The 72,089-nt window shown below is 39.4% G+C and overlaps 2 protein-coding genes across 2 annotated transcripts; one reads left to right on the forward strand and one right to left on the reverse strand.

Annotated features, from left to right (window-relative positions):
- Nucleotides 1-5,785: 5,785 nt before the first annotated feature.
- LOC122643517 (protein FAR1-RELATED SEQUENCE 5-like) lies at nucleotides 5,786-12,963 on the forward strand. The gene is made up of 4 exons (XM_043837132.1): nucleotides 5,786-5,819; nucleotides 9,014-9,137; nucleotides 11,492-12,073; nucleotides 12,285-12,963. Exons 1-4 carry the CDS (start codon nucleotides 5,786-5,788, stop codon nucleotides 12,961-12,963), a joined length of 1,419 nt encoding a protein of 472 aa, XP_043693067.1.
- Nucleotides 12,964-21,676: 8,713 nt separating this feature from the next.
- On the reverse strand, nucleotides 21,677-22,356 carry LOC122642741 (thioredoxin H2-like). Its single transcript, XM_043836318.1, has 3 exons — nucleotides 22,228-22,356; nucleotides 22,016-22,111; nucleotides 21,677-21,917 (listed from the first exon to the last, which is right to left on the reverse strand). Exons 1-3 carry the CDS (start codon nucleotides 22,339-22,341, stop codon nucleotides 21,765-21,767), a joined length of 363 nt encoding a protein of 120 aa, XP_043692253.1. The 5' UTR covers nucleotides 22,342-22,356; the 3' UTR covers nucleotides 21,677-21,764.
- Between the last annotated feature and the right edge of the window lie 49,733 nt (nucleotides 22,357-72,089).

Below are 72,089 nucleotides of genomic sequence, written 5' to 3' on the forward strand. Positions count from 1 at the left end.
ATGTTGGGCAGTTAAGAAATGCCATAGATAAACTAAGTGTTGCGGAGATGAGGATCTTGAGATGGATGTGAGGCAAAATTAGGAAAGATAAAATAAGGAATGATCATAATAGAGTTGTTTTGAGAGTTGCCTCGATTCAAGACAAGCTTCAAGAGAATTGCCTGAGGTGGCATGGTCATGTTCAACGGAGGCCTTCGGATGCAACAATTTGAAAGAGTGACTAGATTCAGATTGAAGGTACTAATTAAAGAGCTAGAGGCAGGCCTAAAATGACCTTGGAGAAGTTAGAAAAGACATGCATAGCTTAGATCTTGTTTCAAGCATGAACTCAAATAGAGTTGATTGGAGGGTAAAGATCCATATAGTTTCCCATTTAATTAGAATAATGTTGAGTTGTGTCATTATTGTTGTTATGTTCTTTTCTTCTTCTTTTATTAATCTTACTTGAGATAAGGCTGAGTTGTTGTTATTGTTGTTGTAGTGTCACATGAGTATTATGCCCTACAAAGTGAATCTAAGAGTTGAAAAACTGTTTCAAAATTCTTCTAAATTGAACTCACTAATAAGCAAATAAATAATTACTTTTATCAAAATAATTTTCTTTGCAAACATTGTAAAAAATTATGGATCCATTTATTATGTTCCAATTGCCATAATAGAGCATATTATAAATATTATAAATAGGCACTCTAGATCTCCTTGTGAAGAATAACCAGTGTTAGCATGAAGCTTGCCAGATTGATAAATCAATTTACAGGTGGGACCAAGGATTTTAAACTTCGAATCTGGGTCAAATCGGTCTCTGTCGACTTTGATTTAAATCGAATTGGAATTAATAAAAAAAAAACCTAGAATCAGTCCCTTAGATCTGAAAACCCAGCGATTTGGTCCCAAAAACCCTAGAATTGGCCCCTCTAGAATATCCAAAATCGAAATTGATCATAGTCAATTCCGATCCAAATAGACTTATTCCATCGGTCCAATTCCAATTTTTTGAAACAGTGGGTAGTACATAAAAATACAGTTTCTAAGCTATTAGAAACAAGGTTCCTCAAATCAAAAGGATAATGCATGGGCAAATGAAGTGATCCCGAAGGAGACTGTGAGCCCAAGATAAGCTCCAAAGTTCTAATAAATAAATGTTTTCCTCTAAATATATATACATATCTCCATTGAAAATTATATTTTCCCTTTTATTCTTTTTCTTTTTCTATCATTCGAAAGTAGGTGTAATGTCACACCCCACTCCCTACATTTAGGCAGTGTGACTAGGATACTCCCTGTACCCTACACCAATAGCAGGATCAACTGATCACTAACTGAATATTTAATATATGATTAGAGTACCAAGGGAAGCGATATAACAAAAGATACATATTAGAGAAACAAAGTGCGGAAGCTAGAAAGTGATAATTACATATATAGGTGGCAGTTTATTCCATCATTCAAAGTTTAACAACCATTGTAAGATTAAATATACAAATATACAAAATATCCAAAGACATCAAAATTGTACTTAATTACAATTCCAAAACTGAAATAGAGTACTGTTTTCCATAAGCACAAGCCTCACAAGGACAGTCCGAACTGTGCTCCTCCTCTCTGGGAGCACTCCAAACATCAAGCCCATCTGTGTACGGATAGGAAGGATCCATATCCGTCGCCACCTCATCACCTGCATTAAAATCTAAAAAGAGGGACCCTCAAGGGATGAGCTTCATTAAGCCTAGTGAGCAATTAGATCATACAAGCAAGAATAATTATACATGATGCACAATCGTATGATGCATGAATGCTTTAGTTGATTTTCCACCTGACATATCAATCTAAGTCCAGGTATAGTGCTACTACAATACCCTAGGTAGCATCCTTGGTCCCGAAAATGGTGGAGCCCAATGATGTCAAACCCGAGTTGTGATGGGAGCCTGTGGTACCGACTCCTCCCTGAGATTGTTCGTAAACCCCCTTGACAAACCTTGTCCTGGCGTTCGGTCAAAAAATACGGTCGATGCCCAAATTTCTCGGCGGGACGCACCCGTGGGTTGTTCGACACCTAACCCCTGTCGGTTAGGGTCATAGCACTGGGATATCTTCATCCTAACCAGCATACAAGCTATATGCATGAAAGGTATGTATATGTATATGATAGAGGTCGAGTCCATAGTGCTAAATTATAGTTGGCCCGGCTATCCTCTCGCCCCTCTAGTCTACAAATACACATATGAGAATACACGAGTGTGATACCAAAGTCACAGTCGGTCGATCACAAACCCGTTTCCATCCTAATGCAGCCTTTACAATTAATAATGCAAGTCCTATATGAACATATCTATAAACAACACATGACAATCCCAAGTCCTACACCCAATTACGACACTTGGATCCCATCAAACACATATTTCATCACATAATCACATATTCACAATCACAATCCATCTTTAACAATTCAAGTATAATCATAAACATTCCTAAGTGTCTATCATTCAAATGATCGACAACCTAGCAAAACTAACCCTAACTAGCAGTTATATAGACTCCAATTACCTACACTAACTTTCATATTGAGTAAAGCATCAAAGGCATATTAGTCACATAAGTACAACATATGCATGAATCACATTTACAGGACACGCGGGAGAAACACTCCGAAATTAAGTCAAGTATCTAATCCACTCACAATTCATCATAAACTAAATGATCTTGGATTCCTGTACACGCGTACGCCTGCACAACAAGTGGAAATTACCCTAAACAGTCAAGTTACAGGTGTACATTAGCTAGGAAAAGGTTCGGGGTCGAACCCTAAGTCAAACCCTCGAAACAGCAGGAAATAAGCCCCCATGGACTATGCATGCAGTCTGTGGAGTCCATCATCCGTAGGCCTGCGATATGTGTAGGCAAACCCCAATTGCCTGCAAGATTTCATTCTTGATGAAGGAGCTACGGACGATGTCTGCATCGTCCGCAGACATTGACTACTTAGGCCATTTTTGCTGTATTTTAGCAATGGTTCAAGCTGTGGATGGTCAATGTCCAAGGAAACATCAGGGACTTCAAGGGGGGGTAATTCTAACCTACTAGAGTTGCGAATGATCATTGGATCCCTTCCCAATTAGGGGTTTAACATAGAATTAGGTTCTAAGCTAAGAAATCCCCAATTTCAAGGTGCTTCAATGGTTGTTTCAAGGTGGTTAGGCTAAGGGGCTGGGAATTAGTAAATTAGGGTTAGCAATTGATGCTTCTAGCATTCAATTGAAGGGTTAATTCGATTAGAGCAAGAAGCCCTATGGTCTGGACCAAGATTAACAAATCAACCACCTAAACCTAAGTAAAATCAATAGAAACAAGGAAGGAAAGGGGTTGCTTACAGTGGGGATCGATTGGAATGGCAAGGGGGAGTGTTCCAGAGTTGGAAGTAGCTCAATCCTCTTCTCCTCCATGAAATCCTTGGTTGGGCAGAGCTCCAAATGTGGTCTGCTTCTTAGATTTTGCTACTTAGTGTTGCACTCATTGGTGTAAGAGTCTCCACAATCCAAATCTAATCATGGAAAGGAAAAATTTTAAGTAAAAAAATTTAGGAATAGGATTATATCTGATATAAAGAAGGGTTAATTTATGACTATATGCCTACTCTCATTGCTTGTGTAGCAACATCTTCATAACCAAAACTCAACCGCTGGTGATTTTCGACCATAGCTAGATTAATAAAAGAAGTGTATTACCTGGTGCAATGTATCCAAAAGATCCCTATATTCTGATTGAGCTCATGTGATTTTGAGATCTACTTGTGGCTTTTGAAAGAATTCTTGATATCCTAAAATCACCCAAATGTGCAATCAAATCACCATCGAGAAGAAAATTGCTTGGCTTTAGATCATAGTGAATAATTTGCATATGACAATGGTGGTGAAGATAATCCAATGCTGTTGCCATATCAATGGCCTTATTCAATCTTTGAACGAGGTTTAAATGCCTTTTTTCATCTTGTATGACATTTGTATGTGGATGTGACCACCTATCCAAATTCCTACCGGGCATGAACTTGTATATTAAAGCCTTGAAAATCTATACTTGAGCAAGATATTAGGATTCTTACAAGATTATGTCGGATGTTTCTAAGAGAATCACATTCAATCTTGAAACTCTTGGAAGCACCTCTTTGTCTAATGTTGAGGACCTTTACTGCAACAATAGTTTCCCCATGATTGAGAACTCCTCCGTACACAACCAAAACTCCCAATTCCAATCAAATTTGCTGAAGAAAATCCATCTATAGCTTTAAGGAGTTGGGCATAAGAGATCTTAAAATGACGATCCCCTATAAAACATAAAGTGGATTCTTTCTTTTCTTTTCTTTTTCGGTAGATAATGAAAAACAATATCATAAAAATTAAACATAAAGAGTCCTCACAACCACATATGATAACTATCAGCTTGAAAACACGAGGCCTGGCATCTTTCTTTGACTTTAGAGTTTGGCATAATGGCGAATGAAGTTCTGGTATACCTCCACCAAGCTTCTTGTTTGCAATGACTGAAATTGCACTCAAATTTTGAAAGACTCCATCTACTGATACCTCACCATCCAATGATTATATGATAAAATTAAGTTTTGTAAAAACTTAACTGTACCCAAATATTTTGGGATAAAACCAGAGAAGTTGTTGTGTAAAAGATCTAAATCTTGAAGACCTCTTAGAGAACTCAAAGACGATGGTATAGATCCTTGAAATAAGTTATCATCCATAAAATGGTGCTCCAGGCTTGCACAAGTACCGAGGGTGCTAGGGACTTCCTTAGACAACATATTCTTAGAAACATCTAGGATTTTGAGATTGATTAGTCAACCCACTTCCAAAGATAGAGAACTAAAGAAATAATTTCTACTCAAATTTAGTTTTATCAACGTGGAATGATCAAATATCTCTTTGGGGATGATACTATTGAAACTATTACTAGAAAGGTCCAAGTGACAAATATTTGCATTTTCTAAGACTTGAAGGTATTTTTCCTTGCAAGCGATTACCTCCTAGATAGAGATAAATTAATTGTATCAAGTTTCCAAGAGAAGAAGGGATTGGCCCTGTGAATTTGTTCCCATATAAATCAAGTAAATTTAGCATTTTAAGTCTCTCAATTGAAGTCGGAATACTTCCTTCTAGTAAGTTACCAGATAGGCCCAAGGATTGTAAGGTTTCAAGATTCCCTATCCCCACTGGGATATCTCTAGACATTTGATTTATTGACTAATAGAGCTCTATGAGTTGGATAGATAAGTTTGCCATGAAATTGGGTAGCATGCCACCAAATTGATTTTCAACAATGTCCAAATGTGTTAAACTACTATAGTTGGTCAATGTGTTGATAAAATTCAGGTCATCGATCGGCCCCACCACTTCCCAAATGATTTGCAAACAATGAAAGCCAAGTGAGTTTTGGTATGCCTCCAAAATGAATATCCACTTTCCCAGTAAAACTGTTTATGGCAATTAAAAGTTCTTCGAGTTTAGATAAATTGGAAACAAAAATTGGAATTGATCCATGAAACTGGTTTGCTGCAACTTTAAACTCCCATAGATTAGGTAGATTGATGCCTAAATTTGGTGGAAGAATCCCTTGAAGTTGATTATCCACAACATCAAAAAGACCAAGTGAGGATAAATTATATATAGTGGGAGGGATAGTACCAAACAACTTATTTACAGTAAGCAAGAGAAATGTTACTCTTGTCAAATGTCTAGGGGCATCTGGAATACTTCCACTTAAATCATTGTTTGAAGCGAAAATGGTATCAAGGGATGAAAGATTCCCAATGGAAGGTGAGATTTGTCTTGTCAATATGTTGTTATGGAAAGAAAGGAATTGAATCTTCGACAAGATGCCAAGTGTTAGGGTTTAGGGTTTAAGCACAAGGTTTCTTAAAGCAATATATCCTGCATATCAAGTTTGGAATAAATAGGATGCTACCTCCAGCTAGTATTTATAGGAAAGATTAGGGTTTTAGGTTAGATGGGCTCTATCCATTGGGACCCACCTCAGCCCGATTCCTTATTCAAGTAGACTTATATTAGAACATATAAAAGGGTATAGAATATACCCAACACCAAGTTCTACTGGAATTTCCCCCACAATATTATTGTTACCTAAACTGATTTCTATAAGGTTGGAGCAATGTGATATATTGAGTGGTATCTCTGTTAGTCAAATAGCAGTCCATGGGATCGTTGTACTCATGCATCAAGCTAGGTCCACAAATATTGAAAAGTTTGGGTTGTCCTAGGGCGCCCTACATAAATTTTAGGGTTGCCCATGGTCGCCCATGGGTGCCCTACCATGACCCAATTAGGATATGGTATGATAAACCATTACCCAATCCATCTCTTACTTGTCCCACAAAATTATGGGATCCCCAAGAGAGAAATTTCATCTCTTTTCCATCCCATGGAAAGAGGGATCCATCCTATACCCGAATGCACAATGGAAAGAGATCGATTTGGGTTTCTTTCACATCCCATGAATAGTCATATAATAGAAACAAGAGGAAATAACAGAAATTTACTAACCTGATGAGCACAATAGATAATGGTTCTTCCTCCAACGAGCACACCAGGTAAACAGATCTGAACCTCCAATGGTGCAGTCAAGGTTCTCCAAATCAATCCAATAATCTCTTCAGATCTTTAAGCACAAATTCGGATTTTCAAAACCCTAACTCTCAAAAACTAGAGAGAGCATGAAGAAGGAGAGAGAAGAGATCAAGAGAGAGAGAGAGAGTAAGAGAGCCAAAAACGTGGGAGAGAGGGGGAGCCCCCAAACCGTCCAAGGCTAGAAAAAACCTCTCCCCCTCCATGTTTTAGGTGTTTAAATAGATAGGGCTTTTAAAGCCCTATTTGGAAAAATCCCAGTGAGAGTTTGACACTCTCTCTCTCCTCATTGACTTGAACCTGTTTAAACCTGATGGGTTCTAATTGGAGAAGAAGCATAATCTAATAGGGAATTAATAGTTTAATTAATTAATTATTTTATATTTAATGGATAAATAATAAATTGCACCATATCCAATAAATTAAATAAATAATTAATTAATTAACAAATTCCAATTATACCCTAACATAATAATTAATTATTATGTACCAACCCACCACTAATCAACACCATCATTATGGAATCTAGGACATGCACACTAGTACTGCCAAACCCCATTCCATAGTCTGTAGGTACATTATTATGGGTGCCTATGGCTTTGGACACTTAACCTAAGATCTATTTGGACTCTAATGTGTTTTAAACCCATTTTGGACCTTACAAAATCCTCCAACCAAACACACCCTAAGTCACTTAGCTAAACTAAGCCAAAACCCTAGCTCTCTCCTCATTTCTTTCATTTCCAAACCCTAGAGAAGAAAGAAAACGTGGAGATCGAGCTGAGCTTGAAGGGATAAAGAGGGAAAGAAAGAGAAGGAAGGGAGGATCCCAACCTCCATTTGAGCTAACCTTGAGCTCACAATCACTCCCCCAGCTAGTTATACACTCACCTTGGACTTGGAGCTCATTGAAGAGGTGGATTGGAGCTCTAATCCAGCTTAGTAGCTCACACTCTTGTTGTCCTAGGCTGAACCCCATTGTAAGCCATCACCTCTACTTAATTTCTAAGCAAGCCCTTATAGATTCTAAGTAATAGCTGTCTAATTCATGCCCAAACCCAAGGACTTCCTATTCTAAATGATTTATTCATCTAATTAGATGCTAAAAGCATCAATTGGTAACCAGAGATGATCCATTCACAGCCCAATGGCTTAGTTGCCATGAAACCCCATTGTAAAACCTCTAATTATAGGATTTTGGGTGTTGAAGCACAAATCCCTTGATTAAGATCCTAATTGGTTTGAATGCATACTCTAATTAGCAACTTGGGATTTTGAGAACACTTCCCTAATGATCCCCTGTAGGCTCTATGGCCTTAGGCCAAAGTTGGGTTCGATCCAAGCCAAAACATAGCATAAATGAGCTGAGCGGATCATGTTGTCCGGATCCACCATGATCCGCAGGACAGTCTGCAGAGACCAAATCATGCTATAAAATGAGATTTGACTTTGGGGATTGAACCCAGACCTTCTCTCACTTGTTATACACCTATTTTGTGACTTTTTATGGTGACCTACTTAGGTTGCAAGAGCATACACATACACAAAAACCAAAGACATATGTTACGATGATTGTGAGTGGATTAGACATTTGAACTTAATTTATGGATTGTTTTTGTGTGTGGAATGCCATTCATGCATGTGTATGCTATCTAATATGTTGATATGGAAATTTTAATGCATGTTATGCCTATTTCGAAATTATGATGCATAATCGATCATGGTAAAAGTGGATTACATTTATCATTTTGAATGCTAGAAGACTAGGAGATGATAATGATTATAGAATCACCGTAAATGTTGAATGAGTATTGATTATTGATGATGTTTATCAAATGCGAAATGATGAACGTGTTGATTATGTGAATATGTGATGAATGTTATTGATGGAATCCAAGTGCCGTGAGTGGGCGCCAGACTTGTGATTTCCAAGAATTGCAAATGTAAATGATGAGTGGAAATGAGTGACTAAGATGTGTGTATGTATGTGCCATGGGTTTTGATCGGAATGTGACCGGCCGACTATGTTTTTGGTATCACACCCGACACACTTGTATGCTTATGTGTAAACTAGAGGGGACGAGAGGATAGCCAGGCCACCGGGTTTGGCATTATGGACTCAGCCTCTAGATTATACATGGGCATACTCTTGCATTGCATTAGAAACATGTTGTTTAGGTCATTAGGTACCCAGTGTTGTAACCCTTACCGATAGGGGTATAGGTGTCGGGCATGCCCTGCTACTTGAGTGTCATAGTAACACTTTTCCTAGACTTAGAACATGTTGCTTAGGGGGAAAATCTAAAAAAGCATTCTTGCATTGTGTGAATATGCATCATTATTATATGGTGTTTTCGTGTATGGTTTAGTTGCTCTTAGGCTTAGTTGGAACTCATCCCTCGAGGGACCTCTCTTTTTAGATATGGATGCAAATGTGGTTGAACCTATTGAGGTCGAACAGGAGTACCAAGGTGGAGATGTGTATGGGGCCTTGTGAGTTCCAGGCGAGGAGGATCATGGAGCCAATTATACATGTGATGGTTGTGCTTACAGAGCACATTAGTTTGGGCTAGAGGCCCAATAGCCATGGATACTGTTCTTTATTTTGAGGATGTTTATGAAGTTGATGTAATTAAGGATGGTACACTTTAAATTTCTTTATATCTTATATATGTTATTTTGGAACCTTAAGTGTTGTGAATGATGAAATAATATAAATCTTACCTATATGATATCATTAGCTTTCGAAATTGAATAATTACCTATGATAGCATTTCCTTCCGCTGCCACTCTGTTAAACATGACACAACAAAGTGTCGATCCTTAGGATTTAGTGTGGAATACAGGGGTATTTGTTAGACATATTTTATACCTCATTTTAACGTATTATTTACTGTCATTTTATTCCAAGAACAGTGCTACTCGGGTACTTTTTGTCATTTTTTAAGGTTTAGGGGCATTTTGGTCAAAGTGGAGAATACATGTCTAATTGGACCGCCAAATGCCAAGTTACATGGTTGAAGAATTCAGCCGAGTTAACTTTGGGATTTTTTCCTCTAAGGTTCCCTCACCCATACGGTTGTGAGGTTCCTTTTACGGATGTTCGACATGTGTCAGCAACAAATCCAACGACTGGCTTTTCAAAAATTAAGTTATTTATATACGTTTGACTCTCTCTCTTTCCTCTGTCCACTCTTTCCTCAAAACCACTCTGTTCTTCTCGCTCCTCTCTCCACATAAACAGTTTCTTAAATAAAGAGTAACTCTCACGTCTCCTCTTTCCCGCTCTCGTCTCTCTCCTCTCTTTATACCATTTTCAAAAATCAACAAAGAGCGAAGCCGAGAGAGAGAGACGGGAACAACAAAGAGGTGGCCAATGGGTGCATTGATGGGTAATGAAGATTGATGGAGTTTTGGGTTTTAATTGCACTTCAAGATTTTTTTGCTCTCCCCCCCATTGCGAACTAGGTTTGTCTCTTTTCATGTCTCTGTTGAATTTGTGCTGACGGTGCGAATATTTTATACGTTCTTTTCAAAAACTATAAACCCAATTCCATTTTATACTTTCATCTGGTTTCCCTTCTCCTCCACGACCCAACTCACTTATTCTCTTCAACTGTTCAAGACCCACAGAACTAACAAATCTCCTTCCTTCTTTTCTCAAAAAGCTGTACTCATTCCTACGATTGCAGAGACCTGTCACATGTTTGGTTAAGGGGATACTGTACAATGGTTTTTTTTTTGCTTTTTAATTTTTTTTTAATTAATGAAAGAGGCATACAATAAAGGAAACATATGTTCTTTACTTCACTCTGTTATGGGTGCTATTGTTAAAGGCTCAATCATGTTCTTTAGAGGGTCTCTGTTTATAATCCAGGTGCTTGAATGTGATACCCTCCACAATTTTGCCATTTTGTATACCCATAAGTGACTATGGTTTTGCTAGTGGATAAAGGATGTCATGATCAGAGTCTTGGATAACAAACAATATATTTTCACTCAAATCTGAGCACTTTGATTGTTCCAATAAGAGTAACTATGGCGACATTTTATTTTGAGTTGTGGCATGGATCATATTGACCTTTTCAAAAGTTTGTCTCAATCCCCTTGATTAATTATTAGCAAGCTCTTAAATTTGAAAGGCTTTCCTTAAGAGACTAACAATTTATGGTACGACAATGTTGTGTTGTTGCTGCTGATATTTGAATTGGAAAATGTGCAGCTATCCATTTAGTTTTTGTGGTATGTTAACTTTGTGGGGGCAAGTTACCCAGGCAATAAAAAATAATGGCACTCTTGAATTGTGAGTTCTTTTATAGTTGACCACATGAAGGTTCCCTAATTATGTGAGTTCCTTAAGACTAGGGAACCTTCACATAGAGTGGAAGGTGAGATTTGGAAGAAAATGAAAATTGAAGAGAACTTAAATCACTCACTGGTTATATTGTTTCATGAAATGGGTGTTGATTCCAGATGATGAACAGGATCAGCACTGTCAAAGTGGGAAAAATCACTCTTATAGACATTGTGTTAAAACTATGGCATCTCATTCTGGCTGCAACAACTTGCAACATTTAGCATGAAAGAACATAGCTAGAAGGGCCAAGAAGAAAGTCAATTTTTGGGCTTCATTGAATCTAGTTCAGGAAAAGTCTGCAACTAAGAACTAGGAAATATATATATATATTTTTGATAAATAATACTGTTGTTTCTTGTTTCATTACATCTATGGTTTTTATATTCTTACTCTTAGTTGTATTGTCTATTTCTTAGGTTTCATGTGTGTTTATGAATCTCTAATTTTGAGAATTATCATTGTTGTTTTTCTATACTTTGCTACTCTTTAGGTGGGTTATGGATAATCCAATAGATACAGCGGAAAAGCCTTTCATCGGCATGCAGTTTGATCAAGACAATGAAGCATATGAGTTCTATAACAGTTACAGAGGAAGATTGGGTTTTAGTGTCAGAAAAGACTACATAAATAAGAGCAAGAAGGATAAAAATGTGACAACTTCGAGGAGATTTGTTTGTAGTAAACAAGGTATTCGGTCAAAAGACAAGCGTGTTGATGATGCAAGTAACTCTCGAGCAGAGACGAGAACTAATTGTGCTGCTCGTATGGGAATAATTCTTTTGAAAATTGGAAAATACGAATGCCAAGATTTTGTTGAGGAGCATAATCATGAGCTTCATTTAGCATCTACCACCCACATGATGCGGTCACAACGGATCATTTCAGATGTACATGCCTCTGAAATTGAGTTGGCTGATAATTCTGGAATTAGACCTAAGCCCTTTTTTGAGTTCATGGGCAACCAGGCAGGTGGGAGACAGAGCCTTGGTTATACCCGAGCCGATCATTACAATTATCTCCGTACTAAACATCAGCGTGATTTAAAGTATGGTGAACCGGGGAGTTTGTTACGGTATTTTGTGAAACAAACCAGGCTCAATCCCTCTTTTACTTACAGCTTGCAGTTGGATACAAAAGAGCAGATAACTAATATCTTTTGGGCCGATCCTAGAATGATAATAGATTATGCATTTTTTAGTGATGTTGTGACGTTTGATACAACCTTTTGTACAAACAAGGATAATAGGCCTTTTGATATTTTTTTGTGAATTTAATCATCACAGAGGAGTTGTTATATTTGGGGCAGCTCTTTTATATGATGAGACGGTTGAATCATTCAAATGGTTGCTTGAGACTTTCTTGGAAAGTCATGAAAAAAAGAAGCCTATAACAATTTTTACAGATCAAGATGCTGCACTGGCAAGTGCAATTTCAAAAGTGTTGCCTGAAACATGTCATGGTCTGTGTACTTGGCATTTGATGCAGAATGGGATTAAGCATCTAGGTAACTTAATGAAAGACGGATCAAGCTTTCTATCAGATCTGAAAAAATGCATATATCAATATGGTGAGGAAGAACAATTTGAGAATTCGTGGGAACAACTAAGATTCGACTATCAGGTTGAAAATGGTCCATGGTTGGATCGCATTTTTGGGCTTAAACATAAGTGGGCCAGATGTTATATGAAGAATACATTTACAGGAGGTATGCGGAGTACACAGCTAAGTGAAAGCATAAATGCAGACTTGAAGGATTATACAAAGTGTACTTTAGATATTGTACAATTTTTTAAGCATTTTGAGCTGGTAGTGAATGATAAGCATGCTAATGAATTGAAGGCTAAGTTTGATTCAAGAAATAAGCTGCCAAAGAACGCATATAAGCACACACCCATAATGGTACATGCATCAAAAGTATACACTCCTTTGAAATTCGACTTATTTCATGATGAATATGAATAATTTGGTATGTGCTACATAAAAGAGAAAGATGAAAGTAATACCGTCTAAAAGTATGTTATTGGTGTTCTTAATTCAGCTGGGGTGGGATATAAAGTTGAGTGTAATCCATCTGAGTATATATTTGAATGTAGCTGCAAGAAATTTGAGTCATTTGGCATCCTATGTTGTCATGTTATGAAGATTATGGAAAGATTAGATATCAAGGTTATTCCTGAAGCATACATTTTAAATAGATGGACACGTGGGGCAAGAAAAATGATAGTGGAAGATATCAGTGGAAAAGAAGTTAAGGAAGATGTTAATTTGGATTTTACATAACGTGATAGGATTCTTTGTCCTAAACTAGTAAAGATTGCTACACAAGCATCCAATTTAGCTGAGGGATATACATTGGTGAACAATATTGCTAGTGATTTGTGTAAACAATTAGAAAATCTTTCTCGGCAAGCCCCAAACTTAAATGAAGAAGAATCAACTGAGGATTTAAATCTATATATAGTGAAAGGGCTTAAAAAGAAAGAGAGGAAGAAGAAGCCGGGCTCTAACCCAAGTAAAAGAATTAAAAGTTGTATAGAAAAACCAAAAAAGTGAAAGAAATTAAAAAAAACGGTTGCATCTTAGGTACTTTCTATTCCTTTTTTTATTTAATAAAGTTAAATTATGCGATTCAGTTTTTGTGGTTAACTGAGCGACATTTTATGCATAGGCATAGAGTTCATTTGATTATTCTATGGACTGTATAAATTCCTCTCAAGTCTCTATTTCTCAGGTATTGCTTTGATAATTTAATTATATACTCATTGTAGGATAATTCCTTGCCAATTTTTTGTTTATATTTTATTGCTTCATGTGTAGGCGAGTGTTGATCTATTTACCTCCTAGTCTTCCATACCTTCAGAAAAACAAGCTTCGTCAATGAACTTATTTCCTGATCTGAATGTTTAGCTGACATAAGATAGGTAGATTTAATTTCTCTCCTCCAATTAAATACATTGTCTCTTAGGGCTGTTTATATATCTAAGGAAAATGCTGATTGTAATCATTTGTTTGTGGCAGGCTTGCAGTTATGGAATGGTTAAAGACTGCTGAAATGATGGCTAGGAATAGGAAAGAAGGAGAGACTGTTGTGTTTTGAAGCTTTTTAACTTAGCTACCCCATATCATTATTTTTTTTCTTGCTTCTGGAGGAGAATTGTGGTTTTATTTTTCATCCTCTCATTTTTTGTTGTGAGTACTTGGTGGAGCTTTAATGTTACTGTGAATGAAGCCAGTGGTGAAACCTTAAAACATTTTAACTTACCTACTCTCTTAAATCTCAGTTATTATTCTCAGGACTTATTTTATCTAGCTACATTAACCAATTGCCAATATATATCACTTTTTGTACTATGCTTCCACCATTTTGGTTGGTGCTTGGTAGTGTAAATTCATTTTCTCTGCTGGCACAGTAGATTCAATTCATTTTCTCTGCTGGCACTATGATCTATAAACCAATATTGTTTCCCTTCTTGATGGAGTCTTACAGAAAAATCAATGGGTCTAAGTGGTTATATGTTACTTTAACCAAGCAAAACGTATAGCAATAGATCACAGCCAAGTAGGGAATACATTCCATTAAATTTAAGTGCATACATATGGTCAAAAATACATATCCATCTTCAATTTAAGGAAGATGAATACCTATAATTATTTTGCATTATACGTACCTGATTATGGAAGAAGGAACAATAAAAAAAAAAAAAAAAAAAAAAATTGCTTTTGAGATGCTATCCTTCCACTCAGCAATCTAATTAAAAAAAAAAATTGAAATGATAAATATGAAGTAGTTAACTTGATATACTGATTAAAAGAGAAAATCAGAAGAACAATAAGAGAGAGTAAGAGCTCCTAAACTTTAATAATACGTGCATTAGACTAACTTGATTATGGGAAGAGGGAACAATAAAACCTAAAAGAAAATTGGTCCTAAGATTTTGTCCTTCCTTTCAACACTCTAATAAAAAAAAAACATAAGCAATTTCACTATGGCTTGGGTGTTCATTGCCTATCAACCAATTCGTATTACTCATTTAGTTCCTCTTGAAACAGAACCATGTGACTATGATGTTGAGGCTTTCAACCTTGCTTACAAGGGATAAAAAAAAAAGAGTTTCTATTTAATTGATAATATTCAAAGCCAATAAGCTAATTGAAGAATTATGAATACAAACAAATATATCTGATTCAATGGCACACAATTGTAGGGTTGAATGATCTTCCCAAAATGAATCCAGTGATGCAAATTCTAGTGTGTTGTTGGCATTATAGAAACAACTCTTTGTGCATTTGAATTTACATAATAATAAATCTGGCCTCATTGACTAGGAGGAACACATTCAAGCTCAATCTCTAACACTCCACGCTCGACGTGCTGCAGCTTGATTGTGATGTCTTGCTTTACCCTTCCATATACTAGGCTGATAATGCTGTCCTTTACCAAGCCATTGTTTTTGTTAGCTATACATTTTCTGCGCTCAATGTACTCAGGGATGGTGGAATTCTCATGAACTTTGGAAGCACTGACCAAGGGTTGGATGTCAATCTCAACCTCTCCCATGCGATCATCTGGTGTGAATGTATCCTTGTCATAAACAAGCTGCAAACAAAGTAAGCAATGAAAATCAACAAGGATGTGGAAAGGAAAGCATATCCACATTAATTTTACTGGACATACACTTTGAAAATCAACAAGGATGTGGAAAGTTAAGTTTCTCTTTCACTGGAAAAACAATGTTACAACTTGTTACTGTTGGATGAAGAGGGCCAAACTCCACAATCATAAGATCAAATTGGCAAGTAATACCATACACTTTTCCATTGTAGAAAATAATGTCTTTAAACCTAGAATGGGAATTTTGAACCCAGTCATATGTACCCACCCTCCTGCCAATGTGTAAGTTTATCATTCAAATGGAGAATTTGTGTAACTGAGCCAAGAAAAGGTTAAGACTTCCAATTATACAGAATTTTAAGATAAACACATTTGGTGAAGTAGCAGCAGCAGCTAGCAAGAAATACTCGAGGCTTCAACAAGTAGTTCATTGGGTAACAAAAATTTAATAAAAGAAATTCAACCTGAAACTTCAAATTCTAAATACCAGCAACCACTGGCTGCAACCCAATTGAGGATAAAGATTCTAAATTATAAAATTATACATTGAAAGTGTTCCTCGTTCGGATTTTTTTCCTCTAAGGTTCCCTCACCCATACGGTTGTGAGGTTCCTTTTATGGATGTTCGACATGTGCCAGTGACACATCCAACGGCTGGCTTTCCAAAAATTAAGTTATTTATATACGTGTGACTCCCTTTCTCTCCTCTCTCCATTCTTTCCTCAAAACCACTCTGGTCTTCTCTCTCCTCTCTCCACGTAAGCAGTTTCCCAACAAAAGAGTAACTCTCACTTCTGCTCTTTCCCGCTCTCGTTTCTCTCTTCTCTTTATACCATTTTCAAAAATCAAGAAGAGCTTCCACCAAAAAAAAAAAAATCAAGAAGAGCGAAGCCGAGAGAGAGAGAGAGAGACGGGAAGAACAAAGAGGTGGCCAATGGGTGCATTGATGGGTAATGAAGATTGATCGAGTTTTGGGTTTTAATTGCGCTTCAAGATTTTTTTGCTCTCCACCCCATTGCGAACCAGGTTTGTCTCTTTTCATGTCTCTGTAGAATTTGTGCTGATGGTACGAATATTTTATACTCTCTTTTGAAAAACTATAAACCCAATTCCATTTTATACTTTCATCTGGTTTCCCTTCTCCTCCACGACCCAACTCACTTATTCTCTTCAACTGTTCAAGACCCACAGAACTAACAAATCTCTTTCCTTCTTTTCTCAAAAAACTGCACTCATTCCTACAATTGCAGAGACCTGTCACATGTGATAGTGTACAGTGGTTTTTTTTTTTTTTTTTTTAATTAATGAAAGAGGCATATAATAAAGGAAACATATGTTCTTTACTTCACTCTGTTATGGGGGCTATTGTTGAAGGCTCAATCATGTTCTTTAGAGGGTCTCTATTTATAATCCAGGTGCTTGAATGTGATACCCTCCACATTTTTGCCATTATGTATACCCTCCACATGGCTATTCTCAGAGTTGTAGTTAATAGAAAATCAATTTTATGTTTGAGAGATTTTTTTTTTGGGGGGGGGGGGGGGGGTTGGAGTCCCAATCTACGTTGCTTTATTTCTCTAGAGTTACTAAGATTCCTCTCTTCTGCTAAATGTAGGAGTGATGCCAAACCATCTAAACTTGCCATGTTCTATCTTTATTTTCTATATCTAATGGAATGTAGTTGATCTATTTTCCACAAAGAGAATCCAAGTCTGAGAAGCCTTGAAAACTACCCTGAATTAGTATAAAGTTGAATACTATCTGCTGTAAGTGATCTTTGTAAAAGTTATGATAAGAATAGTGAAAGTATTTTGTTCTTGGAAGGGAATGATAATGGTTTTCTTACTTGCCCACCTCCTCCAAAAAAAACAAACTTGTTTCTGTGACCATCATCTGTAACATGGTACTTTCAAAGACTTCCTAACAAGAGCAATCATAAAGCATCAAAGAGCTGTTGCTAATGTACAGTTGTCAAACAATGAAGCTAATTAGGAAATACAGAAGTGGAGGTTGGGATTCTGGCTAAATAATAGACTAGTCCCAACAGCTACAGCAGGGAAGTCCTTGTGTTGTAAGAAGTACACAGAGGTTGATGGATTGCCTATGTAGCAGTTTTTTGATATTTTAGAGAGATTCAAATCACAGAAAGACAAAGCGATGAATTTAGTGGAGGAGGAGCAAGAAGAATGAAATCTTCCAGCATCTTTGCCCTCTCATAAGTGATGACAAATTTATTTTAAATTGGTCCAATGACCCCAATGAAATATTATAAATTTTCCTTTAAAAAAAATCTGCAAAATGAGTAGAGTCTGGCTGGAGTTAAGTTAGCATGATTTTGGAAATTGGGCTTGATTTGGTTATGGGATAGTTTGAAGATTGAGTGTTGGAGATCTAGAATAGGCTATAGACCTGCTTGTAACCTTGTGATGGTTCAACAGTAAGATTGACAAATAATACTGTTGTTTCTTGTTTCATTACATCTATGGTTTTTATATTCTTACTCTTAGTTGTATTGTCTATTTCTTAGGTTTCATGTGTGTTTATGAATCTCTAATTTTGAGAATTATCATTGTCATTTTTCTATACTTTGCTACTCTTTAGGTGGGTTATGGATAATCCAATAGATACACCGGATAAGCCTTTCATCGACATACAGTTTGATCACGACAATGAAGCATATGAGTTCTATAACAGTTACGGCAGAAGATTGGGTTTTAGTGTCAAAAAAGACTATATAAATAAGAGCAAGCAGGATAAAAATGTGACGCCTTCGAGGAGATTTATTTGTAATAAACAAGGTATTCGGCCAAAAGACAAGCGTGTTGATGATGCAAGTAACTCTCGAACAGAGACGAGAACTAATTGTGCTGCTCGTATGGGAATAATTCTTTTGAAAACTGATAAATACGAATGCCAAGATTTTGTTGAGGAGCATAATCATGAGCTTCATTTAGCATCTACCACCCACATGATGCGGTCACAACGGATCATTTCAGATGTATATGCCTCTGAAATTGAGTTGGCTGATAATTTTGGAATTAGACCTAAGCCCTTTTTCGAGTTCATGGGCAACCAGGCAGGTGGGAGACAGAGCCTTGGTTATACCCGGGCCGATCATTACAATTATCTCCGTACTAAACGGTAGCGTGATTTAAAGTATGATGAACAGGGGAGTTTGTAACGGTATTTTGTGAAACAAACCAGGCTCAATCCCTCTTTTACTTACAGATTGCAGTTGGATACAGAAGAGCAGATAACTAATATCTTTTGGGCCGATCCGAGAATGATAATAGATTATGCGCTTTTTGATGATGTTATGACGTTTGATACAATCTTTTGTACAAACAAGGAGAATAGGCCTTTTGGTATTTTTTGTGGATTTAATCATCACAAAGGAGTTGTTATATTTGGGGTAGCTTTTTTATACGATGAGACGGTTGAATCATTCAAATGGTCGTTTGAGACTTTCTTGGAAAGTCATGGAAAAAAGAACCCTATAACAATTTTTACAGATCAAGAAGCTGCAATGGCAAATGCAATTTCAAAAGTATTTCTTGAAACATGTCCTGGTCTGTGTACTTGGCATTTGATGCAGAATGGGATTAAGCATCTAGGTAACTTAATGAAGGATGGGTCAAGCTTCCTATCAGATCTGAAAAAATGCAAATATCAATATGATAAGGAAGAACAATTTGAGAATGCGTGGGAACAACTAAGGTTCGACTATCAGGTTGAAAATGGTTCATGGTTGGATCGTATTTATGGGCTTAAACATAAGTGGGCCAGATGTTATATGAAGAATACATTTACAAGAGGTATGCGGAATACACAGCTAAGTGAAAGCATAAATGTAGACTTGAAGGATTATACAAAGTGTACTTTAGATATTGTACAATTTTTTAAGCATTTTGAGCAGGTAGTGAATGATAAGCGTGCTAATGAATTGAAGGCTGAGTTTGATTCAAGAAATAAGCTGCCAAAGAACGCATATAAGCACACACCCATAATGGTACATGCATCAAAAGTATACACTCCTTTGATATTAGGCTTATTTCACGATGAATATGAATCATTTGGTATGTGCTACATAAAAGAGAAAGATGAAAGTAATACCATCCAAAAGTATGTTGTTGGTGTTCTTAATGCAGCTGGGGTGGGATATAAAGTTTAGTGTAATCCATCTGAGTAAATATTTAAATGTAGCTACAAGAAATTTGAGTCATTTGGCATCCTATGTTGTCATGTTATGAAGATTATGGAAAGATTAGATATCAAGGTTATTCCTGAAGCATACATTTTGAATAAATGGACACGTGGGGCAAGAAAAATGGTAGTGGAAGAAATCAGTGGAAAAGAAGTTGAGGAAGATGTTAATTTGGATTTTACACAACGTTATAGGATTCTTTGTTCTAAACTAGTAAAGATTGCTACACAAGCATCCAATTCAATTGAGGGATATGCATTGGTGAACAATGTTGCTAGTGATTTGTGTAAACAATTAGAAAATCTTTCTCGGCAAGCCCCAAACTTAAATGAAGAAGAATCAAGTGAGGATTTAAATTTATATATAGTGAAAGGGCTTAAAAAGAAAGAGAGGAAGAAGAAGTCGGGCTCCAACCCAAGTAAAAGAATTAAAAGTTGTATAGAAAAACCAAAAAAGAGAAAGAAATAAAAAAAAACAGTTGCATCTCAGGTACTTTCTATTCATTTTTTTATTTAATAAAGTTAAATTATGTGATTTAGTTTTTGTGGTTAACTGAGCGACATTTTATGCATAGGCACAGAGTTCATTTGATTATTCTATGGACTGTATAAATTCCTCTCAAGTCTCTATTTCTCAGGTATTGCTTTGATAATTTAATTATATACTCATTGTAAGATAATTCCTTGCCAATTTTTTGTTTATATTTTATTGCTTCATGTGTAGGCGAATGTTGATCTATTTGCCTCCCAGTCTTCCATACCTTCAGAAAAACAAGCTTCGTCAATGAACTTATTTCCTAATCTGAATGTTTAGCAAACATAAGATAGGTAGATTTAATTTCTCTGCTCCAATTAAATACATTGTCTCTTAGGGCTGTTTAGACATCTAAGGAAAATGCTGATTGTAATCATTTGTTTGTGGCAGGCTTGCAGTTATGGAATGGTTAAAGACTGCTGAAATGATGGCTAGGAATAGGAAAGAAGGAGAAACGGTTGTGTTTTGAAGATTTTTAACTTAGCTATCCCATATCATTATTTTTTTTTTGCTTTTGGAGGAGAATTGTGGTTTTATTTTTCATTCTCTCATTTTTCGTTGTGAGTACTTGGTTTAAATTTGATGTTACTGTGAATGAAGCCAGTGGTGAAACCTTGAAACATTTTAACTTACCTACTCTCTTAAATCTCAGTTATTATTCTCAGGACTTATTTTATCTGGCTACATAAACCAAGATTACTAGTTGGATATCTATTTGGATTTGATAAATATTTTTCCAGAGTATTCGAGTTTTTTCGGATATCTCTAAATGGATACAGATGCCCTTAAATGAATATGGATGTGAACCGAATTCGAATTTACAAATGTTCGTTTATGACCCTACTTAGAACAGAACATGACCCTCACACAAGATTTCAAGAATCGAATTGGCTGAGCCAAATCCCTATTCCGATCGATCTAGAGTGACTGATCCATGCTGGGTAGGTTCAGGTTGCTTTAATTTCTATATCTTCAACAACAGCGATAATCTTCAAAAGAGGGTGGGGACAGTGGTCACTACACTTGAGAGGATAACACTTTAAAGGGAGGGGTTCTCTAATGCACTTTAAAGATACACAGGGCAGGATAAAAATTCCACAAATGGAGAATTGATTTGATATGAATATTCTTTATTTCTTTTTTTTTTATTTATCAAAATGCTAGTGCTATTCCAATGAAAAACTGGTTTAGTAGCAGTCCAAAGTAGAGTAGATGACCAGACACATAAAAGGAAAATGAAGATTGGACATAGAAGCTGTAATTTCGCTCCAAGCTCCACATCCCTATTATGAACTTCAAAGAAACTAAACCTTCAAAACTACTACCACCCCTAAGAACCCATCATAGCTTTATTCTACCCTGATCAACATTTGAAGGGAAACCCAATAACTATGAGAATATGAGAAAAGATGATCAAATGGTGGAGGTGAGAGCAGAAGGGCGGTGCTTGATGATCTTCTTCTCGAGTTCATCCTTTTTGGCACCTACAACCTTGTCCACTTCTTTCCCTTCTTTAATCAGAATGAAGGTTGGCATCGCCTGCACTCCAAATTCCTGTGCCACATCCTGTTCATAGAAACAAACCATAATAGAATAATTACTTCATTCAATTCAATCAATTACTTGTGAAATTGAATGGATTGGATTTGAATACGATACAATACCACTAATTCATCAGTGTATTTGTTAGCCATCTCAACGATCGCTGGTTCGATTAATTTGCAGGGGCCACACCATGTTGCCGAGAAATCAATCACCAGCTTCACCACCAAAAAACCAAAAACAATTTAATCTTGATTCTTTAGAAGAGGAAGATCCAAACCCTAATCGAGAGAGAGAGAGAGAGAAAATGTAATGGTTGGTTAAAGGGGTTTACCAGATTGGAGGAAGCACTGTAAGCATCAAAGTGAGCCTTCCATCGTGCCATGGAATGGAATGAAATAATGCAAGACGGCTGCGACGAGCCATCGGTGGAAGTGCTCCGCACCATGGAAATATTCGATCCCATCTCTCTTCGAATTTCGATTTGCAGAAGAAGAAGAAACTGAAAAAAATCGAAATTACGATTGGATTGATGGGTAGAGATTATCAGCTTAGCCCAGTTGCCCTTTCAAGATTAGGAATTGATAGAGTGAGGAGGAGAACATGGAAACTTTTCCCCCCTTCGTTCTTCTTGCCTTTGATGAAGAATGGCGTGTTCCACTCCAACCCTTCACGAATCACGACTAACGACCCACCTAACAAAACCCCATCAACAACAGCAGCTCCCCCCCTCCACCCCAAATCGAGCTCAATCGGTACACTTCCGCCCAATTAGTAGATCGAGCCCAGGAATCCACCAAACAATCTCCCATGACATAAATTTTCCCATTGAGAACATCAGCGGCGGCGAATTCCCTACCGCATGCATTTTGGGCCCGATTTCCCATCGATTGAATCGAGAATCGAAGAACCAAACAGTGGAGGATGGAATATTGTTTATGGAACCACCAAGGACGGATGGATGGAGAAAGAAGGATAACAGCCATTGACTTCACCGGAGTTTCTCTCGGCGTCGCTCTTCGTTTCTTTTTGGAAATTGTATAAAGAGAGGAGAGAGACGAGAACTGGGAAGAGGAAACGTGAGAGTTACTCTTTAGTTGGGAAACTGCTTACGTGGAGAGAGGAGAGAGAAGATCAGAGTGGTTTTGAGGAAAGAGTGGAGAGAGGAGAGAGAGAGAGAGAGTCATACGTATATAAATAACTTAATTTTTAAAAAGCCAGCTGTTGGATTTGTCGCTGACATATATCAAACATCCGTAAAGAAAACCTCACAACCGTATGGGTGAGGGAACCTTAGAGGGAAAAAATCCTCTAACCTCCTAATTTATCTCTCACAAATCCCTTTCACAGTCAATCTCTCTCTCTTTCCTATTTTCTCTCACACCACCTGACCATCCACACGGCCATCGATTGGTATTGTTTTTTTTTTTTTACTAAAAGGGGAGAAACATGGAAGGTGAAGCAAAGAGGGTGTTTTTTTGTGTTTTTTTGGTTTTTTTGTTTTATTTTACTTTGAGAGAAGATTGGTTCGGCATTATAGGAGTGTCAACCGGTTGGGCTCAGTCGGGCCTATCCGGGTCTCACCAATTTTATAGGTTGCACCTTGTCCGACCGTTTAGGCATTCGGGCTTATCTTGGGCAGGCATGGTATGGTTTCATTTCGATCGATCGATGTTCGGTCTTTAATCGGGGCAGCCTTATTCAGGCTAAACGGGCCTAAACGGGATCTAAAATGGACTAATGAGCCATTTAACTCTAAACGGTCTCTAAACTGTGTGAGCTTACTAATTGATATGCAACCAGAATTTTAAGTTCAAACTATCACACCATTGGGCACTCACTGTACACCTCAACTCAAAATCAAATAAAACTTATCCCAACTAAAATAGCAGTAGAACACCAAATAGAAGCACATTAACAAAGTAAGTAGAGAGAAAAATAATAGTAGCACAACACCGAATAGAAACACTTCTAACAAACTAAGTAGAGGATAATAAAAAAATAGCAACACAACACCAAATAGAAGCACATCTAACAAAGTAAGATCTAAAAACTAAAACTAAGCCTCATCTCACCTACGTTTAGTGTATCTAAATCTAACTAATAAATGTCAAAGACCAACAAAAAATCAAACAAAAAAAGGGAAATTTGGAGGGAAGGGGAGGGGAAGTTTATAAGTTAAAGGGTCGGGCTAGGTCGGACTGCAACAGGGCGGTCTAGGTCGAGCCTAGAATCGGTCTGTCCAGTCGGGTGTCCGACGGATTAGGACCCCACACCGGGACCGCCCAATTACTAAACATGTCGAGCTTAAGCCCGACACATTTAATAATCGGGTCGGGCTTTAACAGGGTGGGCTCGGTCGGGCCTGGCAGGCTAGGCCTAGAATTGACACCCCTACGGCATTAGGACTGTAGAGGAATTTGGTTTATGAAAGCTTTGTTATTTTCTTTCATTAAGCTTGTTTCCTCCTTCAATAAAATTATTTCTTTTTCATTTATCTCTTGCAATTTATTTTACCATGTCTTTTGTTTATTTGTCATCTACCTCCTCTTTTTATCTTTCCATGGCCAACTAATTCCCCCACTTAGGGATAGGATGAAGCTATGAGAGAAGAAAGAATCAATGGTGTTTATAGCTCTACGTGATTATTGTATTAGCATCAGTAGATTAATATGTGCCATGTCTACATTACTCATGCCATTCATTTAGCGTATGCATAGCTATCTACGTGTCCAAATAAAATTCTGTTGATGATTGATTTTCCATGATCGTATGCATAGTGATTGTCATTCATAGGAAACGACTGATTTCGTATCACTTATCTCCTATGTCTCAAACCCACCATTCATGCCATCTAAGGGCTGTGTTTTTGCTATATCTTATCATTGACTGTACCAATTTCTCTTGGTGGATTCTTACCCCTAAGTGTTTTTCTCAACCCGTCTTCTTTAATTAGTCTATTGCATTCTCTTTAATTAGTCTCTTCGTTAGTTTGCTATTTTTAATTAAATTTTTTGTTTTTAGTCTTTTAATTAATTTTAGTCTTTTAGTTACTAAATTGGTGTGCTCTGCCTAAGTTGAAATTGGATTAATCACCTTCCTATTTGTTAGACATATTTTATACCTCATTTTAATGCATGATTTACTATCATTTTATTCCAAGAACAGTGCTACTTGGGTATTTTTGTCATTTTTCAGATTTAGGGACATTTTGGTCAAAGTGGAGAATACATGTCTAATTGGACCACCAAACACCAAATTATAAGGTTGAAGAATTCAGCTGGGTTAGGTTTCCAATGCGTAATATCGGAAGTCACTTGATTAGAGACAATTCGAGTTTAGAAGAAGAAGAAGAGAGAAAAATCAAACATGGGGGCATAAGGGTAATTTTGGCAAATTAAAAATCTTTCAAAAATATTGGATATTGGGCTCATATCGTCTGGAATTTAAAATGGTGCAACTTTAATTCTCAGGCTAATTCCATTTGGACCCAGGATAAAAAGATAAAACCTAAAAATGATTTTTAGTGAAGTTGACATTTATGATGAAGTAATAAAATAAAAAAAAAGGGAAAAAATCCCTCACTCTCTCTCTCTCATGTGATAACACTCGGCTATGGCTATGGGCGACGTTTTTCATGCAAGGCTCCTAATCAGAATGGTTTTTCAAGATTGAAGACTCCTATTCCTTTTATCTTTGGTTTTTTAAATAGATTAGGTTTCTAAGTTCTAGGAATTTTAGTTTATCTTTCTATTTTAGAACTGGGAGAGTTGTATTTGGGGTAAGATTCAACCACGATTTTGGTGGTTCTTCTTTAGGGTTTTTTTTTTTTTTTTTTTTTCTTCTTCCGCTTTTATCTTAGGAAAAAAATATAAGAGGGGAGAGAGGAGAAACAAGCTCAAGCTTTTTCTCTCCCATCTAGTTTTTCTACTTCTTTAGTTTTTTTGGTTTTGATAAACCCAAGTTCACACCAATCAATCAGATGCTGCCACGTGCCTGGTCCAATGAGGTGAACCATATCAGGGCCAAGAGAAGACCAAGCGTAGGCACCGACCATCGACACCCACAGGCGCGAACCCCTTGGGTGCGGCCACCCTTAAGCGCCAACCCCCTTGGGGCGTGGACCTCCCTTGGGCGCCAACTCCCCCGGGCGTGGACCTCCCTTGGGTGCCAACCCCCTTGGGGCATGGACCTCCCTTGGGCGCCAACCCCCTTGGGGCATGGACCTCCCTTGGGCACCAACCCCCTTGGGCGCGGACCCTTATGCACAAGCACAGACGCATGGATTGAGGCGCGGGTACCGGGAAAACATAGATCAGAGTACCACCGCCATCTACTAGACACGTACCATCTCTAGGACTTTGGAACACCGCCTATCAACTGTACAGTCCCAGATGGACATAAACACTAAGCACCATATCTGACAACGTATCAACGTCTATCCGCTAAGAACGTCAACCCCACTGGGACACTGTCACCAAAGGAGAAGCAATCAGCCAAGGAAGAGCCCTGCTATCCAGGGACTCTAACAATCATGAAGATTACTCATCACCGACTGAGACTCTCCACACCGCCATGCTCTACTATAAAAAGGAAGGGACTCTACCCCATAAACCCATCTTGAATTCTATCATTCATCTGTTTGCTCAGAGAGATCTAACTTAGGCATCGGAGAGTCCTAGGCCTGAACCACACCAGTTCTCCTTTGTCACCCAAGTTCTTTTGCAGGTTACGGCACTCGAAATGACCCTTGAACGATTTCCTGACGCAACAGATTGGCGTCGTCTGTGGGAACGACGCTAGCCATCGTACCTACTAGCTTGTTCTCATAATCATTCTATGGCACCATGAGGCAAGAAGATCGCTCCCTCCACCAACAATGCTGCGAGGGAGGGGAATGGATCACCTCCTACAAAGAGCTCACGTCGTAGAGCCACTGACCATTTCTCTTAGGAGAGGGAGGTCCCCGAGAACCAACAAGTTGGGGTAGTCAACCTCAACCCTAAAGTAGCCATTGAAGCTGGCACTGCAGAGCCAGTACCTGATCCCAACGCACCAACGACTGTGGGTTAGATCAATGACTTGTAGCGACAGATCCTCCATGACCAACAACTCTTTCGCAACTACCTGAGGCAACATGCAACGCCCCACCATCGTAGGACGGATCCTCGATAGGAGCGGAGCCCTAGGAGGTCACCTCCCAGGGGTGATAGGTCAGAGAGGCACACCAGGCAACGGGGGGAGCCATCCCAACCTCCCAAAAGAATAGTAGACCTTCCAATACGATTAGACCATGGGAGAACACCATCACACCGGTCTGTGGTACCCAACCCAAAAGGGTCCATCAGGAGGTCGGTGTTCCAAGGTCGACTAGGAGGGAGTCATACACCAGAGCAAAGCCGAACCTACCGCGAAGAAGGCCCCTAGCGTTAGCGTCAACGTTCATCGCGGCGTGATCATTCACCATCTCGCCAGTACTTAAGGCGGGAGGAGACTTCAAGGAGAGGATGAGAACAGGGTCGTAGTGAATGACCAGCTAGACGTGAGGGACAGTTGCAGAATGAAGAGATAGACAATAGACTCTGAGATCTGGATGAGAAGTTGGAAGGACTGAAGAAGCAGACCAAGGATGAGACACACTTGATCCCTGGACAGCATCCATTCTCAGAAGAGATCATGTCAGCCTCACTCCCATCCAGGTTCAGGTTACCCACCTTCAAACTCTACAATGGTACCACGGACCCCAACGACCATATCAACTACTTCAATAGGATGATGACCCTATATGGGGGATCGGACGTGGTCTCCTACAGAGCATTCCTGGCATCCCTCAAAGGTGCAGCCACTTCATGGTTTTCTAGACTATGACCAAGGTCGATAGGTTCGTTTGCAAAGTTATGTGAACAGTTCGTGACCCGTTTCCAGAGTAGTGTCAAACAGAAGAAGACCACGGTTAATTTACTGAACATGATACAGAACCTTGGGGAGTCCCTCAGGGAATATGTCAGTAGGTTCACCAAGAAATCCCTGGAGGTCTGAGACTTAGATGACCAGACCCAGCATGCAGCCTTGGCTGGGGTATCAAGGACCTTGACTTAATCAAGGACCAGGCACGTTATGAGACCAAAACCATGAAGGAGCTCCTAGAGCGGTGTAACGAGTTTGCCAACATGGCCGAGGTATTACAAGCTCGGAAGAAGGTGATCGAAGCCAAGCCACAAGATAACAAGAGGTCGCCACCAGATGTCCGCAAAGAAAGCAAGAGGTCGAGGACCGAGTATTGATAGGAGAAGGGCGACCGCCCATCAGGAAGGAGCGACCGTCGCCCAGAAAGGAGTGAACGAGCAAGCAGCCCAGAGTTTACACCCGTAAAACACCACCAGGTCCCAGATCCTTATGCAGATCCAAGATTGTGACCTACTCTGTTGGCCACGACCCATGCTAGCCGGACCTGAGAAGTGCAACCCCAACAAGTACTGCCTCTTCCACAAAGATAATGGACATGACATAGAAGACTGCTATCAACTGAAGAAGGAGATAGAACAACTCGTAAGGGTAGGGAGTCTGAACAAGTACATAAAAGGAAGGCGTGACGGTCGTTCGGGCCAAGGAGACTGAGGTCGTGACCGAGAAAGAGAAGAACCAAGAAGGGAAGAAAAGAGGGTGGATCGAGACAGGGAGAGAGACCACACATAAGAGAGGAGAGATGTACCAGAACCAAGCGGCACCAAGGGAGTCCCCATCCTCACCATACTTGGAGAACCAGGGCAAGAATCTACTAGGAAGGCCAAGGCCCATACCAGGTTCGTGGGAGTAGCAGAGAAGCCAAGAAAGGTAGCAAAGATCGGGATGGTGATCTCTCTCTCGGATGCAGACCTGGAAGGTGTGAGCTTTCCATATGAGGATGCCTTAGTAGTGCAGGTGGAGATAGCCAATCGGCTGGTGCATTGGGTGCTGATAGATACAGGGGTGTTAGTGGATATGCTCTCATTAGAAGCCTATCGCCAATTCGGATTTGGGGATGACTAACTCAAGCCAGAGCCCACCTACCTCCACGGGTTCTCGGGCGCCACTGCCTCCATCAGAGGCACTATAGAGCTACCCATCACCTTTGGAGAACATCCTCGGCAAGTGACCATCATGGTGAACTTCATGGTTGTCAGGTCCGTGGTGTCTTTCAACAGCCTCTTAGGGCGACCATCTCTGATAGCCCTTAGAGGAGTCATATCACCACTCCACCTGAAGATGAAGTTCCCTACTGACAATGGAGTGGGCGAGGTCCAAGGCGATCAGAAGAAAGCCAGAGAATGCTATGCCATCTTTGTCAAGAAGAACAATGGAAACACATGGGGAATAGCACTATACCTGGAGAACCTGGTCAGCGACCAGAGGGATGAACAGACAGAGAAGAGAGGTAGACTGGTAGAAGACCTCATCCCATGGCCACTTAGCAAGGATGACCCTTCCAAGGTCATACAGATTGGTTCATTGTTGAACGATGAACAAAAAGAAGAACTGGGACACCTCCTCCAAAGCAACATGAACGTCTTTTCTTGGTCGACTGTCGACATGCCTGGCATACCCAGATCCATAGCAGAGCATCGGCCACATGTAAACCCAACCAGGAAGCCCATCCAACAGAAGCGACGGAATTTTACCCTCGATCGACAGACAACTATCAAGGAAGAGGTTGACTAGTTGAGCCGAGCAGGGTTCATCAGAGAAGAGAAGTTCCCTACCTGGCTCACAAACGTGGTCATGGTACCCAAGCCCAATGGAAAGTGGAGAATGTGCATCGACTACACCGACTTGAATAAGGCATGCTGAAAGGATGAGTACCCTCTACCCAGGGTTGACTTATTGATCGATGCAACCGCCGACCATGAGATGCTGAGCTTTATGGATGCCTACTCTGGGTATAACCAGATCCTCATGCATGAGGATGATGAGTCCTACACTACATTCCAAACTGACAAGGAGCACTACTGCTATCGTGTCATGCCGTTCGGGCTGAAGAACGTAGGGGCCACCTACCAGAGGATGGTCAATAAGATGATCGAGGAACAGATCGGACGTAATATGGAGGTGTACGTGGATGACATGCTCGGGAAAAGCGTCCAAGCCCACCAACACCTGACCGACCTGGAGGAAGTGTTTGCTGTGCTGAGAAGGAACCAGATGAAGCTAAACCTAACAAAGTGCACCCTCGGAGTTACATTAGGGAAGTTCCTAGGGTTCATGGTCCCAGTACGGGGCATAGAAGCCAACCCATCCAAGATCAAGGCCATCCAAGAGATGGCACCACCTCAGATTGTCAGAGAAGTACAGAGGTTTAATGGAAGGGTCGCAGCCCTTTCGAGGTTCGTATCACAGTCGGGGGACAAATGTCTACCCTTCTTTAAGACGTTGAAGAACCTCCAAAGTCCAAAAGACTTTGTATGGATGAAGGAGTGCCAGAAAGCATTTGAGGAGCTGAAGGAGTACCTGGAGAGTCCACTACTACTCAGACGACCAAAACCCAATGAAAAGCTACAGATCTACCTGGCTGCAACCCCAGTCGCGGTAAGCGCGGTACTATTAAAGGAGGAAGCAAAGGTACAGAGGCCCATCTACTATGTCAGTCATATCTTGATTGACGCGAAGATCAGGTACACAAAGATCGAGAAGGTAGCCTACGCATTAGTGATTATGGACAGAAAGCTACGACCCTACTTCCAAGCCCATACAATCATAGTACTCACCGGCCTACCCCTGAAAAAGGTGCTTCACAAGCCAGACGTCTCTAGACGATTGATAGCCTAGGTGGTAGAGTTGAGTGAACACGACATCAGGTTCCATCCATGGATGGCCATCAAGGGCCAAGCTTTGGCAGACTTCGTCGTCTATTGCACCCTAACTGAAGGCGAACCAAAAGCGATAGAACCAGAGGAGCATGATCGAGGATCATGGGAGATGTACGTAGATGGTTCGAGTAATGCAGTAAGAAGTGGGGCTTGCTTCATATTCACCAGCCCCGAAGGATTTTGAATCCAATATGCTCTCTGATTAACCTTCCCATCATCCAATAATGAAGTAGAGTACGAAGCATTACTCCTTGGACTCCGGGTAGCCAAGGCCATTCAAGTCACACATCTATCTATCCGAAGTGACTCCTAGCTTATAGTGAACTAGGTGAATGGAGAGTATAAGGCGAAGGTCGGGTGAATGGCGTCATACCTAGCATGTGCTTGAGCATTGATTGGGGGTTCGAGAAGTTCGAGATGGTTCGGGTTCCCAGGATCAAGAATGCCACGGTTGACGCCCTATCTAGGCTAGCCAACGACGAGCTCCGTAACCTGGCCAGTGTCGTCTATGTTGAAATACTGCATGAGCCAACATATCAGGAAAAGAAGGTTAATGAGATTGAGGAGGGGCCTAGTTGGATGGACCCTATACTTAACTACCTACAGAATGACATCCTACTAGAATACAAGGTCGAGGCGAGGAAGATAAGAATGAGAGTTGTAAAGTACACCATCCTGGACAGCGTATTATACAAGAGGGGGGTCACAGCACCACTACTCCTGTGCCTAGGACCGAAGGGAGCCAAGTACGCCCTGGCAAAGGTCCACGAAGAAATATGCGAAATCCACATGGGAGGACGAGCTCTAGCCTACAAGGTCCTCCGTCAGGAACTCTATTGGCCACAAATGCAAGAGGAAGCAATATAGTATGTCAAGGCTTGCGAGCAATGTCAATTGTTCTCCCCAGTACCCCATCTACCCACCACCAAGCTGACATCAATCCTCAACCCCATTCCCTTTGTCATGTGGGGGGTGGCATCTTAGGTGACTTCACAGCAGCATCAGGGAACCACAAATACTTGGTGGACGCCATAGACTACTTCACCAAATGGGTCGAAGCAAATCCATTGGCCAAAATAATAGAGAATGAAATGGAGAAGTTTGTTCGAGACAATGTCATCTACAGGTTCGGGGTACCAAAGATACTAGTGTCAGACAATGGGAAGCAGTTCAACAACCCTAAATTCAGAGCCTTCTGTCAGAGCTACAACATTGACTATCAGCCTGTATCGGTAGCCTACCCACAGGCCAATGGTCACGTGGAGATGATGAACAGAACATTGCTAGATGGAATCAAGAAAAGGCTAGAAGGAGCCAAAGGGAAGTGGGTCGAGGAACTACTAAGTATTCTGTGGGCATACCGAACCACAGTAAGGATGCTCACAGGGGAGAACCCATTCTGCCTAGTGTACGACACAGAGGCACTCGCACTAGTAGAGGTCCTCGCCATGTCACACAGAGTACTGCACTTCAATGAACGCACCTACAACGATGGACTACGAGCAAACCTGGACTTCCTGGATGAGGTACAAGAGAAGGCATTGCTAAAAAATGTGGCATATCAACAGCGAACAACCAAGTACTACAATGCCAGAGTAAAAGAAAGACTATTCCACTAGGGGGACCTAGTCCTAAGGACGGTAAGTGCATCGCAACCACGAAAGGAAGGAAAATTAGTCTGCCAATTGGGAAGGACCGTACATAGTTTCCAAGCAGATACGTCCAGGGACCTACCACTTAAAAACTCTGGGGGATAAGAAGGTAGACCGTACCTAGAACTCAGAACACCTGAAGAAGAATTACTAGTAAGAGTAGCAGCAGCAGTACCAACAGAACTAGCAGTAAAGTCACTAGTAGTAATAGCAGCAGTAGCAGTAGCATAGTCAGATGTCAGCAGTAGATGCATTATAGTTTTCAAAGATAATTTGAAATTTTATTTGAAGTAAATAGTTGATTTTGGGTATACTCGTCTACTCAATCGAATCACTTCCACCACATCCGAGGTTCGTAGACCACTAAGGCGTAATGCCACCAAGGTCCGTAGACCACTAAGGTCCGTTGACCACCAAGGTCCGTAGACCACTAAGGCGTAATGCTACCAAGGTCCATAGACCACCAAGGTCCGTTGACCACTGAGGTCCGTAGACCACTAAGGCGTAACGCCACCAAGGTCCGTTGACCATCAAGGCACACTACCACCAAGTTTTGTTGACCACCAAGGTCTGTAGACTACCAAGGCATAATGCCACCAAGGTCCGTAGACCATCCAAGGTCCGTTGACCACCAAGGTCCGTAGACCACCCAAGGTCCATCGACCACCAAGGTCCGTAGACCACCTGGAGTACCAAGGTCTAGGAACCATTAAAGTAATAAGGATCAAATGACTACTGAAGATAGACCATACACATTAACCACAAAAAACAATACGAAGAAGGTAAGAAGCTAACTACACATAATCAGAAAAGAAGGTCACAGTAATCACATAGTTTAAAATTCGTAAGTTAAACATGCCATATGCACAAAAAGTTAAGAAACCTCCACTGGGGGAGTCACATCCTCCTCTGGAGGAGAAGCCATCTCTGCCTTAGGAGGGGGTGCCACTCCCTCCTCCACAGGAGCAATACCCTCATCAGGCTGGGCGACGCCCTCCTCAGGCACCATAGTGCTCTCCCCTGTAGGTACATCAGTGGCTACAGCAGCGACTGAGGTCAACGGCGCAACACTTGCAAACTGCGAGAAGTCATAACCAAGAGTCTCCTCAAGAATGTAGGCGGCCAATTCCTAGATCCTCGCATCATATATCCCTTGGTTCTCCTTGTAGAACCAATCCATGAGCTCCGAAGACTGCTGGTACTCCGCCACAGCTCTCCTGCTAGACTTGGCTAACTCCATCTCATGATTCTGCCTCAAATCTCGAAGCTCCTCCTCCAAGGCACTGATCCAGGCTGAACTCTCAGCCTCCATAGCCACACTCCAGGAAGACATAACCCTGAGCTCCTCAGCCATCCTCCTCACCCGAATGGCAGCCTCCTCTCGGGCGACTCGATGCTCCTAGAGCTCCCTCTCCATGCTACGTAACTTGTGGGTCTGCTGGATCTCCTAGAACGCTTTCTGCTCAAGACGGAGTATCGCCTTAGTGGTGCGATGCTGAACCTGTGAACAACAAGAACATCAGAAGCCCATCACATAATGATATTAAAAATAATAAATGGAGAAATATGACTCATCGAAGCCATGTCCTGATAGAGAGAGTGCACCACAATCGAGTCACTCATCCCCTGCAGGGCTGAACGCTCAGTTGGAAGCCTCCCCAGGTCCAACCACTCCTGAGGTACACCCTGATAAGACAAGGCTGTACCCTCTTGAAGCTCCCAAGGAAGCACCAAAGTACACGAAGTCGGTGGGTCGGCTGTAGATAGAGTCGCCGGATCAGCAAGCATACCCGAAGAAGAAGAAACCACCCCCTAGACTACAGTAGAGGGGGGAACGGAAGGTCTTGGGGCACCAGCAGCAGGCCTCGGCCTAGGGAGGATAACTCGAGGACCACTCCTCGTACTGGGTGGGTCAGGACCCCCCTTTCTCTTCACACCAATAGTGACAGCAGGGGAAGGTCTAGAAGCTGCGGGAACATCCACGCCAGGAGATGAACACCCTGAGCAGCCCTCTTCCGCAGGTTAGCGCGGAAAACATTATTATCCGGTCGAAGGTCCACAACAGCAATAATAAATCAAGCTATAGAGATTCCAAGAGAAAAACACAAGTACAAGTATAAAATAGAGAACCAGGCATCTTACCGGGACTCAACTTCCAAAGGAACAGGAAAGCCTCAGAATCCAACTCCTGGACGTTGAATGGATCACGTCACTGATTGAGGGACTCACTCTTGAAGTCACTCAACTCGAGGTTGCGGTTCACCCTCCTCATATCGATGGCCTCCCAAGTAGTCCGTAGTGTATAATGGGGGACCGTAGCAAAAAAGAACCAATCCCTCCAATACTTCACCGAGTTAGTGATCCCCTCGAGAAGGTCGAGCTCGATGAAACGCGCCCTAGGGAGGTAACGAGAGAAATGATAGCATCCACCCTCCCCCTTCTTCAACATATAAAAGTACGAGAACAGGGGAACGGTGGCGGCGCGTCCCATCTGGGCCAAGAAAACATAAAAACCCAAGATCACCCTTCAAGAGTTGGGTAATACCTGGTCGGGGGGTAAGGTGCCAGTGGTCTAGCACCAACTCAATAAAGCAAGAAATGGGAAAACGAAGACCATGGGAGAAAAAGATACAGTAGAGACAAATCTCATCCGCTCGATGAGAGAAAGCGTGGTCGTCAGGACCAGGAGCACGAAGCACTACCTCGGAAGGAATATGGAACTCTCGGCGAAGTGAAACCAAAACTAAGGTAGTAATAATACTAGAAATCCGAGATAACTTGCTTGAAGGGTCAGCAACTGGCGTCGCCACCCCAGAAGCACTAGGACCTCCATTAGGATCGGTGCCAATGGAAGCTTCCTCCTCCTCATCACTAATGGGAGGGGAAGGCAATGGGAGGGGGGAGTCCGTAGGAGAGGACGACCTAGAGGAAGGCTCCCGAGAAGACCCAACCACAACTGTGGCAAGGTCAGAGTCACTGGACGAAGACATGAATGTAAAACAGACTACTTACTCAAAATGGTGTCCTCCCAAAGTCAGTCAAGTAATCGACACGAGAAGGAGACCCTCAACCTACATCCATCGACAGGCAAGTATGTAAGGAAGATACCCCCCCCAAAAAAAAAAAAAGAGGAGCAAAACAACACATACCAGGCGTGAAGACAATGGGCGCGAACCCCTTGGGACGTGGACCCTTACGGGCACGGACCAGGGCCTAGGGGCACAGACTGATGTGTATAGGTACGACGGACCTAGACGAATGGGCACGGACCGAGGTAAATGGGCGTAGACGTAAAGCCACGGGCGCGAACCCCTTGGGGCGTGAACCCATACGAGCGTGGATTAGGGCGCAGGGGAGCGGACCAAGGTGTATAGGCGCACGCAGACTAAGACGATAAGGACCAAATCGAGACCCCTACTACGGCCCGAGGCACCAAGCACACCAAGGGTAAGCACTAGGCTAACTAGCAAGCCAACCAAAGGGCCAAAACCAAAAGCCAATGAGGGATGAGGAGACTACTCTATGTTGCCTAAAGACAAACACCTGGCGGGCACCAAAAAGGCAAATGCCGAATTCATGCAAGGAAGTAGAAAGAAAAGTGGAAGAGCAAGAGAGAGAAGAGCAAAAAGTGAAAAGAAGAAAAGTGGAAAAGAAAGAGAGAAAGAGAGAATATATATCTACACAAAGAGAAGAAAAGGGAAGGGGTGCAAGAGGAGAGGCTTGAACCCACAACCTCTCCCCGCTTCACCAAATAATTACCGGACATGCCCTCCCTGGGTGGAAATTCGTAATAAACCCCCTGAGAATGCAGAATCTACTCTCTTAGACATCCTGACCCAAGAGAGTGGGGGGCAAATGATAAACCCAAGTTCACACCAACCAATCGGATCATGCCATGTGCCTGGCCCAAGGAGGTGAACCATATCAGGGCCAAGAGAAGACCAAGCGCAGGCGCCGACCATCGACACTCACAGGCGCAAACCCTTGGGTGCGGCCACCCTTGGGCGACAATCCCCTTGGGGCGTGGACCTCCCTTGGGCGCCAACCCCCTTAGGGCATGGACCTCCCTTGGGCGCCAACCCCCTTTGGGGCGTGGACCTCCCTCAGGCGCCAACCCCCTCGGGCACCAACCTCCTTGGGCACAGACCCTTATGCACAAGCACGGACACATGGATTGAGGCGCGGGTACCGTGCAGACGTAGATTAGAGTACCACCGCCATCATCTACAAGACACACACCGTCTCCAGGACTCTGGAACACCGCCTATCAACTGTACAGTCCCAGATGGACATAAACACTAAGCACCATATCTGACAATGTATCAGCATCTATCCTCTAAGAACGTCAACCCCACTAGGACACTGTCACAGGAGGAGAAGCAACCAGCCATAGAAGAGCCCTGCTATCCATGGACTCTATCAATCACAAAGATTACTCATCACCGACTGAGACTCTCCACACCGTCATTCTCTACTATAAAAAGGAAGGTACTCTACCCCATAAACCCATCTTGAATTCTATCATTCATCTGTTTGCTCAAAGAGATCTAACTTAGGCATCGGAGAGTCCTAGGCCAGAACCACACCGGTTCTCCTTTGTCACCCAGGTTCTTTTGCAGGTTACGGCACTCGAAAGGACCCTTGAACGATTTCCTAACGCAACAGGTTTTATTCTTTTATGTTCTAGTCTCTTTGTCTATTAAGCAATTCTGATTTCTGAGTGGGGCTATAATCGACATTCAAGTTTGTGGAGTTATTGAAGATTAGAAGATTCAATTCAAAGCTATTCTATTTTCTTCAAGTTCTGCAATTTTTTATCATTCTATTATTTTGTTCTTCTTATTGTTAAAACATAATTTTATCTCCCTTCCCCTAAGATCATATGTGTGATTTTATTTAAGCACTTTTGTAATTTGTTCTTCGTTATTGGGGTGCGGTGAATTCAAGTGATGGTTTAGAGTGACAGAGTCATCTTCATTGGATTGTGCAACCTCCTTAACCAGCTAAGTTCTTCTATTTTATTTAGTTTTATTAGTTTTCTATTTTTGATCTTTTAATTAGTTTTAGTTCTCTTAATTAGTTTATATCATTCAACCATTAATTTTTGTGCTCTGCCTAAGTGAAAATTGGATTAATAACCTCCCTATGTTCGACCCGTAACTATGATTGACCTGTACGCTTGCGGTATTACTTTTTAATTCAAACAGTATTCCAGTCACATTACCCTTGTCTCGGGTTAGGGGTGTGACAATTTTTGTGGAAGTTGCTTGCTGGAGGTATTCCTACGAAATTGAAATTACCTTCATAGCTACAAGATGATTTGGCATGTGTGTTTTGTAATAAAAGCATTGAAACAGTTTGACACTTGTTTCTGTCATGGGAATTTACCAAGCGTCTCTATGTTGCATCACCATTAGGGTAGAGGAGTGAGCATTTTCAATTGTTAATCTTTACTTTTAATATTTCCAAATCTGATTGTCAGATGGTCTTCTCTATCTTAGCTATTACCTCTTACTTTGTGTGGTTGCATCGGAATAGAATTCTGTTTTTTGGTTCTAAACCTGATCCATGTGCTTTGATGCGTATCATTTACCGTTGGTTCTATGATTCTTCTCTTGTTTCTATACCTCCTACTGTTCCTCCTACAATGGAAGAGAGTGGTATGACTCTAGTTTAATACCAAGGACTTCAGATTGGAGAAAGACCATTTTTAATATGTGATATGATGGTAGTTTTGACCCATGCATTGGAGAAGCAGGACGGGCGTCATTGTTGTTTCATAATTCTTGTTTCCTTGGGATTACTATGGATCATGGTATTGCAAGATGCACACAAGAGTTGGACACCAGACGTCTGTACCAAGGATTACAAAGAGCCAAAGATCAAGGCTGGGACGAAGTTGAGGTCTGGTCTGATTGTGAGGTCTTAATAGCCTGGTTTAAGGAGCGTGGGCAACTATTTTGGCATTGGGATCTTTGTAGCCTTTTGTATGATATATTCAACTAATCAAGTCTTTTCAAGTTGTAGTTTTTGTTAAAAAAAGATAGGTAATTGGTGTCGATAACTGATAAATTAGCTAGGCGAGCAAGGGTAGAAAAACTATCAATTACTGTTTTTCAAATGTTCATCTATTTTTGTTTAATTAATGCAGTTTTCTTTTCATAAAAAAGAAATATATCCCTCAAGTTTCTTCAATGCTCCATCTTGCTTGTAAGACATTACCCCTCTCCCCCCCCCCCCCCACCCCCCTTGAAGAAAGGAAAAACTGCAGACATCTTTACTCTCAAATGTTTCCATCTCAAATCTGTGTAAATTGCTAAAATGAAGTTTCTTCTTATTCTTTCTTTCTTTTCTTTTTTTTGGGGGGTGGGGTGTACGTGGAGGGGGGAATTGCATTAGAGGTACCTAACATTTAAGAAAAGTATGTTTGGAGTACGTTTAAAAAATAATGTTTTGGCTTTCTTTATTAGCTAGTTTTGTTCCAAACAATATATTTCTAGGGACGGAGGTACCCAACGTTCAAATGCATGTGGAGGGTATCACGAGGGTATTTTAGGGAATATACTAAACCTATAAGTGTTTGTGAACCTTATGATGGTGTGGTAAACCTAGGCGTAGCAAATCTTCTTGTCTCCTATTTCCAATTTTATATTTATTGACTTCTCTCTACCCCACTCCCACCTTCACCTCTGCCCACAGAACCTGTCTCTCCCACCATCCCCATTCCTACCCTGCTCACCCCCATCTGTAGCTATGGCCCCACTCTCTCTTCGCAACCTATGCTCACCCCCTCTACAACTCCCACCCCCACCCCTACCCCTCTCCCTCTTTGTTTTTTCACACCACTCCTCTGTGCAACCCTACCCCATCCCTACCAACATTCATCTTTCAAGAACGCTCTTGAAAATATTGCACCCTCCTTTCCGAATTATTGCATTTTCTTTCTTCTTTTTCACCTTTACCTTTTTGTCTTTCTATTGGTAGAGATAAGTAACTTTGTCTCTTACGGAATTTGTTGTCTACAAGTGTTTTTATTGGGTTAAGAACTCCACAATTAGGGACTTCACATTAGGAAGGGGTGGGTGGGGTTGTAAGAATCGACTGGAATATGGATCGAGTGTTGCGAGTCTGATTCAAATCAAGTAATCCACACAATCCAATAACGATTCTTCGATAATTCCTCAAGATTGGTTCCTTTGTTTCATCGTGAGACTATTTTCTTACGATTCTTCTTATTTTTGACAGAAACTGTCTTCTTCCTCATGAATGGTCCTAGTACCAGAAAATCAAAGGGTAAGGGGGTGGAGCTGACCTTTAGGGGGACTGTCTGAAGATCAAGTCAGTATTCAGAATTAGAGGAATGGGAAACAAAAGAGTAATTAAGTATTCAGATTGGGATCCTTCACCATTTGCCTTTGTTGTATTTATAGGTTTAATCATCTAGTTCGCTTGATAGTCAAGTAACTCTGAATTGGTAAGAGTCCTAATAGGCATGGAATCCCTGATTTTGGGGACTTTCCCCTTTCTCTAGGGTATTCTGAAGATGTGCATGAGATATAATAGGAAAATGATAAGATGTCAACCGTGGAGGACAATCTGGTTGATTTGTTTCTGATTGGGGGAGAATCCACATTGATCACGTGTGTAATTTAGTCGCACCTTTGTGTATAGTACCACATGTTAGGTGTCTATTGGGTGGATATAATTGTCCACATCATTTTCCCCTCACTCCCTTAGGCTAGAACTGGATTGAGTGAGGACTATCTTTAAATACCAAGCATACCTATTAACCGCACAACGCATATAATTGTTGTTCATCGCGAAGGAGGTAGAAGCTGATGCTCGGATGGCAATTTGTTATCCGCATAGAGCAGCGGGTTTCTGCTTATGTGTCCTTGTGTAGTAATTGAAGAGATGTTCAAATCTGCTAGCAATGGTAACAAAGCTGATGCTCGAATACCAATGCATTGTAAGAAGTGACTGTTCATCTGAAATGCATCTCAAAGGATTTGTCGTTTCATCAACCGTCTCGCTCCTGCCTCGAGTCTCGCAAAGCATTAGTGTCCTTTGGGAAGCTTTGTCTAATGATTGGATGCTTTAAAAGGTGAATATCAACGTTCCCTCTGCAACTTTAATGTGAGAAACCTATTAAAGAAGCTTCTCTTAGGATGTTGTCACGTTCCTTGGATACAAACCATCCTATTGAGATTTTTTTTTGCGCCTATTTATACGTCCTTTTTTTTTTGCATAAAATCTACTCTGTGCTTTCTTCCTTGGTCGTTCTGCGTCTGGATTTGCTATTCCCTCACAGAAATCATTAAGTTTCTCTTTTCTCTCTACCATGTCTTTACATAGTCGGTCTTGCAGTTCACGTGTTCCTATGGAGGTTCTAGAGAGAGCCTCTAGAGGCCGTCGTCAGGCCAAAATAGATCCTACTTCTAGAAAGGGGGTTACATTTCTCTCTACCATGTCTTTACATAGTCGGTCTTGCAGTTCACGTGTTCCTATGGAGGTTCTAGAGAGAGCCTCTAGAGGCCGTCGTCAGGCCAAAATAGATCCTACTTCTAGAAAGGGGGTTACAGAAGTGCCCTCTTATTTTGACAAACATTCTGCATGCTTCTTTAGAAATGGGTACAACATACTTGAGTCCATTTCTCTTAGGGTTCCTGAGGACAATGAAAGGGCATGTGATGCCAAGAATGGTGAGCTCTGTGTATATGAAGATGCCTTTGAGGCTGGGTTTCATTTATCCCTTGATGACTCTATTTGTTGCTTCCTTTGTCACTACCAAATAGTTCCAGCACAGCTTGTGCCCAATGCTTGGAGGTGTGTGTACGACTTCATCCTCTACTGTGTTAGGTTGAACTGTTGCCCCTCCATGGCCATATTTATGTACTACTTCTTGTTCACTGGTCACGAATCATTCTGTGGCTAGTATTATTTCCGTCATAGGTCTACTGACTTTACAATTTCAGATGGAATGCCCTCTTCCATCCATGAGTGGAAGAGCATGTATATTGGGCAAAAGATGTTAGGTTTAATATTATTAACTTAACATGATCTCTTTGTTTCACATGGCTAGAATACAATCAACAGAATAACAATAAAAGATGGGACAATATTCATACTTTTCCATTTCGTTTGTAGAAGATCTAAGCTTTAAGAACAATAGATCTCCATAGATCTATCCTCACTTTTACTACGCCCTAAGACTTCTCTCGTCTTCCTCAATGATTATTTTTCCTCTATAACTCCATGAGCAAAGTTACGATTAATCAGAATTAGGTGACAGTAGGGACCTAGGGCAACTATATATAATAGTAATCCCTAACCCTAGTCTATCCCTACAACAGACCGGGTTAGTCAATTCCATAAGTAGTGGACCCGGTTTAATGTTGGCCCAACAAATCAATCCACACTAATCGGGCCCGAAAACCCAACAATCTCCCACTTGGGCCAGATTGATGTAAATAGCTTTCTATTGGTATTGACCATATAATCCCAACATTATACCACCGCGACAAAACTTTGATTCAATTAATGCATTCTTTATGCCGGACTATAGTGGAAAATATGTCTCACTAAATGGCACACAACCAGCTATAATCACAAACACAACCAAACTGAACCACTCTAGGATATAAATAAGGAAAATCAACATAATTGTGATCACATATAATGTTCTTTCCTTGTAGGTCCATTTCTGATCAGAGATTAGACTATCTTGAATATCCTTACAGATAGTATACTTTGATATTAACCAGTCACTTTGGCAAACCACTATAGAATTGGATTAATACCTAACTTTAGCTAAATACCACCCATGACTAACTGCCATAACTTTGGCATAAATACTGCACATAAACTTTGGCTAAATACCATTATAAACCATGACATGTCAGAAATAAATAATCAACCATCAGTAATCATATAAATAATCAACTGAATGAACAATATAAGGTGATCAAATAAAATAGCTCACGATGAGTCATAAATAAAACTAAAAACATGGGTACAAAACTCCCACTAACAAAGCATATGGGTTCAAGACCTCCCACTAAACAAACATATCAAAAGAGTAAGAACATCTACAAGACATATGTCCCCTGAAGATTCCCACAGCAAGAGCTTTGGTGAGCGGATCAGCCACCATCTTTTCCATTGAGATATGCTCAACTTTAACCTCCTTGCTGATAACCTTCTCCCTGACAAGAAGATACTTGATTTCAATATGCTTCGAGACTTGACTTCTTTTTATTCTTGGAGAAGAAAACCGCGGAGCTGTTATCGTACCACAATCTCACATGCCTAGAGATCGAATCAACACACTTCAACTCAAAAATGAAGTTCCTCAACCATACAACATGCTTTGTTGCTTCAAATAGTGCCACAAATTTAGCCTGCATGGTTGTATGAAGCAATGATGGACTACTTGACTGTCAAACCCTGCTCCTGACTGGCTAGAATTTTGATTGAAGGACAGGAACCCCTAACCAGGCTGTTGGACAAGTGTGTGTCCATCAGACCCGGTTCGGTCCAGTTCAACCTGATTCAACTTTGTATTGAATATTTATACATTTTAGTTTGATATTGTCACATGCGATATAAACTTTTTGAGCATTATGTGTCCCTAAGTTTTACTTAAAATGGTAGTCATGAGTAGGGTTTGGGCTGGGCACCCTTATCATATGGTCGTCGCATTGGGTATGCCTAGACATGTGATGTCAGGGTACGAATGCGAGTGCTCACATGTTTGATGTGTGCATTGGTGAAGAATCTACTTTGTCGATTCCCTTATGTATTACTGCCAGATGTAGGAAGGGATAGACATGTGTCACCGACACCTTGTGCCTGAGGGAACCCTGTCACTGCAAAGTGTGATCGCATTCTTTGGTTCATCAATGACTGAGACTCAAGCGAATCAAAGCTGGTGTTCTGGGAATGCGTGAATACTTTGTGAGTGAAGGAGTTATCCAACACGGTCACCACTGCCCGATTGGTGAACACCAAGATAGAGACTGTCTATGCATGGTCGGATCAGAATCTGGATCCAGTGCTGTTTTGGAAATGGTTTTGTAAAAATCTATTTTACATAAAATGATACATTATTTATAATTATTTGAACAAAGTATTTTATCGAGTTTTACGGGACCCGATCAGATGCACAGACGCTCTTATATGGACATGTACTATGGATTGGGGTTTGGCAGTACATGTGTACATGCCCTAGATTCCATAATGATGGTGTTGATTAGTGGGGGGGTTGTATATGATAAATAGTTATCATATAGGGAGTTATTTGGAATTTGCTAATTTAATTGACTCTTTATTTAATTAATTGTTGTTGGTGCTAATTGTAATTATCCATTAATAATTAAATAAAGTAGCTAATTAACACATTCCCTATTAGATTCTGCTTCTTCACCTAGTAAAGGACTTTGAGATAGACAGAAAGAGCCCATCAAGAGATATATCAGGAGAGAGAGAGTTAGACTCTCACTGTGATTATATTAAATCCTATTAGGATTTAATTTAATATATTTTTTTTATTTAAAAGGAGACCAAAACGTGGGAGAGGAGGCTTCCACGTTTTTCAAAGCTACCCCCTCTCCACGTTTTTGGCTTCCCCTTCTCTCTCTCTTGTGTTTCTTCTTCTTGCTCTCTAGTTCTTGAGGGCTAGGGTTTTAGAAACCCAGATCCAGTTCGAGATACATTGGGATTGCCTTGGAGAACCTTGGTAGCACCGGTTGAGGTTCAGATCTGTCTGCTCGAAATGCTTCTTGGAGGAAGAACTACTATCTATTGGAGGAGCAACACTTGAGACTCACCAGGTTAGTAGTTCTTGAATAATTTCTTTTTGTTTTAATTACTTAATGTTCATGGGATGCGAAAGAAACTCGAATCGACCTTTTCCGCTACGCAATCGAGTTAGGGATGGATCCCCCTTGCCATGTGATGGACTAGGGATGAGTTTCTTCGTCCCTACTATGATAATAAATTTTATGGGACACATGAGGGAAGGAGAAACCCTAACCGGGATGCACCAGGGTTCCCATGGGAACCATGGGAAGCCCTAAAAATTTAATGGGGCACCCATGGGACACCATGGGCTAACCCAGGGCTTACAAAACCCTGAGGATAAATATCTTGGTCTCCCTAGGGAACCATGGTTTGATCCCTGGACCGTTGTTTGACCCACACAGGTAACCAAGAACACTATGGAGTATCATTCCAGTGATTTGGATTGATGAAGAAACCCCATGTGGATCATCCTATATACCTGTCAGTAGATGGATCACTGACCCTTGCAGCTGCACAGCTCACAGCATTATCTATGGCTTAGACTCTAGGTAATCTCTCTCCTCTCCATAACTGTGGGACCCACCCCTGGAAAAGTGTGTAAAAAACTCCAATTGGCATGTGGGGACAATGCCCTAACCATGGGTCAAACCCCTGTGCAAGCCCCACTAAGATTCAGCCTTGCTGAAATCTCTAGGCGATGCAGACAAGGCCCAGAGACATCGCCCAGAGTGCAAAATAACATACTAAATTGATTTTAAATTATTGGGACCACTCATATTGGACATGGGCACCCTCCATAGGTAGAGGGGAGTCTAAGGGACCACCTCATACCCTTGGTTCACTATGGACCCCACTAGTGTGACCAGAGTGGCTGGGAATGCAGTCAAGAATGCATTCTGGGAATGGACCTTAACCAGCCAAACAGGCCTTAGTCAAGCTGGGCCTATAAATAGGTGAGCCTTGGGCTCATTTAGAGCCTTTGGTGCTGTCCATTTCATGGGAGAGAAAAGAAGAGAAGAAGAGAGGAAGGAGAGGAAGAAGAGGAAGGAAAGGAAGGAGAAGAAGGAAGGGAGATGCAGCCCCTCATCCAAAGCTTGGATTCGAGCAGCTCCACACCTGTGCAGGTATATAATCACTGCCCCTGCCTGCTGCTCCCTTCTATGCTTGTATTTTGTTGGATTTTCCTACTCTCTGGGAGCCCAGAATAGTTGGGAACTGCCTAGAACTGCTCCAGATCTGCCATGCAAGTATGAAGCATGGAAGATCTGGGAATTTTAAGGAATTTTATAAATCTGTTCTACTGGCCTTGTAGCCAAAATTTGGCTGTGCATGGCTGCACTGCCAGATGCACTGTTATTTGGCTGTTGGAGTCCTGGATGCAAGCCCTGGTTGTATGGGACCTAGCCCTAGGTGGTAGCAGCCTTGAATCATCATTTTACATCTGCTTCTAGCCTTGCATATGGCCAAAATCCAGATCTGCAACTGAAGAAAACCCTGTGACACTATTCACTGGGTTGTCTAAGCAGCCTCTGGCAGCCAAGTGGTGGGCCCAGTGAAAAATCCACATGGACCAAAATGAAGATCACCCCTGGGGTCACCTAATACCCTAACATGCATGGGAAGATGATTTGGTCACTACCCATAACCAGCAACCTAGGAATCTCAACCAGATCTCGTTTTGAAGACCCTGGGCGATGCACCCAACACCTAGAGACATCGCCCAGTGAATGAATTGCTACTGTTTTGATGTTCTGACTTAGGGGACTTCACCCAGTGGCCATGGTACTGTATGGGAAGGTGGGAAATGACCTAAATGCCCCTCCCTACATCTGTCCATATGAGAGAATGCTTGGGAACACAAGTGGGCCCGCAGGACTTGGAAACCCTGCCTGTGCTTGGTCCTGCAACACTGTCAAGCTGGGGACAGCACTGTAAACCTATTATGACCTAGGGTCAGGTACTAATACTATAAATGACCATTTTACCCCTAGGCCACCATCTCTGGATGATGCACCGGGACATAGACCTAAGGCCCAGTGCAAGGCCTAGAGAATTCCAAGTAAAAACCAACTGAACACTGGGTCAACCTAGTGAGCTTAGGTTAACCCTAGGACCACCAGAGATAGATTGGAATATTAAAATGACAATTTCTAATTTATATCTAGGATTTGATCCCATGCTCGAGGCCTACAACCAGACTACTGTTGGAATTGAATTTGCAACCGAGTTCTTAGAACCAGACCTAGGTGAGTGAAGTATTATCATATATGTATGTGTAACTATGTTACTATGCCGGCAGCTAAGAATCTTAAATTATAAATGTTGTGTTACCTAATTTTGTTCAATTACTCAAATTTACTACACATTGACTGTCTGTTGATCAACACTGTGAATTTTATTTGATGATTGTGAATGTTAGACTTAGGGGTGTCAAAAAAGCCCGCTCGGCCCGAACCCTCCCGAACCCGCCCTGAGCCCGGCCCAAACCCGACCTTGATTTTTCAGCCCGAAGGGCGGGTTAGGGTTTACAAATTGCTTGACCCTGGCAGGGTCGGGTCGGGATCGGGTTTAGGCCTCGGGTTGAGCCTTGCCCGGCCCGGCCCGACCCTGTATTGTTTATAAGCATATATGTATTTTTTTATATATACAATATATACTTATATAGATATTTATATTATACTTTTTCTTTATTCTAACACTAAAAAAATAAAAAATAATAAAAAAAACACTCAAAATCCTAAAAACGATTCACATTTCATTCACCCTCATCTGTTTTCCTTCACACCGTTTTTGCAAATCTTCTCCAAACGAAACAGCCTAAAGCTATTCTGTTTCCCTTCTCTTTCTCTTCTCTTTCCCTTCCTTCGGCCTTCCATCTTCCCATTGTGTGATTTCTGCAAATTCTCCCCACATCAAAAAATAATAGGGAATAATTGTTGAACCTGAAGGAGTTTTAAAGTCTGAAGGAGTTGAACATCTGCATCTTTGAAGGTGATTCTGGAAGGGAAGTTGTAATAGAACCCTCTGCGATGTCTGGATATCTGGATTAGCCTCATCTATCGTTCTTGTTTGGACTTTGGAGGAGAAGGCTGACGAGGAGAACTGCAAGGCGAGTTTGGACCAATTAGGTATGTCCGATTGTTCTTTTTCTGTATCTCTCTCTTGGTTTTGTCTCTCGCTCTCTTCTCTTTGCTCTTTCTCCTTATTTTTTTCTTCTTTTCACTGGGTTGAACCCTAGAAGGGGTTAATCGAAGTTTTAGAGGAAAAAAAAGGGGTGGTGGGCATTTTCGCTGGGAATCGACAGTGGTTTTTTTTTTTTAAAAGTCAAATGGGTGGGGTGATTTTCAGTGAAAATTGAAGAGGTTATCTGGTTTGGGGTCAAGTAATTGGATGGGAATGAGAGTCGAAGGGAGGAGTGTTTTGCTGTGGAAGTCCAGGGTTTTTGTTTGCTTGCTTGTTTGTTTGTTCGCTGTTACAGGCTTACAGCATGGGGTACTAAAAGGAAAATAGGTTGTTACCCTTGGAATCGGAAGGGGGGTTGGGGAGATGGGGCTGTTGTAGACAATTCTTTTTACAGCTCTCTATGGCAGAGGGCAAAGGCATGGACAACAAAACTGGGTGTAGAATGTAAAACAGAGATCTATTGTGCTTTTGAATTAATGGATGGAAACAGATACATACCCAAACCCATGTCTTTTCTTAGGTAATTTTTTTCCTTAAATTTATTTTGGATTATTGAATACTTTTTTGTGTGGCTTTTAGTAACCCGACCTTCTGGTTAGTGTGATGGTTACACAGTCATGAGATTGATGATGCTTCCCTGTTTTTTGTCAGCTTAATGTGACATAAGGTTTCAAGAGAGGTGGATTGGAGTGGGTCTTAACCTTGGGTATCTTCGACATGGACTACTCATAATTTTTTATATTTGTATAAGACGTTATATTGGTTAAGGCTTTAAAATGATCTTGAGTATTGTGAGCTTCTTGCCCTGTTTCTTTGTCTTGGCTTTTTGATCGGTCATGGTGTTTGAATGTAACATGATTATAAGCTATTCTTTTTTACTGCTTCAAATTAAGTTAAAATGTTTTACTTGCAATGCTGACAAATCCTAGAAAATTACAATCTGATCAACTTTGACATAGTAAAAATTACAGTCATAAGAAAAACCTTTTCCAAAATAAATAAATAAATAAAGTCAAGGTCAGGGTCAGGGACAGGGTAAATTAGGGCCAACCCGACCCTGCCCGACCATATCAGGGTCGGGTCGGGCCGGGCCGGGTTAGGGAAAACCTTGGCAAGGTCGGGTCAGGGTTGAGGGTTTCTTGGCCCTGCCAGGGTTGGGTCAGGCTAAGGGTTTAGGTTAAGGCCTCTAGGACCAGGGTCAGGGTTTAGGCAGGCCCGGCCCAACCAGACCCGTTGACACCCCTAGTTAGACTAGATGCCATAGTAGGATTGGAAATAAGGCCTATGGTAGCCCATAGTATGGGATACGGTTGACACCACCCAACTCATACGATGCCATATAGACATGGGGTTAGAGTTTCATCACCCGTGCTATGCACCCTTGCCAACAGGGATTAAGGTGTTGGATGCCTGTGAAGGTGACCATATGTGTATATGAGAAAAGAAAAGAAATGAAAAAGAAAGAAATGTGTTTGCACCAGAATGGTGATTATGGGCTATAAGCCAGAAATGAAAAGAAAAGAGAAAAGTGATGGATTGCCCTATAGGTTAATCATAGAGGGCTGGTCCGGCTGACCTTGGTGAACGAATGCAGGAGCTGGCTGTCCTCTCTGACAACTCAATGCGCGTATCGCGGGAAGGGATAACCAAGCCCCCACCAGGGATACATGTATTCGGGATTGTAGTAGCACTAACCCGACTTAGCTGTATTGTTAGGTGGCTAATAAATAAACTGGACTTGCATATCATGTAGGATCATGTGGATTGTCGTTGCATGTGCATCCATGATGATATGTTTTGCTCACGAGCTCAGTGGGGCTCACACTCTGTTATACATATTTTTCTTAGATGATTCTGCAGGTGGATGCCGCTGTGGCATGGAGGCTCATTACGAGGAGGAGAGCTCTGGTTATTATGATGATATTGGTGTGGACCCCGACGGAGGTCATGCCGATGATGCGTGCATTCACGGTGGTCATTGATGAAGACCGTTGAAGAGTGCACTTGATGCTTTTTGTCTTAGGGACTCCTTTTTGTTTTTGTTAGGAGTTTATCCCTGTCTTGCTTGTAGTTTTACTGTAGTTTTTCTTACTTTCTTTTTGGGGTTGAGACCGCTCACCCTGTATATATATGTATGTATTTTCTTTGGCTTTTGTTTTTGTCAGCTTTACTCATCTGTTTGTGGGTAGTTGGGGAATGTATCAGGACAAACACATGTATGTATATATTATCATCATTTACCATATCGCTACGCTTCTCTTTGTTATTGTAATTGTAGTTTACCTACGGCACTCTGATCTTGCTTATGGTAAAGTGATGAATGTGGGTCCGTGAATGTAATAACTGCTTCTAGATCCGTGGGATTTGGCGGATTGTCGTTACGCAATTTGGATCACCTACCTAATCCTCCCAGGGGTGGTTTGGGGTATGACAGAGCTTGGTATCAGAGCGTGAGGCTCTTCTTACATTCATGGAGTGCAAATTAGGGTTAATAAGCTACTAACACTAAAACAAGTAATAACTAAAAGCTACAAGAGAGGTAGATACAATTAAATAAAAGGTGCATAATTTTCATTAAATTTAAAGATCTGAGCCACTATATAAGTTTGATTGGAAGTATTACTTCAATAATTACATAAGCTGACAAAAAAAAAAAAAACCTAAATACATCTAAAAAAAAAAGAAATAAGTACATAAGCTAAAAAAAAGATATGTCTGAACCACGTAGCACTGAGTCAGAAGCTGGCTGGAAGAAACTACTCTGGCGGAGGCAAGTCGCCCGATGGAGGCTGTGACTAGCATGAGTCAACATGGTAGAACCTGTCCCAAAAGTCCAAGCGCTGGTTGACAGATCCCACCCTGCTCTCTAATGATGTGAAGCCCCGATCCATCCTAGTCGACATGTCAGAAAGTTAAGTGCTGAGACCCTAAAACTGTGACATCATCTGTGCCCACTCAGAAGGCCCAGGAACCTAAGAACTGGCGGCACCCGTTGCCTCATAAGCAGGTAAGTCTATAACTTGTGCACCAATACCCTCAATGTCATCATGCCCATCACCCTGCTCCTCTCCATGCTCACCCTGGATGTCACCCTGCTCATCACCACCCTGCACCTAATCTAGCTCCTCATCTCCTGGCATCACTATCTCCTCATCCTCCAGTGGATCACCCCCTGGTACCTTCATCTTCAGTATTGAGGTCTTATCAATGGGCCTGGATCTATCCTTCTCCATGTACTCATCCGCCAAAGGAACCTCGAAGTGCCAAAAGACTAAGGTAAGGAACTTCCCATATAGAAGGTTCCCATCAGATGGGTTTTGTGCATGATATAGCATAACCCGGAGTAATAGGTATGGGAGGTTTATGACCGGACCCCCTCTGCCAGCTCCCAACAGGTAGTATGTGATATACGCTCTCATCATAGAAATGCTACCCCTGTTACCGCCTTTGGGGTAGATGTTGTAGGTTACACACCTACTAATAACTCGGGCATTGGGCTTATAGGAAGCCTCAGATTTAGGTGTGTCCTGTGACCCTGTCAATGCTTTGAAGACCCTCCTCCTGGTGTCCAAAGAGAACATCTCAGATATGTCAACGCGAGGCTTGTAGTAACACCTCTCTCCAGTATTGGGCAGCCCCAATAACCCTACTAGTGAGGCAGTGGTTAATCAAATATCCTCTCCCTTCACTCTACTCACCAACCCAAACTTTTGTGCCCCAGATGGCACCAAGTTGCAGTAGAGGTACCGAACCAAGTTGGGATAACAAGGTTTAGTAGATGTCAACATAGAGGTCCAACCCAAGGTGTTGAACCTAGTAAAGAGACTGTATTGATGGAAGTCATCCACCTGGACCACCCGCCTGATGAGCACATTTATGTGTGAAATCTTAGGGCATAAAGCATACATTTTACCACATTGGACAGAGTTACTCGGTGCTTTCTTGTGCTTTTCAGGTTTTAGGTGAATTCTTGTGAAAATGGAGGAGATGATGCTAAGGAAATGTTTTTAAGCTGTTTAAAGGTGTTAATGGCTTGGATGCGTAGCCCATCGAATCAGCTTCATAACGGTTCAAACGGCACTTGATTCCGAGTTGAAATGAAGAAGTTACGGCCGTTTCCGTAACGAAGCACAAAAATGGTCTATAGGGGTTTATTTATAATTATTGACAGTCGGTTGGGGACAAAGTGAAGCGAAAGTTCAGATTTCAGGGGCCTTAACACAATTATTAGAAGTTATATTTCTTGTACCCGAAAGATTCCATTTGGAGGGCTCTGGAGAGTCCAACTTCAACTTGAGATATCTTGGGCTCCCGAACTCCAAATTGGACGAAATTTGGGTCTATTTTGGGTGGTTTTTCGCAAGGGACACAATGGTGAGGCCTATATAAGCACCCCATGCTCCACGTTTTTTGAAGGACAGAATGGGTATTTTATTTATTCTTGAAGGAATCCTAGTCATCACCCTTACTCTCTCTCTCCTCCAACTTCTCAAGGGCACTTCTGAAATTCTACTTGGGATAGATTTATTTTGAAAGATATTCTCTCACCTATGGAAAGTTGAAATATTAAAGATGCTTTGATTTTATTGCTTGGAGAAGATATCTACAAAGAAAAGGAAGCACTTGTTAGAATTGGAAGTTTACTTTTCTAGAAATAGAAGGTCTATGTAAACAATCTTCTCTTCTTCTTCTTTCTATTTTTTTCTTTTTTCTTAGGATTCAAGGCATTGTAAAAGAGGAAGGAGAAGAGAATATTCTCTTTTCTTAGGGAATATTTCTCCTACACTTCCTTCTTCTCTCTTCTCCTCTCTTCCCCTTATAAATACCCCTTGCCCTCTGGGTTGTAAGAAGTTAGTTTTTTTTAGTTCAGTTTTTAGTTAGTTTTGTAGTTCAATTTTAATTCAGTTTTTAGTGTAATTTTTAGTTCATTCACTTAGTAAAATTTCTTTTCTTCTTCTCCTTCTAAGTTGTGGTTTTTGGCTTTTCTAAGTTCTAGTTTGCTTTTTGATTTTCATTTAATGATTGTAATAGGTTTAGATTATGTTTTAATTTCAATTTAAGTCTTCAATTGGATTGTAATTTCTTAATTCTAGTTTAGGTTTTAAGCCTTCTAGTCTAAATTCTTAAGTTGATGACAAGACTTGAAGATTTAGAAGAGGAGACCATGGTAAGTTTATGCAAATATTCAAGCTTTTCAATTACATTCATGCAAGCACATCCAGGTTTTACTATCTAAACTCTCAATCTCATTCTCCCTCTCCTCTTTCTCTCTCTATCTTCTTCTTCTTCTCCCTCTATTTCTTTTATTTTTTTTATATATAGTTGTGGTTTGTGGATGCACTTTTATTCCCTTATTCCTTTTTATGTGGTTATTATGTGTGGCTATATTTTTATTCCTTTCAATTTGCGTTAGTCTGATAGATTAGATGCTCATGTGTTAGGACGTCAATTTAATCCCTTAATTTTGTTAGATGCTTATGAGTTAGGATGCATCAATTTTTATTAATTTAATTAGTTTAATTTAACACTTTAATTTGGTTCACTTTGCATTACTTTTAAGTTAGTTAAATAGAGTAGCGTATATCTCCTCGTGTTCGACCCGTAGCTACGATTGACCCGTACGCTTGCGGTATTATTTTAACTCAAACACCGCCCATTGACTATCTTGAGGGACTTAAACTTGTCCCACTCCTTAAAATGCTCATAGCTAGAGAAGAGGAATCGGTCAAACTCGGGCTCCTCCGAAGATGAATCGTCCCTAGGTGAAGAGGGAGGTATCGTGGATGATGATGAGGAAGAATGATCGCTCTCAACTCGTAGCCTCTTATGGGCTACCGATTTCCTAGCCGTATGATGACTTGTAGACATTGGGCTACAAAAAGAAAAGGAAAAGAAGTAGTTAGGGCAAGGAAATTTAACAAAACCCTAGCTAAAGTAAGGAGGAACAAAGAAAAAAAACATAATCTAGCCAAAATAACCAAGAATCCTTACCTAGGCACGCGTGGATTCGCAAAGGACCCAAGGGAATGTGAGGACTTGGTGTGGAAATGGTCACACTACCCTCCAAAGAGCTTTTCAAAGTGTTTAGGGAAGTTTAGAAAAAGTTTGAAGTGAAATGGGCCCCTCTCGGACTCATATACCTGCGCCTCGATTCTCTGGGCGATGGCACTGGGCGATGCATCCAACGCCCAGAGACATCGCCCAGTGAATGCATTTTTGCTGATTTTGTGTTTTAACACATGGGCACTGTGATTTTACCCAAAATAACCTCAATAAACTTGGGAAAAGTGAGTATTTATAAAAAATATAATCATATTTGGATTAAAATATATATATAAAATAATAAAATATAATTGGTTAAAATTAATTAATTAAATAAATACAATTGCATAAAATTAAGGGGATACAACTCCTACATGGGGATTATAGTAAGACTCATTGAAAGTTGAAATCCTTTGTTTTGTTGCTAAGGCAGGTACCTTATGATAGGTAAATATACACTCTTATGAGGATTGGTGTATGTGTAAGATATTAATACTATGTGCTTGATATTGTGATGTACAAACTGAGTGGAGTGCTGCTATGCAAAACCAAACATAGATATGTAGGTATGTTGTAATACGTATTTACGACATGTAGGGAGCGTAGATCTTACCCTATCCAAAGTCTAGGTCAGCCAAGAATAGGATCTAATAGGTTGTCTAGCCAATCAAAACACTTTAGACGCTAAGGTACCTCGAGCCAACCCAAGTATATTTTTATTGATTCTTAGTCATTTAAATTCCGGTAGGCATGTACTTAATTCTTTTAATTAAGTATAACCTGATGTTTAGAACCATTTTCTATGACAGGACCCATTACCTCAGCTAAGTCTAGAGACCCCAGCATCATGATCTATATTAGACAACTACGAGAGAGACTGAGACGGATACGACTAGTACTACCCGGAGCCGAGAACCAGTTGGACTTTTATCTAGCCCTTGCTGCCATTAGTGGACCAGGGGAGTGAGACTTTTATATGTCCTTAGCTGAAGAAGTAAGAGCTGACATAGAGTACCTACTTGCGATGGAGTTTGTGACGGGAAGGAAGCTGAAATTGCTTGCCTGTTAGACTAGGTAAATAATTAAAAGTCTTTTATATATATTTTTTAAATATGATTATATTTTTTATAAATACTCACTTTTCCCAAGTTTATTGTGGTTATTTTGGGTAAAACCACAGTGCCCATGTGTTAAAACACAAAATCAACAAAAATGCATTCACTGGGTGATGTCTCTGGGCGTTGGATGCATCGCCCAGTGCCATCGCCCAGAGAATAGGGGCTCAGTTATATGAGTCCGAGAGGGGCCCATTTCACTTCAAACTTTTTCTAAACTTCTCTAAACACTTAAGCTTCTTACTCCTACTAAATACCAGCTTGAAGTCCTTTATCCTCTTCAAGTAACACATGACCTTCTTGGAAGTAATCTAGTGTGCCAATCCAGCATCCGCCTTAAACCACCGAAATACACCAACTATGAAGGCAATATCTGGCCGGGTACAAACCTGTGCATACATTAAACTTCCAACCAATAGAAGTATAAGGCTTATCCTTTATACAATCCCTCTCAATATCATTCCTCGGACCCTCTCCTTTATTCAACCTGCCCCCTTTACTGATGGGCGCATCACTCCCTAAATATTGGGACATGTTGAACCTCTTTAGAACTTTATCAATGTATGCACACTGAGTTAAGCCAAGGAGTCCATGTTGTCTGTCATGGCTAATCACATTCCTAAGAACATAAGTACTCTCATCCATATCTTTCATCTCAAAGTTTTTTGAAATAAAACTCTTGGTCTCCAGAAGCAATGTCATATCGCTACTCGCCAATAGGATGTCATCAAAGTACTAGAAACATGTAGTTGCTCCCACTAACCTTCAGGTAGATGCAGTAGTTAATGACATTCTCAGTAAAGCCAAAAGATGATATAACTTGATCAAACTTCAAGTACCACTGTCTGAAAGCCTGTTTCAACCCATAAAGAGACTTCTTTAACCTACACACCATGTGTTCCTTCTCCTCTTCTTCAAAGCGTTCTGGCTGTCTCATATAGACTTCCTCTGCCAGATCCCTATTTAGAAAAATAGTCTTTACATCCATCTGATGTAACTCAAGGTCAAAATAAGCTACAATGGCCATGATGATTCTGAATGAATCCTTTGAAGAAACTGGAGAAAAATTTTCTTTGTAGTCAATGCCTTCTCTCTAAGTGAAACCTTTTGCTACTAATCTAGCCTTGTAGCATTCTACCTTCCCCTAAGAGTCAATCTTGGTCTTGAAAATCCACTTTGATACAATAGCCTTGCATCCCTGAAGAATCTCAACCAATTCTCAAACACCATTTCGTTGCATGGACAACTACTCATCCTTTATAGCTTTCAACCATTTGTCAGAGTGTCTATGGTTGCTTGCATGAAGAAAAGTAACCGGGTCTTCTTCCCATCCAATATCAAACTTGCACTCATTCAGATAACTAACATAATCTGAATGCAAGGTAGACTTGTGGGCTCTGGTAGATCTACTAAAAGGCTCAGTATCAGCAGGGAATCAACAAGAACGGGTGCCTCAGCCTCTAAATCTACAACAATCTCTCCAATGAATAAAATATCAGTTGTAGGAATAGTATCATCCTCAATTACCTCAAGTTGTGCTTCAATAGGTAAAATAGTGCCAATAGGTCTCAGAAGAGAAGTCTCAGCCTCTCTAGATGCTCCCACAAAACTCCCATCACATGGCTCATAAAAAATAAGATTGCGAGGTACAGACATCTCATCCTCACGCTCAAAAAACTTTGCGTAGGTGGTCTCAACAATTCTATATCCTAAGCCTAGATTATAGAACCTGTAACCCTTGGACCTCTCTGGATACCCCACAAAGTAATGACTCATAGTCTTAGGGTCGAAAACCTTTTCATGAGGGATGAAGAGCTTGGCATCCCCAAACATGAATATGTCTAACGCTAGGTTTTCTGTCAGTCTAGAGTTCAAATGAAGTCTTCCTGACTGAGTTGCTTGGCACTCTGTTGAGAATGTGAGTAGCAGTTTTAAGTGCCTCACACCATAGAAACTCTAGAAAATTGGAATTGCTCATCATTGTCCTTACCATGTCTTTCTGGGTTCCATTTATTCTTTTAGCAACCTCGTTCTGCTATGGAGTCCCAGGCATGGAATACTGTGGAGCTATCCCATGTTCCTGTAAGAACTTGGCAAAAGGCCCAAGGTATTGACCAACATCACCCTTTTTCCATAATACTCTCCATCTCTATCAGATCTGACAGACTTGATCTTTCTAGAATGGAAAACCTCCACCTCAGCCTTAAAGATCTTAAAGGCATCCAGGGCACTTAACTTGTCACTAACTAGAAAGACATACCCATACCATGACCAGCCATCAATGAAGGTGATAAAATAATGTTGGTTCCCAAGTGTTGGAGTAGGAAAGGATCCACAAATGTCTGTGTGGATAAGGTTTAAAACTTCAACACAACGGGAAGCGTCCTTCTTTCTGAAAATAGTCATATTCCCCTTTTTCAACACATGTGCCCATATTGTCAAAGTCAATGTTATCCAGTACTCCTTCCTCCACTAGTCTGTCCATTCTCTTTCTAGCAATGTGACCAAGCTACTTATGCCAAAGTATAGAGGACTTCTCATTAAACTGAGGGTGTTTCACCCCAACATTCATAATCAAGAAAGAAGCCAGACTGATTCTATAAAATCCATCAAATACACAACCAAATCTAATGACAACTGAATTGTTTAATAAAGAGAAGTGATCTTTATTAAAAACTATTGAAAAACCATCCATAGTCAATCTGAAAATTGAAATCAAATTCCTCCTCGTAGAGGGGGAAAAAAGCTACATTCTTCAAGTCAATAAAATGATCTGAACTAAAAAACAATCTAATGGTTCCTATGGCTTCCACATCCACTTTCGCTCCATTGCCCACGAACACGTTCAACTCACCCTTGCTTGGCACCCTCCTGTTTAGAAACTATAGACACCTCATTTTGTCACCCCGGAGGCTGCTCTGATGATGATGAGTATCCCTTGAGGCTAAGAAACTTTGTATCTATGGATTTAAGAGGTTTTTCATGCTCTTTGACAAGTCTACCAAATCGCCCATGAAAAATTATCAAAATATCCTTGAAGAAAAAAAATGTGATAATAAGTTGTTATTAATCCCGAAAATGTGCCAAGGAGTCCGAATAATGGATTGTTTCACCATACCCAAATTTGGTACAAAAATGAACTCATTTGTACCTTTATTGGGAGAAGATTCTATTTTTGACAAGTGGGACCTACACTGGAGGCAATCCATATTGACCAGTACTATCCCCGATTTTCATACCAAAATGTAGCATGTGAAATAAAGAGAAAAATGGCTTTTGAATCACTCAATTCAGCCATACACATCAAAAGTTATGAGCATTTAGACATTCAAAACTTATCCTAGATGGCCTAGACCCAGGCCAGCTCACTTTGGAACTAAACCGATCTTAAATAGAACCATAAAAGAAGCACATAATATACTATTGACACAGTTAAAAGGTCTGAACCGACATCGAGCCAACCTAGTGTTGACATCGATGAGCCATTTGATATTGTCGAATAGAATCCTCTGAATATCGACATGCAACTGAAAATAAAAATTATTTCTTCGACATTTAAGCCCCTCCACTCGATGTCAAATGATGTTCTTCGACACCACTTCAATGTCGTCTAAACCTTGGATCAATGTCGGAAGAAGCTAAGAACGTGCATTTAAGGTTGTCAGTTTATGTTTGTAGAGTAACTTCATGAACATTTTGAGTTATCTTCAAATTGGATTTTTGGGAAGCTTAAAACATAAAAAAGATAAATATTTGAATTAGCTTCCATATGCAATTTTAACCATTTCATTACGATATTAGATTTGAAAATTATGATTTGATCTTCAATGTCGTCTAAACCTTGGATCAATGTTGGAAGAAACTAAGAAAGTGTATTTAAAGTTGCCAGTTCATGTTTGTGGAGTAACTTCATGAATATTTTGAGTTATCTCCAAAATGGATTTTTAGGAAGCTTAAAACATAAAAAAGTAAATATTTGAATTAGCTTCCATGTACAATTTGAATCATATCATAACAACATCGGATTTGGAAATTATGACTTGATCTTCAAGGCTAGCGCATGTGCGGCAAATTAAGTTGTGTCTATATATAAGGTAGTTTCATGATCTATTTCATGATACTTACACTGAGATTTAGTTCTTGATCAAAACATGAAAGTTATAGTCCTTCGAGTCCTCTATATGTAGAAAAACAAATCGGGTCAAACGGATGTCGGACGAAGAAGTTTTGATCATTTTCATGAAGGTGCGCAGCAGCCAATGTCAATGTCGACTTGGGGCATGTAAATGTCTAACAGAGCCATTTTAATGTTGATTTTGGCAAATACGAAGTGCATCTAACCTTCCATATTTGAGTGATTTTGATTCCTATCATGTATGAAAACTTATTTGGAAGCTATGAACTCGTTTATGGACACTCATAGGCCCCAAGAAACACATCTTTAGTAACAATACACTTGCTTGAACCTCATTGGCCAAGATTGTTAGTAAAACCTACACCATTGATGCAAAACCACTTGGAAAATTCTCCATGGACGATTTGAATCCAACCTCTCATCTTTGAAGTTCTTCAGTTAGGTGAGGTTTCCATCTCCTCCTTTATCTATTTCCTTCACGTTTTCTTTATTTTTCTTCTCTTCTTTTTGTTTTGTGCAATATAAAATAGGGTGTGTGATCCTACTTCTTTAGGTAGTGGTCACACACTCCATCTTTTATTGTTTTAATTCATATTTTACTTGTAGATTTTAGGTCTTTCAATTATGAACGATGATTTCACTCTTTTTCTCATAAGATAGGCTTCCTTATCTTTATATCTACTATATTTATGTTGTATATTTGGATCTATGTTTTCTTCTATTTTTTCATGGTGATTCTATAATAATTACCACCTTCAATGCTCTATTTTGGTACATTATGATCACCTTGTTGATGAATCTTCATTGTCTTTTAGAATAGATTTTCTTCTTTTTCATGTTTTCAATGCTATGATAGTTTATGTTATCTTAGGTAGTATTTTGTGTTCATATCTCACTTCTCTCTTTTAATCTTATAATAATTTCCATATTGATTGATGACTTTTGATGATGTGATACAATGTATGTGGTGATCTCATAGATTTATTCTTTATGTCATCTTCTAACATGTTTTCTTCATACTACATGCATCCATGTATTTTTTGAGTTCTTATCTTGCATATTTTTCTATGAATTTAGATCATGCTTTCTATGTACCATCGACTTATATGTGGCTAGCATATCCATGTTTGGTTTCTTCATCATCCTAGTGATGATTTTGCACGCTTATTGATTATCCCAATATTATGATGTGATGATTAACTATGAATAGTTGTTTTCATCTTCATATTTGGTGTTATCTTAGCCTCATACATATATATGCATGTACTTTAGACCTTGTCTTAACTTTCATCTATGTTTTCTCTTGATTAGAGCTAGGTTCTTTTTGTACCTCTTCAAAATATCAATAGCATATTCTCATGTATCTATGCATTATATGCATCTTTACATTCTCAAGGTTTCCCTTTGATTTACCTTTCACTTATATATCCTAGGCTTAGGTCTTACATATATAGGATTAGTTTTCTCCTGCATTTATTAATTCCTATTTTGTATATTATTTCTTTACATTATGTATACTGACCATGCAGCCAAACACTTCAGGTATGTTTTTCTCAATTATCCCTTTATCTTGCTTTCATGTATACTAATCCCTACCATGCAGCTAAGCTTCAAAGTATGTTTCCTTACCTTTCCTTGTATTTTATTCACTTTTCTTCCACCTTGTTTCTTACCCAAAAGCATGTTATACTATTGCCTAACCAGGATCTATCGCCCTTAGTACTGGGGGCTATAATTTTCCGCCTAACAAAGTAATAGGAAGACCGGCTTGACCAAGCGGATCGGGGTGCCTAATACCTTCTCCGGATCGTAACTTGACCCGTACCCAGACCAATGGACCGATCAGTCCCCAATCGGCATTACAAGAGTTAACTTTACATTATGGATCCTAGACCGTCCTCTAGGTGGCGACTCCAACATTCAATTCACCTCTCTCATCTCAGCAAAGAGGGATGAGGTGAACACGTATCGATCCCCCGCCATGCCATTGTCCTCACAAAAATCCCTACAACAAATGAGTGACGTGAATAGATAAGCCAGAATCCAACCACCAAGAATCCAGTGGTATATCAACCAAAGCAAATTCATAACAAACATAGGAAAGATTTCTACCAGTGCCCTTCTTCTTTTCTAAGAAGTTCTTTCTCTTGTAGCAAACCTTCTTCATGTGCCCTTTCATCTTGCACCAGAAACACTCAACATCATTGAGATCTCTCTACCCTGTGTTTTCTATCTTCCCCTTTCCAGTCTGATGAGCCTTCCCTTTAGCATAAGGGGTGTATCTGCCCTTCTTCAAGAACCTTCTGCCATGCCTGTGAGGTTCCTTTGAAGATGATCCCTTACTATGAAAAGTCAGATGAGCACCTTCTATCTTGTTCTTGTTCATCATCCCTTCCTCCCGAATTACCACTTTAATCAGCTCATCAAGACCCCATTTTAAGTGGAGGTGACTGATAGGCTTCAGGGAGTGAGTTCAATGCCAGTGTCACTAGGAAATCATCATCAAACTTAATGTCAAGCCCCCTGACCATGATGGCCTGCAAATACTCTGTGGTAGTTCCAGGAATGTTAACACTATCCTTGATGGTTTCAGGCAGTGCACTCTTGATTATTGCCAAAGACTTCTTATTAGAAGTTTCTCAGGAAGCAAGGTCATTCTTCTCTGAAGAAGTGCTTAGTAGTCAAATCTGCAGGTTTCTTTTTCCTAAGGTAGAGATCTAAGTCTTATAGACACAGGTAAACTTCCATTTCACCTCTTGAAATTGTCACCAGTAAGTAAGGGAATATTTAAGACACCGGTACTGTAGGCTTTGGAAGACATCCTGATTGATAAAATATCTAATTAATTACTAGTATTTATCAATCCAAAAAAATAAGACTTAGACATTTAACCAATGCAAAATTTTATGATAGTTATAACAAGACAAACTAGCTAATAAACAAGAGTTACAATCATGTCGACATTCCTAACCTATGGTTCTTGAAAATGCTATGGTCCTCTCAAAACATTGATGACATCACCTTTGGGTGATCAGCCACCTACTTTACAAATACTGTTGGATAACTTTGATGACATCACCTTTGGGTGATCAACCACCTACTTTGCAAATACTGCTAGATAACTCTAACCTTAAGAGAGATCACCACCTTTGGATGAATAGTCACTGTAAGATTAGGGTTTTTCCTACATTGTATACATTTAACTGACTTTGATGATATCACCTTTGGGTTATCAGCCATCCACTTTGCTACCCCTACTTTAAAACTTTGGATGATATGTGCTACAGTCAAATTAGACCTTACCACTTGGGTGGATTCAGTCTCACTCTACCATAATACAATAGGACCCTATAAACTGCAGCTAAATGGGGAATTTATATTTATTATACAATAATCTATAATTAAACATGCATACATACTATTCTATTCTCTACACTACATGTCATTTCAGCCTAGCTACAGTTCCATGCTTATTTCATATTCAAAATTATTCCAAACAAGCAATTAAAGTAGCAGTATGACAAAAAAACATCAAAACAGAGGCGTGTTCTGAACCAAACATGGTCGAAATACATATTAAAATGTAAAGCACAAAAAAATAGAAAACCAAAAAAAACCACGCTCCTAAATACCCCTCCACGCGCCCTTGGAAGAGGGCATGTGATATCACTCACATTCGGTTCGGTTCTGTGCAAACTGGCTGGTTCGAACCAGGTTGAACCGGTTTACTAACTGGGTTTTCGCGTTGGGTTCTCAAGTCGGTCAACGAGTACTTGGGTTGACTGCACCAAATTAAGTCAGGTTTGTCCATTTCGATCGGGTTGGCTCGACTGAACTGGGTTGGACTGAATCAATTGGGTTCATCCTTGGGTTGCCCGAACCGGTATGAATGGTTTGGTCTTGACCAACTCAAGCTAACCATTTCTAACCCCTTTTTTATAACAAAATCAAGAATAAGGAATATTTGTTTGGAATATTCCATCTTCTTCTTCAAACCAAATCACCCACAATGCACGATTCTATAGAATTTTAAAATTTCCGTAAACTGCGGCAATAGTTTTGGAGTTTTGGATGGTGCATCAGGCCACCGTCGGTAAACAACCACCCAGCACATATTCCCAGATCCCGGTGACCACCACAGCCAATCAATGGCCAGAATATTCCCTCATCCTGTTGGCCAAGAGCCCAAAATAGTCCCTTTCTTTTTTTTAATTACTAAAGCCACGACAAAGCGACAACAAAGTTCACTGTTCTTGGCCAGGAAAAGACTTCAGCAGAAGGCCAAAATTCAAAACAAGCCCTATCCAACTCCCTTTCCTAGGATTACAAACTATTACATGTAACCAGAGAGAGAATAACCATATTCAGTGGCCTCCTTTATTGTCCGTTAATGGCAGCCTTGGCTGTCTTTGAAATTTTACACTATTGCTAACAATCGATCTTAGCATGTAAAGGTCTGGCTCTGATGCCACTTGTTAGGTTTAATATTATTAACTTACCATGATCTATTTGCTTCAGATGGCTAGCATACAATCAACATAATAACAATAAGAGATGGGATAATATTCATACCTTTCCCTTTTGTTTGTAGAAGATCCAAGCTTTAAGAGCAATAGATCACCAAAGATCTATCCTCACTTCTACTGTGCCCTAAGACTTTTCCCGTTTTCCCCAATGATTATTTACCCTCTGTAACTCTGTGAGCAAAGTTACGATTAATCAGGATTGAGTGACGGTAGGGACCTAGGAAAACTATATATAATAGTAATTCCTAACCCTAGTTTATCCCCATAATAGATTGGATTAGTCAATACCATAAGTAGTAGACCCGGTTCAATGTTAGCCCAACAAATCAATCTACATTAATCAGGCCTAAAATCCAACAAAAGATGAATGCCCTTTCCTCTTTAAGACAGAGTAGAAATATTCTGGTTCCAACTCATGTAACCGTCTTCCCAAACTAGATGAGGAGAACAAAGAAACCCTCAGAATCATTTAGGCGGATAGTCTTCTAGTATTGCATCGAAGGTGGTAGGAGCTGATGCTCGGGTCTACATTGCTGGTCTCTGGACTAACACCATTATTCTATCTCTTTCGTGTTTCAAAGAATGTAAAGAATTGGCATTCTACTCTTATGGCTCGCATCATCTAGCACTTGTAGCAACACCCATGTTCCTGTCACATGGGCCCACCAAATCTTAAAAATAAAAATTCTCTCTCGTGAGGCTGGCAGTTGGCTCCTTTAATGGGGCATAAGATATCTTCATCATATGGGCCTGGATTAAAACACTTAAAACAGAGTCTATGGTGGGCCAATGAAACAGTTAAGTGTGGGCTTCACTTTAGCTAAAACATGGGGGCTAGTTGGGTTAGCTCTTTCTCTATTTAAACTAGTCTTATTCTACATCACTAGCTTTCCATGTTTTACTTGATGAACCTGAAGAGAGAGAACATTAAATATAAAAAATGTATTGTTTTTGTATTTTATATAATGAAGTTAAAAACATACTTCTTCTTATTTTTGGTTTTGTCCGACGTTGATTGGTTTTGACTGATGTCTAACGTTTTTCGTTGTGTCTCTTAAAGGGACACATCCATTGGGAAGGGTGTTTTCAACAAGTCCTTCTCCTCTATATAGAGAGGATGTCTTTGGACACTTTGTATGAGATAGAAGTGTTCTTACACGCTCTTTCTTGTACTCAATTTCTCTCAAATGTTCTCCATAGTTTGTATTGTTTTGAGAGGTCATGCTATTCCATTCCCTTTGTTGACTAAGAGCAACCCAAATGTGTCCCAATGTGGACCAGTAAGTGAGCGCAACAATACTGGAGGGGGTCTATAAGACTGTTTTATTTTAGAGGCTAATTCGCAAGAACCTGTATTGTACCATAGAGGGCGAGGCGTCTACAGTCTTAAGGAAAGTATCTGTTGTCATGACTCAGCCCTACCAATTCCTATAGTTTCTTCATATATTTGCAAGTTTGTGAAGCGATGTAAATGCTTGAAATCACCGTCTTCAATCTTGGTTTGTCTACAAAACAGATAAGTGATCTAAATTCCTTGTTACATGTATTTTCCTGTATGATTGGATGATATATTTTCAACAATGCTTAAGACTGTATAGCTGCATGTTTACTTGCAATTCTAATTTCCTATTTGACAAACCGGTCAAGGTCTCATTGGGATTGAAAAGAGAGTATCTTTCTTAAATACTCTGAAAATGTATACTCTTTGGTATGCTTTTCTTATTGAACAACAGAGACATACAGAATTTCGTTGCATATAATTCTAATACATGAAAGAGGAAGAACGGGTAAAGCTAATGACTGCATATACATATAGCTAGTGATCTGGTTACCCTTGGCTTCCATTTATTTTTATTTTTTTAATACTCTTGGTCCGTATCGATCCATCGATACAGATCGCTCTTGGATCCGGATCAGTTACCTTTTGACCTTTTCGGAGGCCTACGCCCCATAGAAACTGTCTACCTGAGATTGTCCCTTGGGTCGTAGGACACAAGGTTAGAATTCTAGTTCTTCCAGAGTGGTCTCTGGCTCGGATCCCTTCTTCGCCCTCCACCTAAGCTGTGCAGAAAAGTCCCAAAGCGAACCCCATGAATAGTAAAGTTCATATTGTCTTTACATCTAGGTTAAGGTAGTCTGGATATTTACAAACATGTTAATTTCACTGTGCACCTCTCTGACATAGTGCCCAGATCATTATGTCTTTTGTACGGTTCAAAACTTACCCGACAAAGAATTTCTCTACCTTAAGACCGTTGTAATTATGATCGCCGATCGCACCACCAATACCGATACGGATCGGACAATTCCACAAGTCCGATACCGATCCCTAAAACCATGGTGGTAGTAGGATACCATGTATAGCCAGTCATATGTCAAATTTGGATTTATGTCAATAGTAGAGTCCATTATGTACAATCTTATGATTCATCATATCTACTTTGTTTTTTCAATAATCAAAAACTTTTTATTGATTTATATTTTTAAATAATTTTTTTGGTATATATTTCATTTGTTTCATGTGATAGCTGGCAAGGTTTACTTGGGGTTCAAGCTTGGTATATAAATTCTACCACAAAAAAAAAAAGCTTGGTATATAAATAAAGGAAACAAGCTAATGAAATTTGCACCCATTTGACCTAAATTTCCAAATATGTCGAAACACGTTAAACTATGGAATGTAACACTAAAAGAAAAAAATATATAAAAAAAAAAAACCAGCATGCAATGCAGCATTGATAAAAAAGAAATAAATAAATAAAAACCTCACATGTGCATCATGAGAAAGAGAGAGTTGATGAGGTCCACAGGAGTACACCCTTGGCCACCTTTCGTTATCTCAGATTCTTCAATTGTTAGTGGAAGATCTCGAGTTTGAGTCTCCTGACTATTACCTTCCCTCTCCCTAGTTCCACCCCCCCCAACTCATATATCTATATATATATATATATTATACTATTATATAAAAGCACGTTGTGGCAAATCTTTCAGTTACCTATTCTACCCTTCATTCTTATCTAAAATTTCATTCTTTAATTCTTAATCTTTATGTCATTCTTTCTTATAATTTCATAATCTTAGGTACTCTTAGTATTAATTATTATTGTTTTTAATTAGTGGCAAATCTTTCATTTACCTATTGTACCTTCAGTCTTATCTAAAATTCCATTATTCAAATCTTAATCTTTATGTCATTCTTTCTTATAAATTCTTAATCTTAGGTACCCTTAGTATTAATTACTATTTGTAATTAAAATTAATTAATATTAATAATATTTATTATTATTTAAAGCAAATCTCTCCAATTCTCTCCACAAAATTAGATTTACCAAAAGTAAATCGGTTAATAATTATGGAGAGAAAATCTCTCCAATTCTCTCTCATAAAATTAAGGCAATAAAAAAAAAAACCCTTAATTAAATAAGATAGATATTCATTCTCTCTCTATCTCTTTTGCTTGCTATTTTTTTTATTTTTTTTCAAAAAATACTTTTTTATTCTCAACGATATTTCCCCTCTCTCTCTCTATTGGAAAAAAATCTATTTTTTTATAAAGAAAACAGAGGTAAACCTAACCGATCCCGAGCAACACGGATCGATCTGCATCAGTTAGATTACCCTATTTTCTTCCCAAAAAATTATTATTTTTTAAATATTTTTACCCTTATCCGTACTAATCCATCGATATGGGATTGGCTAGGAATCGGTATCGGTCTCAGTAGATACCGATCCGTGCTAGTTAGGATCGATTAGGTTTACCCCGGTTTTTTTTTTTCAAAAATTATATTTTTACCCTTGTTCGTACTGATCCACCGATACAGGATCGGGCAGGAATCGATACTGATCTCCATCTCCACCGATACCGGTCCGGAACGATATGTATTGGATTGCATCGGTTAGGTTACCCTATTTTCTTCAAAAAAAAATATATATATTTTTTTTAATTTATTTATACCCATGTTTGTACTAACCCACTGATACGGGATCGGTCAGGAATTGGTATTGGTCTCAATCGACACCGATCCAAATCGATCTGGCGATTAGGTTTACACTTTTTTGTTTAAAAATTAGATTTTTTTGGTACATTTTTACTAGATCAATTTAGATTGGTATCGGCTGAGACCAATACCGATTCCTGGTCGATCTTGTATCGGTGGGTCAGTATAGACAAAGGTAAAACTATATTTAAAAAAAAAAATAATTTTTTGGAAGAAAATAGGGTAACCTAACCGATGCAGTCCGATAAATACAGTCCCCAATCAGTATCGGTGGAGATGGAGATCGATACCGATTCCTGGCCGATCCCATATCAGTGGATCGATACTGACAATGAAAAATGTTAAAAAAAAAAATCTAATTTTTTTTTAAAGAAAACAGGGGTAAACCTAACCGATCCCGACCAACACGGATCGGTCTACAGCGGTTAGATTACCCTATTTTCTTTCAAAAAAATTATTATATTTTTAATATTTTTACCCTTGTCTGTACTAATCCATCGACATGGGATGAGCCAGGAATCGGTATCGGTCTCAGTAGATACTGATCCGTGCCGGTCGGGATCGGTTAGGTTTACCACTATTTTCTTTTTTAAAAAATTACATTTTTACCCTTGTTCGTACCGATCCACCGATACAGGATCGGCCAGGAATTGATACCGATCTCCATGTCCATCGATTCCGGTCCGGAACGATTTGTTTCAGTAAATTAATATATTGTAACTTAAGTTAGAAAAATATAAAATATAACAACTGTTTTCAATTTTGCTTTAAGGATTCTAACGTATACTAATTTGCAGAATAAGTTTTATTATATTAGAGGAATAATCTCAAAATTTAAAACTGAAGAACCATGGTATAACGCGTGCAAAAATGTAACAAAAAGGTACATCTCAAAAGAGCAAAAATAACATGCGAAAAATATGCAAATAATGATACAGAGTATACACAAAAGTAAGATTCCAATTTACCAATAAATCAATACAACAAATATTTATTTTAATAGTATTTTAAATTAACAATTATTTCACATTCACAGATACTTGGTAAAATTTAGGGTCTTAGATGACACATAAACAATAATTGTGATAATATTTAATGATATTGAAACAAATACCGGATTATCAGCAGTTGAATATGCAAAATCAACAGAAAAGGTAAACAAATCATATTAATTTTTTAAAATAAAATTACTAAAGTAAATAAATAAATTACTACACTTAAATATATATTTAATGTTTATTTTCTATTTTGCAGTACAAAGAGTCTTTAAACTCTTACGTATTTCAAATGTACTATTTCTACTTCAAAATTGATGACATAAACAATTTAAGTAGAACATCCAAAAGAATCAGTGCAGATACACTCAAGAAAAGAATTGTGAAAAAGAAGGAAGTCATTGAATTAGAAGACAATGAAGATCAGAAAAAGAAGAAGATAAAAACTGAGAAGGAATAGATTTGGAAAACTAAAAGGCATAGCTACAAATAGTATATTTAGAAGTTATTTAAGGATTGATGATGATGAACAATGTAAATATTAACGATGGTAGCGTTTTAAATTTATTAATCTTAAATTTTACTTCAATTTCTTTTTTTAGAGAATGATTTTAACTTCAAAATAAAGCTAACAATAGAATCACAATAATAAAAGATCAAGAGTTTTATTATTTTTTTATTTCGTTTTAAGCATATTTATTTGAAAACAACATCTAGAATTTAAATATAGGTCTTAATTAACTAAACTATAATAAAATGTGGCATTATACAAATTACTACAAAAATAAAATAGGATACTACAACCACTACATCAACAACACAACTATATTTTCATTTAAAAATCAACGATAGTGTAAAGAAAAGTATATCATGATTCTATAAGTTAGACTCACTAATATATCTACTTAGAAACCACGTATGGTCACACGTGCATTTGCACGTGCACCTTTACTAGTATATATATATATATATCATACTATATTATAAATGTAGAAACTCAAAAGCCATGGCAAATCTTTTCATATCAAAAATATCCTTCAACAATATCAATAAGTCCAAAAAAATACCCTTCATTAATTATTAATTATTAATTGTTATAATTTTCAGTTAAATTGAATTCTTCCTCCATTAATAAACTCTCCCTCAATGTTACATTAATTATTCTTTTATAAAAATTAAGGGATCAATCATTTCCCAACTCAATTTTCTCACATTTTTGCAGATAAATTCAATAAGAGATAATTATTATTAATTAGAAATTAGAAATTAGAAATTAGAAATTAGAAAGAGAGAATAAAATAATCCCATTTTTCGTTAAACAATCTATAAAACCCCACTTTCCAATGTATAAAATAATCTCATCTTATCTTATCCAAAAAAAAAATTTACAATATTATCCATTATTCCTTGAACAATCGATAAACCCCCCCCCTCAATGTTGCATTAATTATTCTTTTAAAACAAAAAAAAAAAAAAGATTATTATAATGTTTGTTTATATAAATAATTTTATTATTTAAGTAAAACATCTAAAATGTTGGGTGTTTATTTCGGTGATTCATACATGAAAAAAAGCAAACACGTGCATTTTGCACGGCATGTGCAACTTTACTAGTATATATATATATATATATATAAGAAGTATTCAAAAGGAGGATGTCTCAGATGATACAAACGATGATCCAACAAATAAGTAGGAGATCCGAAATCAAGTTCCAAAGATAGGCCGGTTGGTGGGAAAATTACAAGTGTTCTGTTGTGTTTTTCTGTGGTCGCTGGCCTTTGGCCTTAGCGTGGTGTTTTTGTATTCGTCTAGGAATGTCTGGACGTTAAATTCTTGTATTCTTTTTTTCTATGCACCCAGACATATAGTGGTGCAAAATGACTGCTCTAACAGTCATGAAAGGCAAAAATTTCACCCCCTATTGATGCTACTATGTCTGCTTCCATTGGCCATCTTAGGGGCCACATTGCCTTGTAGGGTACCCTCTCTTTTCATATATTATATAATCAGCATTAAAAAAAAAACCATGAAAACTAATTTTGCAGTTCTATTCTCCTCCTCTTATTTGTAGAGGAATATAAAATGCAAAATTCATTACATTTTAATATTGTAGAGCAATATCATTTGTACAATAAAAGCATATACTACATAATCATGTGGAAGGCATGATGTGGTCAAAGTCAAACCAACTATTGGATGTAAGGATACTGTTTCAATTTTTTTTGTAAATTAATCACTTGTTATTATGAATTCAGGGTCAGGGTCAACATGTTGGATCTGTGTGTTCATCAAACTCAATCTAAATCACTTTAAATAATATTAATTTACATTAACATTTTACATGCAATGTGTTAATCTAATGTCATACCTTAAAGTGTCTACAATTAGGGACAGTATTGGGCCTATCATTCATAGGGTTATCATATTTATATTTTTGGAATGTGATTTCAAAATATAAATGTGAGCATTCATATTGAATGTGTGTTGGACATGATTTACGTGAGCGACTTGTATGGATTACCATCAGTTTCTTAAGCACAAGGATTTTTTATAGTTTTTTTTGTCTTCATACCTAAGAGGTCCCTACCATTGCAATTATGCTATGTACATCTTGATGTACCAATTGTTGCTGCCTACACTGGCTATATATCTGTATGCCAGATTCACAATGTGTATTTGTGATTTGATAATATACTCAACAATATGGAATTCACTTCTTAATTAGGGAGAATATCTTGAGAGAATTTCCTAATAATGATTGGACATAATTTTGAGTTTGATAACAATTATGTAAATTATTTTCCAATGCATTTATTTATTATTTATATTAAAAAATATATTTCAAAATATTTTATAGAAGTTTTATTTTCAATCTATAGTCGAGATTCTGTGTATTGACTGTTACGATGGATTCAAATTTTTTGTGATATCATTTTTCATACCCAAACATCCGTTATGCAATGTTAAAATGGAGAGACTTATATGTAATAAATTTTATTAATTAGGTGTTTATTAATGGGTAAATAATACTAAATATGAAAGATGAGTTAGACTCACCTAGTGCAACCTTAATGGGAACACTCTATATGATTATACAATTGACTGGCACACTCTACATGGGAGACTAAGAGATGAGTTTCTATAAATATATCTAAGGGGAGGAGAGAGGACACACTAATCACACCCAATGATTTTAGGGTTTTACAGCCTACCAAAATCGTGGTAGACACTCTCTCTCCTCCCATAGTTCTCTCTCATCTCGTTCTTTAATGTTTGAGAACTATGGTTTCTGAAACCCTAATTGAGGTAGAACTGCTGCATCGATCTCTCCTACCCAGGATGACTAGCCAGTTCCAGTGTTGCAATCCTTCGAAGAACTTGCACTTGTGGGTTTTGAGGTAATCATAAACCCCTCATTTTGTGTTTGTTTAAACTTTTATTGCATGATCAACTGTCCCAAGGTACACAAATTTTCATTTCATATCCCTCATCGCTGACACTAGATTGTATTGGTCGTATGGGTTGTGAGTCGGGACTGGCAAGGTCAAATCTTACTTGACTTGGTGATCCCACCCAAGACTCAGTGGTAACTAGCCGGGATAAACCCTAGAGTGACTAGACTTGGCAAAATTTTGAGTGTTTGGTAGGCAGTCACATGGTATTTGTGCTTGCTTATTTGGTAAGCCTTTTACAACCCCCTCCTATCGTTTCCCGTAAATAAATTAAGGAAAAATCTTATTATCAAGGTTGGTTATAACAAGGTTGTAACTTTACTTTTTTTTTTTTTTTTTTTTAACCCTTTTAGTATAAACATTTTTTCTAATGAGGGCAAATCCTGTTATTTCACATAAAAAAATGTATTAATTGATTTTCAACCTTTTGAAAACCCTTTTTTACTCTGC

The sequence above is a fragment of the Telopea speciosissima genome, chromosome 10 (assembly GCF_018873765.1).
Source record: "Telopea speciosissima isolate NSW1024214 ecotype Mountain lineage chromosome 10, Tspe_v1, whole genome shotgun sequence".
NCBI lineage: Eukaryota > Viridiplantae > Streptophyta > Magnoliopsida > Proteales > Proteaceae > Telopea > Telopea speciosissima.

What these genes read in the sequence shown, in the direction of transcription:
- LOC122643517 (XM_043837132.1), top strand. Translation starts at nt 5,786, where the DNA reads ATGGTATCAAGGGATGAAAGATTCCCAATGGAAG. An exon ending in TGAAAGATTCCCAATGGAAG is followed by an intron (nt 5,820 to 9,013) that starts GTGAGATTTGTC and finishes TGTATGGTTTAG; the next exon opens with TTGCTCTTAGGCTTAGTTGG. An exon ending in GGAGATGTGTATGGGGCCTT is followed by an intron (nt 9,138 to 11,491) that starts GTGAGTTCCAGG and finishes GCTACTCTTTAG; the next exon opens with GTGGGTTATGGATAATCCAA.
- LOC122642741 (XM_043836318.1), bottom strand. Translation starts at nt 22,341, where the DNA reads ATGGTGCGGAGCACTTCCACCGATGGCTCGTCGCAGCCGTCTTGCATT. An exon ending in ACAGTGCTTCCTCCAATCTG is followed by an intron (nt 22,112 to 22,227) that starts GTAAACCCCTTT and finishes TTGGTGGTGAAG; the next exon opens with CTGGTGATTGATTTCTCGGC. An exon ending in AATACACTGATGAATTAGTG is followed by an intron (nt 21,918 to 22,015) that starts GTATTGTATCGT and finishes TTCTATGAACAG; the next exon opens with GATGTGGCACAGGAATTTGG.